Source organism: Nomascus leucogenys, chromosome 13 (genome assembly GCF_006542625.1).
Source record: "Nomascus leucogenys isolate Asia chromosome 13, Asia_NLE_v1, whole genome shotgun sequence".
In the NCBI taxonomy this organism is placed as follows: Eukaryota; Metazoa; Chordata; class Mammalia; order Primates; family Hylobatidae; genus Nomascus; species Nomascus leucogenys.
In genome coordinates, this window is record NC_044393.1 from 30,808,260 (window position 1) to 30,878,270 (window position 70,011).

Genomic DNA, 70,011 nt, shown 5'->3' on the forward strand with positions numbered 1-70,011 from the left:
GTGACAGAGTTGGGATTTGAACCTCAACCTCCCTACTCCAAAACTCCTGCACTTTAATGACCTCCTGATGCCAGAGTTGAGAGTAGTGAGGTACGAAGCTGTCCTGGTGGCAGGGGACCCTCTCCGTAGAATGCTGTGTGGTTGTTTTAATATGAAGAGACAGGTTGCTTCCCCCGCTGTCCCCAGAGGGATCATCCTCCCCGCAGTTGTAGCTACAACTGCCAAGTGCTCAGGCGCAGCCAAAGAGGGAAAAAACCCCAAACCGTCCAGACCCTGAGGGAGGGTCCTTCATGGAAACTCGTCACAAGTGCAGGGAAAGTGGAGTCTTTTATTGAAAGTGGGAATACTCAACCTGCTGTCAGGATGGGATCTGAGAGGCCTCCAGCCCCAAGGTGACTCCCCTCCTCCTGGCAGGCTGACCATGGAAGGGAATGTTTGCCAACGGGGTAGTGGCTGGACCCTTTCTTGGGGTTGGGGCAAGGGAGGAAGAGGGTTGGGGGGCCAGGGAGGGACCTGTCATGGAGGCTGAGGGGACTCTGGGCAGGGGACTGTTTCCAGGCCGAGCCTCTCTGGGACTGGTTCCAGCTTCTTCCAGTTGCAGCAGCATCTCTGTCTCTGTCACTCATGTGCTCAGCACCAAAAGGTCCTTGGATGGCAGAACAGAGTAGCCAGTGAGGGGTGGGGTGGCTCTGGCTAGAGCCTTTCTACTCACCTGCCTACGGATCTTGCCGGTCATGTTTCTAGGAAGCAGTAACTCTGAACAGTGGAGATAAAGGGGTCATGCAGGCCCGAGGAGCACCTGGCCATGTCATTATCTGGCCCTGTGCAGAGGACCTGGGGCAAGACACTTCCCATCCCCTTATTCCCCAAAATAAGAGAAGTAGGCCTGAGTCCCTCTTCACAGTCTTCCAAAATTCAGTTTTCATAATTAAAAAATAAAATTCTTTGGCCAGGCGTGGTGGCTCACTCCTGTAATCCCAACACTTTGGGAGGCTGAGGCAGGTGGATCACCTGAGGTCAGGAGTTTGAGACCAGCCGGTCAACATGGTGAAACCACATCTCTACTAAAAATACAAAAATTAGCCGGGCATGGCGGCACACGCCTGTAATTCCAGCTACTTGGGAGGCTGAGGCACAAGAATCACTTAAACCCAGGAGGTGGAGGTTACAGTGAGCCGAGATCACGCCATTGCACTCCAGCTTGGGTGACAAGAGCAAAACTCCCTCTCAAAAAAAAAAAAAAAAAAAGTCAACAAAATAAATAATAAAAGTAAGAGATGATAACCCATAGACCCAAAAAAAATTCATGAGTCTCTATCGACAGAAATAAATAATTAAATGGATAAATAAACAAATGGAAGAGAAGGGACAGCTCTTCCTCGGTATAATTCCAGCTGACACATGTCAAAGGAACTGGAGAAGCAGAATATCACCATTAGGCACACACCACAATCATAACAGTTGCAGACGAAACCGTGAACACTGAATGGCAAAAATTAGTGGGAGAAAGTCTAACGAGAAACAGGATATTTGCATGGTCTCCCGGTACCTCCTCACAAGAGATGGATTAGCTACCAAGGGAAAAATAGTAATTTTACAACGAAGAAGCACTTAAGCAAGCACTCAAAGTGAACACCTCCAGGAATAAGTCACATGGACATCGGTACCCCCTGAAAGGATGCATTGGGGACTGCGTCACTTCTGTGGTGTTCTTGCCAAAAATACAAAACTTCAATCCAATTGTGAAAAAAGTGTCCATCAAATCCAGGGCATATCGCACAAAACAGGCCAGACTCATCGGATATGTCAAGGTTATGAAACACAAGGAAAAGGTGAGGAACTGTCCCACCTTGGAGGACTCTAAAAAGACGTGACAACTGAATGCAAGAGGAGGTCCTTGACTGGACCCTGAACGAGACCAAAGGCAATGGAAGGAGAACTGGTGAATACGTCTGCAGATTCTTCATGGTTTTGTACCAATGTTAATTTCCGGGTTTTGATTATGGTACTCTGTTTATGTAAGATGCTAACGTTAGGGGGAGCTGGGAGAAGGGTATTCTGGAATTGTCTGACTATGTTTGCAACTTTTCTGTGTGCCTAAAATTATTTCAAAATAAAAAGTTAAAATAAATGGCCAGACTTATACAATAATAATAATAATAATAGTAATAATAATGGCAGCTGCCATTTACAGGGGGCCTACAGGGTCAAGCCTGGGACTGAGGTTTTCTTTAAACCTTTCAAACCCAATACCCATTATACATTTTATTACAGGCATTTGTGTTATCTCCCTTATTATTCTGGAATAAGGTTCACAGATTCTATAACACGTGTATACCTATATTTCAAAAACCAGTATAATTCCCTTACCAGAATATAAAGGAGAAAGAAAAGGTAAGTCATTTATAATAAAATAATATGCATTTTGATATGAAAATATGCACACATTCAGGAAAGAAAAATTCATCTCTACCAATTTCAAAAAGGCCCTGGGGGCCAGGGAGGGTGTAGTACAGCCCCACCGAGAGCCATTGGTTTGAGCTGCTTCACATTGTTTTGGTGGAAACTCTAATTCTCACCAGCTGGGTGACCTTGAGCAAATGGCCTACCCTCTCTGATACTCAAGTCCTTCATCTACTAAGTGAGGGCAAACATCAACCAGGGCTGTGGTAAGGCCAAATCCATGAAAAACTATGCATGGGGCACTGAACATCTCAGTAAATAGTAGAGATTATGATGATGATGATGATGATGATGATAAACCTGTGCCAGTCCTGTTCTTGTTTCCTAACCCCTTTGTTGAAGTGAATAATAACATTTTATACTACAATGCTCTATCTCGTTTAATTTCTCACCACAAACTGTATGAGGTGGCCATTATTGTTCCCCATTTTCAGATGAGAAAACTGAGGCTTAAAGCAGTGCTGAGGTCCTGCAGGATCTCAAGAGACCGGGCCAGGGCAGGGAACTGTCCCAGAGCCAGCATCTGACCCCTGCCCACACTGCCCATCCAAGGTCATTGTCCACCTCCCTTGACTGACCCCCTAATGTGGGAAGGGGGCTGTTCCCTGGGTCCGAGCCTGCCATGAATGTGAGGGGCAAATGTGAGGGGCAATTTCCTTCGGCAAGGAAATTGTCAATCTGGCGCAAAGGCCCCATTCATTCCATTTTTGGGAATTTGTTCCAAGGAACTAAATCTAGAATCAAGAAACAGTTTATGCATTGAGATGTTCACTGCAGCATCCTTTATTATAGTGATGGTATTTATAATGGTGGACACTTCCAGAAGTGCTTATTATGTGCCAGGCCTGTGCAAGGCACGTTACACATAGAATCCCATTTTCTCCTAAAAGCAGCCCTATGGGTAGGTACTATGATTAGCCCCTTTTTATAGAGGAAATAAATGGAGGCTTGGAGAGGTTACCCAGCTGGAAACTGGCAGAGTTAGGATTTGAACCGGGGTCACTGGGCTCCAAGCCCTCGTTCTTTAACCCCAATGCTCTACTGATTCCCTGAGCAAAGCCATGTTTAAAAATAAAACTTCAGAAAGACTGGAATGAAAAGCAGCAAAATGTTCTCAGTGGGAATTGCTGGATTGTATATATGTATATGTATATATATATATATATATATACACACACACACACACACACACATATATGGATGCATACATGTTTGTTTAATCTTTTCCATATTTTCCAAATTTCAGATATTGGGCACAGGTGGTTTCTATAGTGGAAACAAGAGCCCCTGTATGTGAACTTCAAAGCAACTGCCATGATTATAATTAGCCAATTACTTCGGGAATATTTTCCGAAAGGCCATCTCCCCATTGGGCTGAGAGAGCTTTGCAAGGGCCAGGGTTGTCCTTGTTCACTGCTGGATCCCCAGACCCCTGCACAGTGCCTGGCACACAGTAGGTGCTCAATAAAAGTTGCTCCAATGAACTATACCACATTCCATTTTGGGCAAGCCCCTTACTGCTGTGAGCCTCAGTTCTCACATCTGTAAGATGGCAACAATGACACCTGTGGTGAGGGCTAAATGAGACTGTGAATGGGAGAGTGTCTTTAAGGATCCTTAACAGCTCTGTTCCTTGTTCCCTCAGCCCCATACTTGGAAGGAAGAAGACCCTGTTTCCTCCTCTTCCCTCCTCTTCTCTTCCTCTTCCAAGTTCCTGGCCTGAATGCAGTGGTCAAAGGTGACGAGCAAAGGGCAGGGAGGAAAAGCAGAGTGGAGCTCGATCTCCTCTTACCTCCAACACGTCAATGTCTGCATTGCTAAAGTCGATGTTGAGGATTTTGGGGAGAGGGACGCCGGAACCCAGCACAGCTGTAAAATAAAAAACAGTCAGACATGGTCAGTGGTCCAAGAGGTGTTGGTTTCACCCGAAGCCGGCAGTATTTGTAAGAAGATCGGCAATGTCTTTTTTCTTTTTTGGAGACAGAGTCTTGCTCTGTTGCCCAGGCTGGAGTGCAATGGCACAATCTCGGCTCACTGCAACCTCCACCTCCCAGGTTCAAGGGATTCTCCTGCCTCAGCCTCCTAAGTAGCTGGGATTATAGGCACACGCCAACACGCCTAATTTTTGCTTTTTTTCATTTGTTTGTTTTGGTTTTTGTTTTAGTAGAGAGAGGGTTTCACTATGTTGGCCAGGCTGATCTTCAACTCCTGACCTCAGATGATCTGCCTCCACCTCAGCCTCCCAAAGTGCTGAGATTACAGGCATGAGCCATGGTGCCCACGCCTGGCAATTTCTTTTTCTTTTTCTTCTTTTCTTTTCTTTCTTCTTTTTTTTTTTTTTTGACTGAGTGTTGCTCTGTTGCCCTGGCTGGAGTGCAGTGGTGCTATCTCAGCTCACTGCAACATCCACCTCCTGGGTTCAAATGATTTTCTTGCCTCAGCCTCCTGAGTAGCTGGGACTACAGGCGTGCGCCACCACGCCCAGCTAATTTTTCTGTTTTTAGTAGAGATGGGGTTTCACCATATTGGTCAGGCTGGTCTTGAACTCCTGACCTCGTGATCCACCCGCCTCAGCCTCCCAAAGTGTTGAGATTACAGGCTTAAGCTACTGCGCCTGGCCCTGGCAATTTCTTTTATGCCTCTAGGCTTTTGTCCTTGCAGTTCCTCCTACCTGGCGCACATTCTCTCACCCTAGCATCCCTCTCTGAGACTGTTCAGATGTTATCTCCTCTGCGAGGCTTTCTGGAGCCCAAACGACTCTAGGCTCCTGCAGCACCCCCATCCCACCTCCGAACTGCTCTGTTAGAGAAACCGTAAAATATTAATTATCTGTTTCTGTATCTGTCACTCCCACCACATTGTGAGTTCCTTGAAGGCAAGAACTGTGTCCCCTTGGGAGGCCAAGGTGGGTGGATCACTTGAGATCAGGAGTTTGAGACCAGCCTGGCCAACATGGCAAAAACCCATCTCTACTAAAAATACAAAAATTAGCTGGGTGTGGTCATGCACAGTTGTAATCCTAGCTACTCCGGAGGCTGAGGCAGGAGAATCTCTTGAACCCGGGAGGCAGAGGTCGCAGTGAGCTGAGATCGCGCCACTGCACTCTAGCCTGGGCCACAGAGTGAGGCTCCATCTCAAAAAAAAAAAAAGAAGAAGAAAGAAAGAAAGAAAAGAACTGTGTCCCCAGCATCACCCAGCCCTTTGCCCAGTCATAGAGGAGATGGCAAATGTTTGCCAAGTGAAGTAATGGAAAGTGCACGTGGAGCCCCAGCCATTGACTCTGCCATGGAATGTGCTGTTTGTTTTCAGATTGTCAGAGCCTAAGTACACCTGCTAATTACTGTTCTAGAGACAGAGCAGGAAGAGAGAAAAAGAAGTGGGGTAGGAAAGGGTGGATAGGGGAAGTAAATTAAGTGAAATTTAACAGACTTCTCTATTCCAGCAGGACTTTTCAAAAAGCTAAGGACATTGTGAATCTACCCTGCAGGAGTATCTTCAGCACTTCCCAAACTTGCTCAGCCATGGAACGCTTTACGGAGCTCACTTTGGGGACTATGGACCTAGTCTAAGCTCTCATTTTGAAAATGGTGAATTGCACTTCAGTATGATTAAAAGACTCGCCCCCAAGTTCACACCACTCTTAGTGATTAAGTCAGGCAAGAGGCTCCGTCTCTTCCCTCCCAGGTCAGCCCAGCCCAGCACCTGACCCCATCCTCTCACAGGGGAACCACCACTTTCCCTGCCAGGGAGACTCGGCTTCCTCTGGCCACAGGCCCAGAACAAGGGTTTGTTTGACATCAAGATGGCTCCAAAAGAACCCCCTCTGGTGTAGCTGATGACATCAGCTGGGACGTGCCAGCCCTCCTTGTCTTCTCACCCAGGAAGCAGGAATGGGAGAGAGTCTGGGGCCCAGTGGCGCCAGGGCTTAGGCAGTTTCCCAGTCCCAGTGTGTGAGTAGCCGATGACCCCCACAGTTCAACAAGCAGCCTTCCCGGTAACATTCCTGAGACGCCCCAGAGAGCAAAGCAAGCTCAGTCTATTCTGTTTATCAAGTCGGGCAAGGAAACCTCCTAACTCGATATGGCTGCCTAGGGGGGCAGATTCTGGGCTAGGAAGGAGGCTGGGGATGTCGGTAAGAGCAACTTTAGCTTTATATGCACCAATGGAACTTCTCACAGTAAGAATGTATTCCTGTAGTCCCTGTATAATTAAAAGTAAATACATGTTTAAATATGAGTCAGGAAATATCTCAATCATATGGGGAAAAAATGGAGAAAAAAGAGTTTAGAAGGAAATATACTCAGATGTTGAGATTCATTGCCTCTGCGAGGTGAGTTTTTTAAAAAATTGTTTTATATTTTCTAAAATTTACACACATACAATGTTCATACATAATCAGAATTTTCACAGATAGTCAGAAAAATAAAACAATCAGCCAAACAAGAAAGAAGCAAATAGGAAGGTGCTGGAACTTTGGGGGCCACATTTGGATTTGGAGGCTTTCATCAACACGCTTCAAAGGAAGTGCTCAGAAATACTACTGAGGTAGGATAGATGCACATCCAGCATGCTCAACAAGCCAGTATCCCCCAGTACCCAAGCCACAAGCTCCCAGAGAGGTACAGGCACCCACTCTCACCGTTCATTGCGGGCATGAATGCCAGGTCAAAAATCTTCTCCACCAGCACCTCCATGAGGCCAATCTGCAGAGGAAGAAGGAGGACAGAGCCCGGGCAGGGGTTTGCTCAGCTTCAGAGGGCCCCTTGGGTCTGCTCCCCTGGCTCAAGGTGGAGACACAGAGCTGCTCTGGGAGAGTCTAGGTTCTGGCAGTCAGAACCCCTGGGACCCCAGAATTTCTCACCAGCAGCCTTAAGGTGCCCCCCGTCCATTTGCACATTGTGCAGATGGGCAGACTGAGGCCCAGCGTGGGCGGTGATCCAAGGCCCCTGTGAAGCAGGGATTGAGGGAGGCCTAGTTCCTGCCCTGGGAGGCACAGAGCACAGGTTTCAGGGTGGCCCAGCCCAGATGGCACCGTCATGGCATCACAGAAGCCCCAATGGCCCTGGAGCCAACACCCCAGGTTCCCATCCCAGCTCAGCCTCCGTGGGCCTCTGGACAGGCTCCTTCACCTCTCTAACCCTCCGCTTCCTCAGCTGTAAAATGGGTCAGCGAGCTGAGTTTGCAAGGACGCGGTAAGGATGGTGGGGAGATCATGTAAAACTCCTGGCCTTGAGGCTTTTCATATGTTATCTCCCTTAACTTCTCTAAGTCTTGGTTTCCACATCTGAAAACAGGAGTGAGTAACCCTCGCCTCATAGGGTGGTTATAAAAATCAGACATAAGCCCCTATATGTAACATGCCTGACGTTCCAATCTGCATAGGGTGAAGGCATTGACTTCCTTTCCGGCAGTGCCTCTTCCTAGCTCTGTTGCCTTGGGCAAGTCACTTGAGCTTACCTTCCTTATTTGGAAGAATGGGTGTAATAATAATACCCAAATCATAACAAGATGGTAAGGATTAAATGAGAAAATCTCATTAAAAGAGAAAAAAAAGCATAATTCAGTGCCTAGGGCCCATCTCGATAGCTTCATATTCATTAATTTTATACTGTCAACCCCCTTTCTTCACTTGGAGTCCCGAGATTTCAGTTCTAGTCCCAACTCTGCCCCAACCAGCTGGGAAGCCTTGGGCAGTTTCTCCCTATGAAATGAAGCTGGCAAGATCGGCTTCACAGGCTGCAGCTTTTTGGGTTAGAAAAGCTATAAAATAAGCAACACAATGAATGGGTTTGACTTTTTCTGCACATGTGGAAATCTCATCCAAGCTTGCCCCAGAAAGCTAGCAGATGCTTAGTTGTCAATTTATAAAAAGCGGAGGTGGGGGGTGGGGAGGAAGGAGTGTTTCTGAAGCCTTAGGTGGAGGTGGGGCACCCAAGAGTGAACAAAGAGATAAAACAGGACCCAACTCTAGAATGTGAGCATCTCAGATTCCTGGACCCTTGGAAAAGCAGAATTCCATAACCCAGGGGGCAAGAAGGGAGGTTAGAAATGAACTCAAATTGTATTCATTTTACAGATGGGGAAACTGAGGGTCAGAGTGGGTTGATATCGCTCAAGGTCACACAGGAGTCAGTGGGCTCCTAACTCCAGGAGGAAAGGGGTCCTGTAGGACAAGGCTGCCACCGTGCCTCCTCACCCTGAAATGGAGCGATTTGGGCCAAGTGGCCCCCCACGGGGCAGCCAGTTAACATGGGACAGCACCCGAGGCAGAGTAGAAAGAGCTGCGAGTCTGTCCTCTGCCCCTCACTTGACTTGTGGGCCTCAGTTTCTACATCTGTCCATCTGCAAAATGAGGGCTGCTAGTGTTGACGGCAACACTTTGGAATTCACAAACTGCCCATGCCCAGCCAGCCTCACGGGAACACCATTCCCGGAAGACCTGTCCTGGGCTCCTTCCCAGAAGATCTCGCCCTGGGACCTCAGTGTGGTACTTACATCAAAGTTGCCCACGTTTGAGGTTCTGAGGTTGAGGCTGGTCCTGTAGATGAAGAAAACAGCCTGTGAGAAGCAGGGATTGCCTGAAAATCATAAGGCTCTTGCATTGCAACAAATTGTGAGAAGCCCCTCCACTATCCTCACAATCACTCTCCATCTGCAGGGATTTAATAAGAACAATGCTGGCTCTCACATGCTGAGCGCTAACTACACATCAGACACCACGCTAAGGGCTTCATGCACCACACGGAGAAGGCTCAAATCATAGCTTTGCCTTAGTCAAAGTACTTTACCTTCCTATGCCTCAGTTTCTTCATCTGCAAAGTGGGTGGCTGCTAGGACTAAAGGGGGTATTCCCGTAAAGCGCTGCTCCAGAGCCCCCGCCATACGTGCATGAGTGATCGCCATCGCCTCGTGTAATCCTTCCAGCCATCCAGTGGAGCAGGAGGCTGAGGCTCCAGGGTAATTTACTGCAGCCACAGAGCCAGGGAGGGATAGCCCAGGCCTCCCACCCTGAGCCTGTACTCTCGCTGTTGTGCTGTTCTGAGATGGGAGGCTGAGGCTGGGGTTTGAGGTCTCACTCTGCTCTATAAGGGCCTCCGTCTTGCTGCACCTGAATCTCAATGCAGCTGTCAGTCCTACCCGAGAGAGCCCAGACCGGGCTTGCCCGTGGGGCGGAAATCGTTCGGGGCTGTTCAGAAGCATCAGCTCGGTGTCCAGCAGGAGGGAAATAAAGGCATCTTCTAAGGAAACAAGACTGTCCGCTTCGGACATGTTTTCTTCCTTCCTCACTTCCTTACCCAGCCTCTCTCCCTCTCAGGCACCGCACCCCACAGTATCCGTGCCCTTTTCCTCTCTGCGAAGCTTGCCCATGCTGCTCTCCCTGCAGGAAACCCCCAGCTCTTGCCCAGCTGGCCCCTACTCCTTTTCCAGGCGGCAGGCTGAATCTTGCCTCCTTGGGAACTCCTGGATGTCTGTGTTGTGCACTATATTAATCATGAGTAACTACCATTCGTGGGCTTAAGAAATATTGGTTGTAAAAGAAAAGCTTACAATGATCTAGTCACGTGCTAAAAATTTTACATATGACCTCATTTAATCTTGAAATGGAAATAATGATAGTATTTATTTCCATAGGCTGATATAAAGAATTAAAGGAAGGTTGGGTGCAGTGGCTCATGCCCGTAATCCCAGAACTTTGGGAGGCCGAGGCGGGCAGATCACTTGAGCCCAGGAGTTCAAGACCAGGCTGGCCAACATGGCGAAACCCCGTCTCTGCTAGAAATGTAAAAATTAGTCCGGCGTGGTGGTGCGCCTGTAATCTCAGCTACTTGGGAGGCTGAGGTAGGAGGATCGCCTGAGCTGGGGAGGTCAAGGCTGCAGTGAGCCATGACTGCACTCTAGCCTGGGCAACAGAGCGAGCTCCTGGCTCCAAAGAAAAGAAAAAGAAAGAATTAAATGAAGACACACCTAGGACTTAGCCAAATACCTGGCACACAGAAAGCATCCAATGAATAATAATTATTCTTTTTATGAATCTTATGAGGTAGTGACTATTACCCCCATTTTCAGATGAGAAAACTGAGGCTCAGAGTGAAGTTGGTTGGCCAATATCACACAGCCAGTCAGTGGTCACATCAGGATTTGAACCCATATTGCTTGGCTCCAAAGCGCATGATTGTACCCATCCAATGCAGCAGGTTACACGAACCTGGGTTGGCTCACAGCCCCTCTATGTACTTGTTGGGTGGCCCTGGTTAAGTAAATCCACTGTTTCCAGCCCTAGTTTTCTCCCGACAAAGGGAGAATAATAGCCCTGACTTCCGTTGGGACCATCGGAGGGGAGAAACAAGATAATACGTACACTTCAAGTACATAGAGCAGAGCCTGGTGTGTCATCATCACCAGCATCCTCCTCCTCCTCGTCCTCATCATCACTGTTACTTAGAGACAGGGTCTCGCTCTGTTGCCCAGGCTGGAGTGCAGTGGCGCAATCATAGCTCACCACAACCTCGAGCTCCTGGGCTCCTGCCTCAGCCTCCTGAGTAGCTGGGATTACAGGCACATGATACCAAGCCCGGCTAATTTTTTCTAGGACTACAGGTGTGTACCTATGCCCAGCTAATTTTTCTATTTTTGTAGAGATGGTGTCTTGCTATGTTTCTCTGTCTAGTCTCAAACTCCTGGCCTCAATGAGTCCCCCAGCCTTGTCCTCCCAAAGCACTGAGACTACAGGCATGGGCTACTGTGCCCACCCCCCAGCATCATTATTATTAATGACTGTTGATTTTGGCAGTAGTTTCTTTCTAAGTTCATGGCTTCACCCACCTTGCCTGGCTTGTGACAGTGGTCTTGGCAGGCATGAGCCATCATCACCTTTGCAGCCCCTTGGGTTTACCCAGCCCTGATGGCCACACAGGAGACCTCTACCCGCTCCCTGGTGGCTCCTCCATGAGCAGCACCAGCACAATCAGGACCCGAAGGCAGCATAGCCCCTTACTTGTCCAGCTTGGCATCAATCATGAGCTTATCTCCTTCTATGGAAAACGAGGCCAAGAGTTCTGTGTCCTGGAGGGAAAGGAAAGGAGAAAGACGTCACTGCCATCATGTCTTGGCCAGTGCTTGCCAAGGACTCATTGTGTGCCCAGTGCTAGCTAGGGCTTTGTTAACCCTGAGCATGATGGCAGGTTGTTCCCTGAGGCCTGGGTCAGACCTCCTTTTACAAGCATGAGACTCCTGGTTAACACTCACCATATAATGGATTTGCACCCCCTCTGGAGTGAATCGTAACTGTCCCATCCCCCAGGAGAGGATATAAAAGGCCCAGGCTCATCTCTCTCTCTCTCCAAGTAGAGGCCTTTTTGTAGGAAAATCCCTTTTTCCTTCCCTGCCTCCCACCCAAAATAAATTGAATTTAAAAGTTGGCTTTATGAAAAAACAGTAAGCTCCCGACAAATTCAGGTGATGTTAGTAGATAACAATGACCACGACGATTGGCCTGATGAAGAACTAGGGGCTCTGGGTGCACGTGGCAGGGATGTAAGCTGGTGTGGGAAATGGTGTTTGGACTGAGGACTGAAGGGTATGTAGGACTTGGCCAGATGAAAAGAGGGTGGGAGAGTAATCCAGGCAGTGGGGAGGGCATGGGCAAACGCCCGGAGGAAGGGAAGAGGTTGGCATTAGAGAGGTAGAGAGGAGGCCAGAGAGCAAGGAGGTAAAAGGGTTCATGAGGCTGCAGTGAAAAGGGGCCAAGCCAGGCAGAGCTGTGTGCTGGGGAGGAGTCAGGGCCACATCCCTGGGACAGCAGGAGTCATTGCAGGATGCCGGGCTGGCTCACACAAACCTCTGGGCTGCTGGTGGAAAATCTCCACACAGTAGAGGCGGATCGATGGAGGACAGATTGGGACAGCCATTTCCACTTGTGGGCTAGAATCGACCCTTTAACCTACCATCTTATAAGGCCCACACAAGAACCCCCACACTCTCTGGCTTGGCATGCTCCAGCCTAGAGCACCTGAATCCCAACTAGAAGTGGCTCATTTGGTCTCAAGCTCTGGGAGTAGGAGGGACTAGCAGGAAGACAGTAGGAGGGACTAGCAGGAAGACAGCAGGTGGGACCAGAGTCCCAAGTGTCTGAGTCCAAAGCCTGAAGCCTTAATCATGGAGGGGGAAATGGCATTTAACACAGCTTAACACATTCCTCTGACCAATGTTTACTGAGCATCTACTATGTGCTGGGCCCTAAACTAGACTGTAGCCTAGGGTCTCAACACAGAGTGAGACTCCATCTCAAAGAAAAAAAAACCAAAAAACAAAAAAGGAAGTAAGGGAGTAACTATGCAGATACCTGGGGGAGGAGCATCCCAGGCAGAGGGAACGGCATGTGCAAAGGCCCTGAGGTCAGACAGTGACTGACATGTTGGAGGAACACTGAGGAGCTCAAAGGTGATGAGGGGATGGTCATGAGGACTTTGTGGGCCATTGTCAGGAGATGGGATTTTATTTCAGAATTGAAGGAATGCAGAGGAGAGACATGGTTCACTGTTTTTTTTTTTTTTTTTTGAGATGGAGTCTTGCTCTGTCACCCAGGCTGGAGTGCAGTGGTGCGATCTCGGCTCACTGCAGCCTCCGCCTCCCGGGTTCAAGCGATTCTTGTGCCTCAGCCTCCCGAGTAGCTGGGACTACAGGTGTGTGCCACCACATCTGGCTGATTTTTGTATTTTTAGTAGAGACAAAGTTTCACCATGTTGACAAGGCTGGTCTCGAAATCCTGGCCTCAAGTGATCCACCCACCTCAGCCTCTCAAAGAGCTGGGTTCTCAGGTGTGAGCCACCATGCCTGGCCATGGTTCACATTTTAAGAGGATTCCTTTCTATGAAATCATTGTGAAAATTGTTGTATTTGTATCAGTCCCCTGCTAGGTACCAGGGACAAGAGAGCAGGCACCATCTGTCTCGTTTCCCCTTTCCCCAGTGTCAAGTACAAAGCATAGCACATAGTAGGTGCTCAATAAATATTGCTGAATGAATGACCAAGACTGGCTTGGCCACACACTGAGTATATACAACCTGTGAGAATAATATCAGCGAACACTTTGGCAGCCTTTAGGGTATGTCAGGCACTGCTCTGAGCATCTTACTAACGCCCTACTGCCATCCCCCTGTGGTAGAGGAGAAAATCAGTCTTAATTTCATTCAATCATCACGACAACCCCATGTGGTATTTTTTCTCCCTGTTACAGATGAGAAAACTGGGGCTCGGAGGGAAATGCCAAGCAAATTGTGCAAGGCCAGCAAGAGAGTTAAGATTCTAGTCTAGAGCTAGGGAGTGACTTGTCCAAAGTCATGTAGCTGGAAGTGGTAAAGGCTAGATTTGGGTTAGAGCCTCTGGCCCCAAAGTTGGGCCCATAGTCATGATGGTGGGGATTGAGGGGATTTGAAAGGTCTTTGGGCTCCAGGAGACCATGTGGCTCTGTCTTGACGCCCAGCTGGGGGCCACCAGTACCTCTAGACACTCACCACGTCAATGAGGCAGATGGTAGTCTCCAGGTCGTTGGGCTGGGAGACCATGACCTCGGCAGTAGCCAACACCTTCACCAGCGCCTTGTCCTTCTGCAGCGTCACAGATGGTGGGTTCAGCACCTGGATCCTGATGATAAGTGGGCAGGACTCGGGGTACTGCTGGAACACCTGTGGGCAGGCACCAGGCCAGGTGGGCGGGGCCCTTAGCATAGGAGGTACCCAGGGGGTTATCAGCCAACCTCTAAACACAGAGCACCGGGGTCTCGTGTTGCTTGAGTCCAACAAACCACAGGCAAAGCCACTGACCCACTGTGAGAACTGGGCAAGGAGCTGCCCTCTCCGAGCCTTGCACATGGGGTTACTATGAGAAATAACTGTGATCGTGCCGGCAAAATTCAGGCTCAATGCCTGACACCTGGAAATGCTCAAAACTTGGTACTGAGTGAAATGGGGTCTCCCAGGGATGCTGGCCAGGTGCTGAATGGACGTTCTTAATTTCATTCCATCGTTACAACAACCCATGGGGTATTTTTTTTCCTCCACATTACAGATGAGAAAACGGGGCCTCAGAGGGGAATGCCAAGGAAATTGTCCAAGGCCAGGAGGAAAGTTAAGATGCCAGTGCATGTCTGTGGGCTCGGAGCCCAGGGCCTCCCACTGCCTCTGAACACTGTTCCTGAAATGAGAAGTCCACGCCTGGGGAATCCCACAGGGAGGTCCCAGGCAAGGCACAGGCTGCCCCCGGGCCCGGATTGCTGGAGGGACTTGAGCTTGTTTGCTGCAGTTTGATTCCCTGAAAGCTAATTTACTAAAGGGACAATTCATAAAATGGCAGTTTTCCATATTTATCAAATGATTGACTTACCAAAAATACATACTTTAAGGAATATACTTCTTAAATATGTTAACTGACCATAGAGAAATGGGCAAAACCACAATATTATTTTCAAAAGAAATAGAAAGAAGTCCCCTCCCCTGGTGACTCCATGCAGCCTGGGTCTCCAGGACACATTGCTGTGTCCAGCCTGAATCCCCCCTGCTGCAGTCCCAGCGCCACTGAGGACTGAGTCCCTATTCTACCCCAGCTCTGCTACTGCCTCATCATGTGACCTCTCTGAGCCTCTGTTTCCCCATCTGTAAATGGTGTGCTCCTCCTCTCTGGTCCCATGGATAGAGGGAATGATCAGAACCAATTGAAAAAGTATATTCTGACTAGGTGCTGTGGCTCACGCCTGCAGTCCCAGCACTTTGGGAGGCTGAGGTGGGCGGATCACTTGAGGTCAGGAGTTCGAGACCAGCCTGGCCAACATGGTGAAATCCCATATTTACTCAAAATACAAAATTAGCCAGGCGTGGTGGCATATGCCTGTAGTCCCAGCTACTCAGGAGGCTGAGTCAGGGGAATTGCTTGAACCCGGGAGGCGGAGTTTGCAGTAAGCTGAGGTTGCGCCACTGTACTCCAGCCTAGGCAACGCAGCAAGATTCTGTCTCAAAAAAAGAAAGAAAAAGTATACTCTAAAATATAAGTATACTCTAACAATTTCATAAGCTGTAAAGTTCAGTGCACATAGGAAGTGACCCAGTAAATAAAAGGTCCAGTCGATTGAGGGGTCCACTTGCTCGCTGGAGCTGCCACTGTTATCACCTTAGAGAATGATGCTTCCGGTGTTCAATTTGCAGCCACATGAGGGCAATAGTGACCACGTGTTGAGTTTGTTCTCCCCCTAGAGCCTTTGAATTCCACCCAGAACTAAACAGGGCAGGCAGAAAAGAGGTGAAAAACGTCTAAAACGGCTATAGATTGCAGCCATCATTCGCACCTGCATAACACTTACTAGGTACAGAGCCCTTTGCTTCCAGGTGCAAGGTAATAGGCCCAGAACCAGACATGGGACCAGAACTGGGGTGGGAAATGCCTTTGTTCCAACTCTATATGGTCACTAATTGGACAAAAGCACACTTGCTTTTTTTAAAAAAGAAATAATGTGTAATTATTAACAACAGTAATAATAGTTCACGTTGATCAAATGCCTGCTCCTTGCCTGAGTACAGACTGCAGGTCCACAGCCACCCTCTGAAGTGAGCATGGTTACCCTATTTTGCAGATGAGGAAACTGAGGCTCAGAGAGAGGAATTGTGCACCTAAGGTCATACGACTGGGATGTGCTGACTCATGTCTGTTTGTTCCAAAGGCCTGACTTTTCCCTCTTAGCAGCTGTGCACCCGAGTGTGCCTGGCCCATGTCGACACCTTTACATACATCATCTCATTTACCTTCCTAAGATAACCTATGGAATAGGTATCAGCAGCCTTTTTTGACAGATGAGGAAGCTAAGGCTCAGAGATGTTAAGACTCTTCCCCAAAGTCACACAGCAAGGGAAGTGGCTAGGCTAGGATTAGCCCTATGCAGGCTGGACCACCCATAGAATTCAGGGTCTTTCCACCTCAACCCTCTGTGTCTTCCCCCGCCCCCACCCATGGGGGTCTAGCCTGCAAGCCCTTGTCACCGTCACTGCACTCCCAAGCAGGGGTTCAGGGGAGAGCACCCCACCCCAGCGCTGAGCATCTTCCCTTCCAATCCAGCTTCTCAAACAAGATAGAGAATAAGGCTGAAGGCAATGGGACCTGCCCACCTTACATACCTTGGGGATCAGGGCTCCCAGTGTGGCCGTTGTAAGTGGAGGAAGCTCTTCAAACTATAGGGCAAGAAGAAGGGCCATGTGAATCCTGGAGGCTATCGGTACAGACAGGAGTTGCTAATACAGTGATTAAACTCCAACATGCTTTACAACACCCAGCAGGGTGTCTTCTCTCCCTTAAAGACCCCTGGGGAAGTCCTGCCTATCCAGCCATCATCGCCATAGGTAGATCACAGTAGCCGGTTTGTGGTTAAGTGGCCTGGGCTGACTTAAGCTGACCAAGGAGTGTCTCAAAGAACAGCAGGCAAAACCTGAATATTTCTCCTCTAAAAATGTTATTCTTGGGCGAGAACGGTGGATCATGCCTGTAATCTCAGCACTTTGGGAGGCCGAGGCAGGTGGATCACTTCAGGTCAGGAGTTTGAGACCAGCCTGGCCAACATGGTGAAAACCCTGCCTCTACTAAAAATACAAAAATTATCCGGGCATGATGGCACATGCCTGTAATCCCAGCTACTTGGGAGGCTGAGGCAGGAGAATTGCTTGAACCCAGGAGATGGAGGTTGCAGTGAGCCAACATCGCGACACTGCACTACAGCCTGGGTGACAGAGCAAGACTGTCTCAAAAAAAAAAAAAAAAAAAAAAATGAAAGAAACAAATGTCATTCCTTTTAAATTATTAAAACATTATTAAAACAAGGAGAGCAGCATCAAGTCCATTTGCATAACTCAGTGTCCACCCAATTCATGACCTCTGCCACATCCTTGAACCACTTGTACTATTATTTACTTAGCATCTTTAAATTGGCTTACTTCTTACGACCTCAAATACTCAAAATGGAAAGCCAGTACCACTTGACACAAAGAGATGGCAACTGTAAAACCAAATACAATAAAAACAAAATAATGCCATTACCTTCTGCATGGATATCATTGTCTGTGGAGAGCTTTGGGCATGAGCTCTGTTCTCTCTTAGTTAAAAAGGGGACAATGACAAGTGCAAGAGAGGGCTAACTATATATGGACACCAAGTGGAGACTTTTCTCTTAATGGAAGCAAATGTTGGCATCATTTGTATGATGGCTTTGTGGAGAATGTCTTGTTCTTAGGAGACACACAGTGAAGTTTATGGAATGAAATGTCATGATGTCTCTGAAAACTCAAATTGCTCAAAAACAGATAAGATAGATGGGTAGACAGACAGACGGGGAGACAGACAGACAGATTGATAATGGGTGAGTGGGTGGATGGATATATAAATGGATGAATGGATTGGTGGATGGTTGGATGGATGGATGGATGACTTGTGAAGGAATGCATAAATGGGTGGGTAGATGGGTGGATGGGTGGGTGGATGGATAGATAAATGGATAGACGGATAGGTGGATGGATTAGTGGATATCGATGAGTGGGTTGATGGGTAAATGGGTGGGTGGGCGAGTGGATAGGTGGATGGATGGATAGATGGATGGGTTGAAGGATGGATGGTTGGGTTGATGAGTAGATGGATGGATGGGTTGATGGTGGATGGGTGGGTGGGTGGGTGAGTGGATAGGTGGATGGATGGATGGATGGATGAATGGATGGGTTGATGGATGGATGTGTTGGTTGATGAGTGGATGGATGGATGGATGGGTTGATGGTGGATGGGTGGGTGGATTAGTAGATAGGTGGATGGATGGATAGATGGACGGGTTGATGGATGGATGGGTGGGTTGATGAGTAGATGGATGGATGAGTTGATGAATGGGTGGGTGGGTGAGTGGATAGGTGGATGGATGGATAGATGGATGTGTTGATGGATAGATGGGTGGTTGATGAGTAGATGGAAGGATGAGTTGATGAGTAAATGGGTAGGTGTGTGAGTGGATACGTGGATGGATGGATAGATGGATGTGTTGACGGATAGATGGGTGGGTTGATGAGTAGATGGAAGGATGAGTTGATGAGTAAATGGGTGGGTGTGTGAGTGGATACGTGGATGGATGGATAGATGGATGGATTGATGGATGGATGGGTGGGTTGATGAGTGGATGGATGAATGGGTTGATGGTGGATGGGAGGGTGGGTGAGTGGATAGGTGGATGGAAGGATAGACGGACAGGTTGATGGATGGATATGTTGGTTGATGAGTGGATTGATGGATGGGTGGATGGATGGATGGATGGATGTGTTGATGGTGGATGGGTGGGTGGATGAGTAGATAGGTGGATGGATGGATAGATGGATGGGTTGATGGATGGATGGGTGGGTTGATGAGTAGATGGATGGATGAGTTGATGGGTAAATGGGTGGGTGGGTGAGTGGATAGGCAGATGGATGGATAGATGGATGGTTGATGGAAGGATGGGTGGGTTGATGAGTGGATGGATGAATGGGTTGATGGTGGATGGGTGGGTGTGTGGGTGGATAGGTGGATGGATAGATAAACGGATGGATAGATGGATAAATTGGTGGATGAATGAGTGGATGGTTTGATTGGTGGATGGGTGTATGGGTGGGTGGGTGTATGGATGGGTGGATGGATGGATGGATAGATAGATGGAAGGACTGGTGGATAAATAGATGGATATACAAATGAATGGAAGGGTGGGTGGATGGGTGGATGGATAAATAAATAGATGTATGGGTGGATGAATGGGTGGGTGGATAGGTGGGTTGATGGGTGGAGGAGTGGGTGGGTAGGAGGGTGAATGGATGCATAGGTAGGTATGAAGCAACGGTGGCAAAATTTTAACTAGTGGATCTAAGTGAAGGATATATGTCCGTCAGTTGTAGCATTTTGCAACTTTTCGGAAGGCTTGAAAGTTTTCGAAAGAAAAAGTTTGGAAAGAAAATGACTGGAGCATGCCTAAGGGTGATATTTTGTTATGTGCCATTTTGTTACTTATGTATTAGTGTTTACCAAATGAAAACATTCTAAACATTTATATTGAGGTACATATATGTGAATATATGTTATGCTTTTAAAAAACAATTGAAATAAAGTTAAATAAAATTGAATAGGGAGCAACTTTCTCATCGTGAGATTTGGTCTGTGGACCACCTGAAATCCTCCCAAGCACCACACTTTGGCAAGTACTGACGTAATTGACGCACACCCATGAGCTGGAGGTGAGTCAAGAGGTGGACCATCTACAGTTCTCACTTCACAGCAAATTCCCCAAGTCTGTGGGGACTGAGAAGGGTCACTGGCAGCTGTCTGCTGCCCAGCCACCTCCCCCTGGTGGGGCTGTGACTCACCATGCCATTGGTGATATCCAGGTCTAGAGCGTGCTGCTTCTGCAGCAGAGTCAGCACTGAGCCCAGGAAGTTGGCAGACATGGCCAGCTGGGACTTGGTGTTGTCACCCATGGGAGGCAGCTCTGGCATCGGCTTGGGAGACACAGCTGGCCACCCCAGTGGGTAGTCGATGAGTCCTCCTCCAGCCTCCCCAACCAGCGTCTGGGGGAGAAGAGAAGAAAGGGGTCATGGGGAGGAAGAAGATGGAAAGAAGGGGACTGAAGGCTGGAGTGAGGCCCTGAATCTGCCTCCAGGCAGCCATTTTTGGTTAAACCCACTGAGTCTGAGTGGCTGTTTGATGTATGGTCCCCACTCTCCTCCAGTTTATGATGCAATGAAACCTTTTGCAGTTCCTGCTTCATGGTCACTTACAGTTACAGCCATGGTATGACAGATCCTCTCCAAACTCAGCCCTGCAGTGATGAACTAGCATATGTATGCATCTGTACAATGCATATCTACCCTCTAAAGACCAGACTCCTCTCCACAGTCTACAAGGTGCTAGGTGATCTGCTCCAGGAGACCTCTCCAGCCTCCAAGCCACTCTGCCTCTCACCTTCCCTCTGTACAGCCACCAGGGCCTTTGTAGTCTCCCCCCAACACCACCACCCCGACCATGGAGCCTTCCCACAGGATATTCCCTTCCCCACATTCTTCTCTTGTTAAGTTCCACTCATCTGGCAGCTCTCAGCTCAAGTGTCACCTCCTCCAGGAAGCCCTCCTTGACTTCCTTGGGTGGATCATATACCCCCTGCTTTAGGCTCTGATAGCCTCAGATCCTTGATCACTGTGCTAATGACTTAGAATTGCATATTTGTTTGAGTGATTCTTTATGGCCTGTCCCCTGCAAAGCATTCTAATCTCCATCAGGGCAGAGACTTTGTCTTGTTCATCATTGTATCTCCAGCACTCAGCCCAGAGCCTCAGTCAGCCTCAGCTCAGGCACACAGTGGGTGACCAATGAATATCTCTTGAACAGATGTATGTTTATGAATATATTAGGTGTGCATGCACAGGTGCTGGAAATATATATGCATGCACAGGTGCGCCTGTATACAGGGAGCACGGATGCACTCCTGCATCTCTGTATCTGCTGGAGCAAGTGTGGAGGAGTCTGTGTTCATGAAGCCTAGGGAAAGTACATATTTGTGTGCGCCCCATACAAAATTAGGGGCCAGATGCAGGCCAATGCTGGAGGAGCCAGCTCATACCAGCTCACACGGTCAGATTTCACACATCTCTTCCCAACTTTGCGTCCACTGACATTACGTTGGTAACTTGAAGCTGCCCATGGTGGGAGTTTTGATACCATGGAAATTGGCCAATGCTACAATTCAGGACTTTTTTTTTAATCATGGAGAGATGATGGTTAAATGCTTATCAGCATCCCTCTGGCCACATTTATTGCTCCAGTACACCCAGTCCCATAGCAGCAGCTCTTTTAGCACCTAGTAGCTCGATTGCCTGGGTTCAGATCCCAGGTCCACATTTATTAGCTGTGTGACCAAGTGATTTAACCTCTCTGTGGCTCAGTTTCCTCAATAAGAAGTGCCTCCCTCATATGGTTGCTGTGAGGATAGGCTGAGTTAATCGACACAAAGCACACAGAATATGCCTGGCACACAGTAAGCATTTGGAATGCTGGCTATGATTATGTTTTCTAACACAGCTCCTAGAAGGCCTTCTTCTAATCAGAGAGAGTCCTGTCAAGTGTTGCTTCTCAGGCATTCAGCAGAAGCCCTGGGAGGGCCTCACTGATACTCCTGCCTTTGGGAGGAGGGCCACCACCCTTTGCCCTGAACCCCAGGCACTCACGTTGAGGTCCAGCTCCAGGAATTCCCCAGTCACAAGCGGGAGGCTGGAGAAGGTGTATTGGACGCTTCCCAATATCCCCAGAGGAATTAGAGCTGCAGGCAAAGGAGAGGGTCACAGGGAGGTCCCCTCACCATCCAGATGCCTTCCCTCCTTGTACACTGGGGCTGGGGATGGATAAGGTAGGCCCAGGCTCCAGCTCCAGACACCATGAAAACAGCAAAAGTTCTGGGTTTGAATCCCAGCTCTGCCTCTTCCTTGCTGTGTGAACCCAAGCAAGTCATTGCACTTCTTTGAACCTCAGTTGCCTCCTCTGTAAAATGGGTTTACTGTAACCTCTGAGACTACGTTGGTGGGGGCAGGGGGGTGCAATGATATCCTGGATGTTGATGAGCTTTGTAAACTCTGAAGTGCTGTGCACCAGGGAAGGAATTTACGGTTCCACAATGTGGTGCTTAGTTGAATCTGTCATTTCCTTGACTGTGTAATGAACAGCCCCAGCTTTTGGGCTCTTCCTTCCTCATCTCTGGCCACAAAGGGAAGGAGATTTCACTGTCTTGGGAAGCCATTCTCAAACTGCCTAGAGTCCCAGAGAAATGGGAGCACTATCAGAGACGGCTGCCCTGTGTGGCTGTGGAGGCTGTGCACTGTACGACTCGAGGCGCTGCCATTCCACTGTAATCCATGTGAAAGGAGGTCCCTGGAATGGTGCAGTGCACAGATGGCAGAGCCATACAGGGCGGGCTTGCTTTCAGGAATGTTCACTCAGAAATCAGGGTCCGAGATGGTGGTGGAGCCTGGTTCTGAGGCCGTGGTCAGTCTCCACAGTGTGTCTCCTGCTAGTCACTCTCCAACCCCTCTGTGAATTGAGAGATTTGAGAGATGAGGAAATTGGGAAGAGTCTCTCCAAGTCCACACAGCTGCCACGGCAGAGCTGGGGCTCAAACCCAGCTTCCTGACTCCCAGGACGAGCCATTACCTCCCAGACTCCTGACTCCCAGGACAGAGCCATCACTTCCCAGACCCCTGACTCCCAGACCCTGGTGGAAGCTCCTCCCTCTGGTACTCGGGGAGGGGGGGTGTTTGGGAGCAAGAGGGAAAGCCAGGTGGCACCTGCCTTGTGGTATTAGCCACGCCTCACTTCAAGGGCCTAAGGGAAGGTCTGTGGCCCCCACCACGTTGAGCCCTTCTCCCAGAAAGGGCCCGGTCCTCAGTGCCTTCCCCAGGCTGGATAAAGTGTATTGGACTTACAATCCACGAGGCCCAGCTGGTCATTGACAAGACCCAGCACCACGTCCACGATGGGGCAGAGCTGCAGGGGAGAAACGGCACAAAGCCTTGTTGACGCTGCAGGGAGTCGGAGCAAGGGAGTCAGGGACGCAAGAGTAACGATAGCTAAAATTTACTGACTGCTCACTCTGTGCCAGGCAGTGTCCTCACCACAGCTCTGTGGGGAAGGCTGTCTCTAATTCCCACTTACAGATGGGGAAATCGAGGTTCAGAAAGATGATGCAACTTGTCACCCAGCTAGGAAGTGCCCAAGCCGGGATTCAAACCGGGAACTGTGCAATTCTCAAGGTCCCTCTCCTTAGCCCTTCACTAATCTGTCCCTTTGTGTTCCTCAGGGTCCTCCCCAGACCCTCCAAAAACATGCCCCAGGCCCTGGCTCTCTCTGTCCCTCTGGGTTACCTGCAGGCCCCCAGGGATGGAGGCTGGACTATGGCCCCTCAGTCTGGGGGAAGCCTGTGCCCCTTGCTCCCATACTGGGACAGCTTCTTACCAAGTCAGGGAGGACGTTGGCCAGGACTCGGTTCACTAAATTGTCCACGAGACTGGGGAGAAGCCTAAGGAGACAGGAGCAGGATGAAGTCAAGGCTCGCAGCCATGCGGGGCTCACCAAGGCTGTCCACCCTGCAGGTCACTAGTCCAGGCTCTGAACAGTGAGAACCTCTGAGTGCTGGAAAATCGTTCGAAAGCTGGGATGACAGAGTACATTCACCTTGGACTGACTAGACAAGCCACCCAGGCAAATTGTTTGGCTTTTCATGAATTCATGCATGCATTCATTCAATAAACAAAGTTTCTGGAGCTTTACAATGGGTCAGGCCCAGGCTGTAATGTTGCTGATTTTCAACTGCAAAAGTCATTCCCACCTGCTGATCTGACCCTCAAATGGGCCATTTGCTGCAACCTTCTGTTGTGCTTCCAAAGAGAAAACGAACATGTTTATTTATCTAAGCATCTAACTCAGTATCTAGTACATAGTAGGTACTCAATAAATGTTTGTGGAAGGGAGGGAAGGAGAAATACTGGCCAATAAAATGTGCTCATGTGATCCGCAAGAGAGGATGCATAGTTTGATCCATTTTACAGACAAGGAGGCTGAGGTCCACAGAAGTAACCCATGCAGCTCTTTTTTTTTCTTTTTTTTGAGACAGAGTCTCAGTTTGTTGCCCAGGCTGGAGTGTAGTGGTAAAATCTCCGCTCACTGCGGCCTTGAACTCCTGGGCTCAAGAAATCCTCCTGCCTTAGCCTCCTGAGTATCTGGGACTACAGGTGCACACAACTGCACCCAGCTCTTAACTAACCCCCACAAGCTGTTAGTTAAGTAGGAAAATCGATGATAGACAAGATATATAGATGGGCAGACAGATTTTTGGTCTCAGAATTTGTTTCCAGGGGCCTGCAGTGATAAGGAGACGAAGAAAGCATGACCATCCTACACCAAATTGTCTCTGACCGCTGGACCTCTTGAGAACTTCACTCCATCCCTCGCCACCGAACACTGCCTGGGTCCCTGCTTCTGAGGTTGTGGCTGACTGTTCAGTGCTGCACCAATTCAGCAAAGCGAAGAATTTCTTGAAATAAAGCCCTAATTAGAACGTTTTTCCCAAAGCTAACTATGCATTTCGGTCCCTCTTTTAAGTGGATTCACCTTGATGGGCTTATCCTGGTTCCACCTCTCCTTAGATGATAAGGGCCTTGAGAATATATATGTGTGTGTATGCATGCATGCTTTCGTGTGTGTGTGTGTGTGTGTGTGTGTGTGTGTGTGTGTGTGTTAAGGGGATAGTTGGACTTTCCTTTATGTACATTCAGGGCACAAACTCTTTTCCTCTTCTGGGAAATTATCCAACAGGTTCATCAACCCTCCCATGAAATGACATATGTAAAAGGTTATTCATTGTGACCTTACTTGTCAGGGCATAAGATTAGGCAAATTATATCCAACAATAGAGGACCAGCCAAATAAGCAATGGCTCATCCAGGCAATGGAATATTATGCAGCTGTAAAAAGTTAAACAAGGAAGCTCTCAATGTTTGGATGCAGAAAATTCTCCCAATACGGTAAATGAAAAAAAGCAAAGTGCAAAACAGTATTTATAGTATGTGCCCCTTTGCATAAAAGGAGTGTGGGAGATGAGAATCTACGTTCATATTTGTTTCATGTGTACAAAGAAACTGGAAGGAGAATTGAGAGATGAATAACTGGTGAGCTTGGTGGGAGGGAGGCAAGATAGGAGGAGGCCCTGTGCTCTGCGCCTTTTTGTCATTTTATGTTTGTGAACCATGCATTACCAAATATATATTTCCTAGTGAAAATGTAAATTTAAACATCTGTGAGGTTTCCATGGTTTTCCTCACCCTCCTCTCCTTGCCTGGACCCTGGGAGCTGATTTTCTTTGCCTCCATCGTCTCTGAAGCAGAAGCAAAGTCTCCGAGAAGCCCACAGGAATCAGAAAGTTTGGGGTTCAAGTTGCACAATGAGTTTCAAGGGCTGGGGGGACTGGGCCAAAAGATGGATAATAATGGAGCAGAAGAAGTGGGGTCGGAGGCCTCCAAGAGAGAAGCCAAAGAAGAGGGCAGGGAGTGAAGAGAAAGAGACTCCGCTCTGTGTGTGTCCTCATCCAAGACCACCACCTGGGGACAGCGTGCTGGCCAGTATACAAACACTTGACACCACTTCGCCAGAGGATGGAGACTTGGACATTTTGTAAGGAGCATGTCATAGGAAAACTCTCATCCCCTCACCAGGGTTGAATTGGGCAGAACCAAGTGGGGAATGCCCCTGTGATCTGGGGCACCAACGCACACACAACCCCTGTTGGAAGTACGTTCATCAGCTCTCTAGCTATCCCAGCTGATCACTAAGTGTTTTCCAGTCCTTATCTCAATTCCTGAAGGAAAAAGAATTGCCCATTTCACAGATGAGGAAACTGGAGCTCAGAGAGGGCAACAGAGCTACCCAAAATCACACAGCAAGGAACCGTGGAACTGGGATGTGAGTCTTGGGCATGCTCCTGACCATTCAGATCGAAACCTTTTCAAAGCTGGAAAGAATGTGTGTCACAAATGACATATTTTCCAGGCTGGTCAAAGGCCCCATCCTGGGTTTGAAGGCGCAGCCCATGAATTCCCAACAGGCATGTGCCAGGTCAGAGACAGAGGTGAGGGTACATCTGGCTCAGCGTGAGTACTCACCACCCCACAGCATCATCGTCCTGCCCACCCCAGTGCCTGTGGGCAGGTGGGTGACGTCACATTGTTTGCCAAAGACAGACCATTCCAGCAACCCCCAAGGCACTCAACAGCCGGCTGGCACTCACCCTCGCAGCAGCTTGACTTTGATGCCCCCTAGGAGGGTGTCACATCGCTCAATGACCAGCCGAGGATAACCCGTGCGCTCCATGGTCAGCCGGACCTTGGCTGTGATGTTCACTTCCACTGCGATGTCCAGAAGGCCAATAAGACTGGAGGAGGCCAAGGGGCCAGGGAGACCATTAGTCACCCCCCAGCCGCCAGGAGCTCGCCCTTACCCAGGCCTGTCCTTGCTGTTCCTGCCATCTGTTACGCTCCTTGCTTATCTCTAAGGAACCCAAACCAGAAGTCTTCCCTGGTCCCTCAAGACATATGTGAACAAGTCTATCTCACCCTCAGCCCATGAGCTTCAAAGGCTGGGAACAGGGCTCAGCACACATTCTGGTTTCCAAGGTGACTCCCAATCACCTAGCTTGGTGGACATGACCTCATCCCATGGGGATAAGTCCACACAGAAGCCCACCCTCTGAGGTCCTCTAGTCAGCACCTAGTGCATGGAAGGCCCTATTCCAGGAGGCATTTTGCTTGCCTTTCCCCACTTACAGCCACAGTCACCTGGAAAAGGGGGTGACCTCATTATCCCATTGCCAGTGAAGACACTAAGGTTTAGTGACATTGGGGGACTGGCCCAAGGTCACACAGCTTATGAGAGAGTCAGGATTTGAACCCAAGCTGTCACCTGACTCCAGCCGCCCAGATTTATTTATTTATTTTGAGACGGAGTTTTGCTCTTGTTGCCCAGGCTGGAGTGCAGCAGCGGGCTCTCGGCTCTCTCTAACCTCCGCCTCCTGGGTTCAAGAAATTCTCCGCCTCAGCCTCCCAAGTAGCTGGGACTACAGGCACCCATCACCATGCCCAGCCCATTTTTGTATTTTTAGTAGAGACGAGGTTTCACCATGTTGGCCGGCTGGTCTCGAACTCCTGACCTCAGGTGATCTGCCTGCCTCGGCTTCCCAAAGTGCTGGGATGACAGGCGTGAGCCACCACCCCCGGCCCAGCCTCCCAGATCTTCACCACTGTGCTAGGCTGTTTTCACCACTGACAGATGGCCTCTGGTCCAAGTCTGTGGGCATGTACTGGCAGAAGTTTAGGTCTTCCTAGCCTTTGTGTTATGGATACAGAGGTTGGGCCATAGGGTGGTGGGGACCCCTCCAGGGCCAAGGGCACGCACCTCTTCCCGTTGATGGCCACACGGGTGTACAAGCTCAGGTAGACACCCACGCCGGGCAGGAGCCGCACAGACACCCGAGGGAGGGTCAGCTCCACAATACGCAGTCTGCTCGGGACACAGAGTGGTGAGAAGGTCAGCCACCCCAACTACCATCCACTCACCCTCCCCTACACCCCCTTTCTCTGCTCCCCATCTGTTCCTCCTGACTCTAAAGACACTAGACACCCGCAGTTCAAGGACAGAATGTGGAAAACAGAGAAATTAAGGCAAAAATGCCACAACCCGTAATCCCAATGCCCAGAGGCCCGCTGTGTGCATTCCATGTATTTCCTTTGAATCTTTTCTGCATGTCACGATGCCATTCCCTCCCTCTGCTCTTCCCTGCCCCTCTTGCCTGGTTCCCTCCTATACATATAGGTTCCTCTTGCTTAATTCCCTCCTATACATTCTTCAGATTTCAACTTAAGGTCCTCTTCCTCCAGGAAGCCTCCCTTGACCTCCCTAGGTAGGTGAACTGCCCCATTATAGAGATTCTTATTTCTCCATGAACTTCTTGCCACTGTCGAAACTGCATGATTATTTTTAGGCTTCTTATCAATGCCCATGTACCCCATCAGCCTCAAGCTCCGTGGAGACAGGGAATATGTCTTTTCTTGGCTTACCACTGGGTGGTGTCCCCAGTGCCAGCACAGTACCCTGCACATACTAGGAGCTCTAAATATTTGTTAAATTAAATATTACTATGAGGAGCAGGCTGAGCATGGTAGAACTTACGATATATACGTATAGTTTCAAAATCCTCAGGGTCTTTTCCACTACACTGTATTACTATGACCATTCTACAGATGAGGAAACTGAGACTCAGAGAGATGATATCAATGGCCCAAAGTCACACACAAACATGAAAAGTTGAACTGGGTCTCAAACTTAGGACTGTTTCATGCCAAGACCCAAACCATGTAACTTGGGGGTCTTAAAACTTCCAAACCTGAGGCTAAGCCCTGAAGTGTGTGGGGCTCTGAAGACCTTCCCTCCCGCAACTCCAGCTTCAGGGAGTGATCACCCCCATTTGGAGGTACATGGGGGCTTTCTGGGGAGAACCTGTCCCCTCCTTACCCGGTGATGCCTTGCACGGTGCTGAGGATGCCACCCTCGCCGAGCACACCCAGGACACCCCCTCCTCCAAGAAGTCCTCCGTCACCAAGGAGACCGCCTCCGCCGAGCAGGCCACCTTGGCCTGCAAGGATGCCATCGGCTGCCAGCATGCCTCCAGTGCCCAGCAAACCACCTGGGCCCAGCGCCCCAGTGGCGACTCCAGGTGGGATTTCTCCAGGCCGCAGCTCTCGCCGGTGAAGCCTGCCTACAGGTGCCGCCCCCTCAGCTGACCTGTATCGCCCGAGGCCCCTGTGGCCGCCATACGCATTCTCGGCACTGCGATAGCCGCTGTTTCGGAGGTCCCTGATGCTTCCCTCGGACTCAAGGATCTCACCATATCGGTATTTGCCCCCCAGCTGAGCAGTGTTGTCGCTGGTCTCAATGTGACCATACTTGTAATTACCACCAAGTTGTTTGCCATTGGTATATACTGGGGGGGGTCCTTGGACATGGAAGTCATTATAGGGAATTCCACCAACACCTCGGGGAAATTCAATGCGTCTGTAGTCATTGTAATGGTGTCGGCCACCACCCAAAACACCATCACCACTGCCACCCAGCAGACCCCCTCCACTGCCACCCAGCAACCCCCCACCACTGCCACCCAGCAGCCCCCCACCACTGCCACCCAGCAACCCCCCACCACTGCCACCCCCTCCACCAAGCAACCCCCACCACTGCCACCCAGCAACCCCCCACCACTGCCACCCCCTCCACCCCCACCACCAAGCAGGCCCCCCAGAAGACCACCTCCCCCACCACCTCCACTTCCACTTCCACCAAGCAGACCACCCAGGAGAGGCCCACCACCATCACCACGGGCTTTACCCAAGGGCACCTCTCTCAGGGCGGAGTGGAGAGCATCACTTTGTTGCAGGGTGCCCGAAATGGCTGCAGAGAGGCAAGGTCATCAGTCCAGCGTTCCTCCCTTCTTTCCACCTCCAGCCCCCAGGCAGCACCTCACAGTGTTGCTCAGCTTCCTGGGCCTCACTTTTCCCACCAGCGAAGAGCAGAGGCTGAACGGGACGACTTCTGCGGGCTGATCTAGCCCTGGCATCCTGGCCAGCTCATTTTCTGCTGGGTTTTGTCTGGTCTCACTTTAACTAGATTTGGACATCAGCCAGCCAGCCCTTCATGGATTTTCTTCATCGCCCTCCCTTCTAAGTGCTCTGCACTTTACAGCTTTAAAAAATCGACTTCCGGCCAGGCGTGGTGGCTCATGTCTGTAATCCCAGCACTTTGAGAGGCTGAGGCGGGTGGATCATGAGGTCAGGAGCTAGAGACCAGCCTGGCCAAGATGGTGAAACGCTGTCTCTACTAAAAATACAAAAATTAGCCAGGCGCGGTGGTGAGCACCTGTAATCCGAGCTATTCGGGAGGCTGAGGCAGGAGAATCGCTTGAACTGGGGAGGAGGAGGTTGCAGTGAACCGAGATCGCACCATTGCACTCCAGCCTGGGTAACAAGAGCTAAACTCTGTCTCAAAATAAAATAAAATAAACTTTCTTATGTATTATCGCAACTGATTCCTGGGAAATAGTCAAGGCCAGAAGTGTACCCCTCTGATGGATAAAAAGATTGAGGTCTGTGAGGTACTCAGAGATCACTTAGATAGGAAAAATCTCATTTTTTTATGCTCGTGATAGCCTGGGATGGGTGCTGGGGGAGAAAGTATGTCCTCACGTGCTAGATGACAGAAGCAACGTCCTAAGAATTGGAGGCAGGAATAATGATAGCTCCCACTTTTGAGGGCCTTCTAAGTCCCAGGAGCTGTGCTAAGTTTTCAAAAGGGCATTTCATTTCATTTCATTCTCATATCAGTTCTGTGAGATAGAGACCATAATTACACGCATTTTACAGATAAAGAAACTGAAGCTCAGGGAACTCAAGTCACGAACTTAAGGTCACACAGTCAGGATTTGAACCCCACGAAGGCTGATCCAGGGCTCTTAATCACTGTTCTCTATTGCCTCTAAAGAATGAGCATAAAGTCACCAGTATGGTGCTTGGCACATAGTAGGTGCTCAGGAAGTGGTAGCCAAAAGAAAAAGGGGAAACTAAGGCCCAGAGAGTAGAATTCACCCAGCCACCCGATGTGGACTCTGCCAGCAGGAGGAGGTCCCGGGGTACTTCAGAGTTGGCAGAGCTGCCCTGCTCACCCTGTGCCAACCCTCACCCCTTCGGGGCTGGACTCACCATTGCCCAACACATCTTTGGTCACCCTGAGGACCGTGTTTGTCTCGTGGCGGGTGCCACACACAGCCACCACAGACAGTGCAGCTACACACCACGCCATCCACATGCTGGCACTGCTTCCCTGTGGAGGAGAAAGTGCAGATGGAGATGTGGCTGGGCGCCACCACTCTGGCCGGCAGGTGGCACTAGGCAGCCCCAGTCAAGAGTCATCTCAGGACCCTGGGACCCAGAGACAGGGGAAACCAGCCAAAGTCACATACTAAGGCAGGGTCCAGAATTCCAGATACTACCTTTTGAAACACATTGTTTCAGAGAATGGATGTCTAATTATCTCCCAAGATGGAATTGACAAAATGAGCATCAGGGAGATGGGTAATAGGGATTCCAACAAAAACACCAAACTGGGAGCTGGCAGGTTCCGAGGAACTCTCTCCAGCATCTACCCATCTACTCATCTACTCATTCCTCTACATCACTCACCCATCTACTCATCTACTCATTCTCCCCTTCTTATTTATTCTCCTATTCACCCATACATTCAACCTACTATCTTTCCATCTATCTATTACCCGTCTGTTATGGAAACACCCAGCAAGTCATGTATCCATCCATCCAACCAACCATCCATCCACTCATCAACGCATTCTCCTCCATTTATTCATCCGTCCACCCATCCAACCATCCATCCATCTTCCCATATATCTATCATCCATCTGTCATCCAAACAGCTGGCAAGTCGTATATCCTCCTATCTATCCATCCATCCACCCATCCATCCATCCATCCATCCATTCATCTTTCCATCAGTTTATCTACTCATCAACGCATTCATCTAGCCACCCTTCCACACATCCAGCCCACCACCAAACACTCTTCCCATCTCTTTGGAGGAGTTAGTTCTACACCACGTGGTTAATATTAATGGCTCTAGGTCAGAGCTATCTGGGTCCTAATGCTTAGGAGAGAGACTTTACCTTTTTGAACCTCTGCTCCCAAATCACAAACAAGTTGTATCTCATACATAGTAGACACTCAATAAAGACCAGCTATTGTTACTACTTTGGGACTATTATTTCAGACCCCTAAGAAGTGGGTGAGGAATGTTATGAGATTGAGGAGGTGAAACATGCATTTTGGAATGAGCTGCATGGCCTCTGGGAAACTTTCTTTTGCTCCTTTTGTGCCCTCACCCACTTCTCTCACTCCATCAGCCCCGGCTACACATCCACCAACCTCAGAGACTCAGCACAGGGCATGGCCTCTCATCTGAGCCAAAAAATTATTGGTTTCAGCCACCTTTGTTTAGGCGCACTCTCCTCTTTTTTCTGTCCCCATTTCTCTTGGACTTCACAGAGCCCCCAAATTCTTTCCCTGCTCCTATCTGCTCCCAGAAGAATATTACAGGCATTCATTTGCACTAGAATATAAAGGACTACTATATGCAATAATTTCTTTTCTGGCTTCCTCACCTCATCCGAACCTCACTTTCCAGAGAGCTGTGTTCAAAAAGGAATCACCCCTTTCAGTTAAAAAGATGGGCACCAATGGAAGGATTTCTGGCATCAGCAAACAGCTGAAGAGTCTCCAGGAGGTAGCAAAGGCCCTTGGTACCCAACATCCTTGGGAAAGATGAGTGCAGCTCTGCACATGCATGTAATTGGCATGACCCAGGCCTTTTTGTTGATTCCCAAGAGGCTCTCCTGACTAGGCCCATGCTACAGAAAAGACACCTGAACTTGGAGAGGGGCCATCCTGATGGATCTCCAGGCTGGGACTCTCTCCTTATTGCCTTCCCAGGCCTCTGCCTCCCCTGCCAGACACTGAGTAGAGAAGGGGTGCCTCCTTACCCCTAGGAGGTCCCTGCCGCTGAGTCTTGAGAAGTCCTGTTCCCCAGCCCCTCTGCTTTTGGCTGAGTCTGGTCACAGATCAGTCTTATATAGCAGCTTGAGGCTGAGCCCAGACCCCAGAGAGGGAAGTACTGTGTAATTACGAGAGACCGGAATTCAGATTTGCTCTGCAAATTGGGCATTGAGCCCCAAAACCATAAGGGTTTGCGGTTTGTGGCTAATTCCAAGACCTGCACCCAGCCCCAGATGGTGTCACATGAGCTGGGTTTTATCACCCTTGGGCTGGGCACATTCCCGGAGACCCCAGCTAGGCCCCAAGCTTGGGGAACTGGAATCACCCCCAGATGCATCTAGTTTCTAACTGTATGGCAGGCACTAGCTATTCCAGATGATCTGGATAGACAGGAGGTGCCCAGGCTGGACTCAGCATCAGGATGACCCAGGTTCAAACCCTGCTCAACACCCAACTCACCGTATGACCTTGGACCAGCCACTTCCCTCCTCTGAGCCTCACATTCTTTCCATATGACAAATGAGTATAATACCTGCCTCACAGGGCTGATTTTAGGACTAAAGGAGACGAATATGAATCCAGCTCCTCAAACTTGGGACTGGTGCACGAATGTGCATTTTTTTAATCTGAAAAACATTCCTCACTCATTTCTTAGGGGTCTGACATAATAGTCCCAAAGTAACAACAACAGCTGCTGTTTATTGAGTGTTTACTATGTACGAGATACAACAAGGTTTTTCCTAACTATTTCCTCATGAAATTTTCATACCTACAGCAAAGTTGAAGGAATTGTATAGCGGACACACATGGTTGTCACGTTGTTCCCACCAACTATACCCACCATTTACATTCTTGTCATATTTGCATCCATCTGTTAGTCCATCTTTTATTTTTTATGCATTTGAAAGTTGCAGACATCAGTATACTACCACTAAACACTTCACCCTGCATGCCATTCAGATTTTTTTCTTTATATCTTTAAATACAGTGACATGCACAAACCTTAAATATTCACTTGCTGAGCTTTGACCATTTTTTATGGTCATGCAGCCCACACTCCTATCACAATATAGAACATTTCCACCACCCCAGAATGTTCCTTCTGCCTTTTCCCGGTTGCACCGTCCAAAACCTGCTGGGACACAGCCCAGACCACTTCACTTGGCATCCAAGGCCTTCCGTACACACATCCCAGTCCTCTCTTCACACAGAGCTGCTCATTCCTTCCATCCCCTCCTCATCACCCCCTGTCCTCCCTGCCTCTGGGCCTTTGCATGTGCAATCCCTGCTGTCTACAAAGCCCTCTCCAGATTCTAAGGGTTGAAAGGTCAGCAGCTGCAGGAAGTTTCCCCCAGCCCCTACATTTCCTCTGGCCCATCCAGAGATCCCTGGGGCCCATAGTGAGGTGTTCTTTCTCCAGGAGAACCAACTATGTGCCCCACTCCTAGGCCAGCACAGGCATAGATGCCAGTGTAACAAATGAACAAGTGAATGAATGAATTAACTCATCTTTTGCTCTCCACTGGACTGAATGCTCCCTTGCTTCCCACCCCACAGCCCCAACCCAGATCCTACCTCCATGTGTAATCAATGCCACCTCCTCCCTGCTCCAGCCCTGCCCGTCTGCGAATTCTGAGAGGCAGGGGAACATTTCTGTCTCCACCAAGGCCTGCTTTCAAGTCAAACTGGGAATAAACATGTTTTGCCCCCGACTCCCCAAGAAGATGCCTCCTCCTTCCACCCTGGAGGCAGTGGGGACTCTAAGGCAGGCGTCATTGATATAAGTCCTGCCAAGCTGGGCCGATGTCACCCCTCACTTCTGTGCCACTGGGCCAGTCCCACCTTGGAACTCAGTTTCCCCATCTGCAGTGGGTGCATTAATGGAACCGTTAAGAGCACAGGCTCTGGAGCTGGCTGCTGGGCTTGACTTCTGCTGCCGGTTCTCGCTGTTTCCTTGGTTGTAAGATGGTGATTGGAACCGTCCTGACCTGCAAAGCTCTGGGAACAGGGCCTTGCACACAGCTGGGCTCAGCGAGTGGCATTTGCATCCTTATCATCCTGGGTCCCACATGGCAGCAAGTCTGGAGGGCGATGAGGGGCATGAGGAAGTAGCTTCAGCCCAGACCACCTCATTGCCTCCTGTGCAGGCTGGAGGGGTTCCTGGAATGGGAAATAGGGACTCCAAGAGTCACACACTCCTGCGTTCCCACATCCATCTGCCCTTTCAGCCTCAAAAATTACTTCTCCCCGGCCTCCATCTGGCCACCTGCAAAATGGGCATAATCACACTTTCCTAGGAGGGTTTTGAGAGTTACATAGGAAATGTTGGGAATGTCCCTGGAGCCTCGGATCTCCGTAAACAGCAGCCCCCTTTAGTTTCCCTTGATGAAAGCGGACACTGAGTAGGGGTAAGTTCTGCCCGGCTTGCTAGGAGCATAAACTTGTGACAATGACTTTCTTTCTCAGTGCCTCAGTCTGCACACTTGTAAAACGGGGAAACTAGAAAGGACATTTCAAAATGATGCTACTCATCTGAGTAACTCAGCTCCTGGGTCTTCCCTGTTTAAAGTCTTTGTGGTTCCCCCATTGCCTGGCACTTAGTAAGTGTGACAAAAATGCTTGTGATACAAATATATTACAGTTTTAAATGGAATACAATGCAAAGAGGGCAACTGTGCCTTTCCCCACTCCTAAGAGGGTAGGAACCAATCAATGCACACTATAAACTGTAGAAGGCGGTGCGCATATGAAGGTGGTGCCAGTCACCCAAGGCTCTGTGCCCATTCTCAGTCCTCAGGCCAGCCTGTCCCCTGGGTCCTTCCTGGCCACCCTGAGAGGATTAGGGCAGCCCTGGCGCCGGGGAGATCACCTGGGCTTAGCTTCCAAAAGGCACCTTTGTCTGGAGCTGGAAGGACCTAGTGGGGGACGGCTGGAAGGACATCCAGATTCCCTGGGAGGTGACTCACCTCCAAGGTGACTCAGCCACACAGGGGCGAGGGGGTCACACTGGGGCTGCTGAGATTAGAAAACAGATCCAGACCCACCACCAAAACTCCACTCAGCCCTTGCCCCCCTGCCATGAACTGTCAGCCCTCCAGGGCTGCAAGGGGCTCCCTTCAGTCTTGCTTGATTCCTCACCCTAAGGGCAGAGTTCAGAGACTGGGGTCCAGAGGCAGGGGTGGGTACTAGGTTCAAATCTCAACCTTGTCACTACCTAGCTGTGTGGCCTTGAGCATACCACTTAACTTCTCTATGCCTCAACTGTTTCCTCAACTGTATAAGGAAGGTGAAGACAGTTCCTAGAAAGCAGGGCTGATTCAAGAAGCTGATGACATGATGTACCTAAAGCACTTAGAATAGTGTCTGGCACTTAGTAAGCATGCAATAAATGCAGCAAGAACTTTCTGGCGTAGCAGTGAAAGCCCAGTCTTTGGAATTCGAGTCAGAGGGGTCTCGTTCAAATCCTCCTTCTGCCACTTAGAAGCTGGCTGATTCCATTTCTCTGAGCTTCAGTGTCCTTATATGTAGAACAGGATGATAATATCCATCCATCCTGGGGGCTGTGAAGTTAAGTGCACTAAGGGATGCTAAGCATCTGACGTAGTGTCCAGGTGCCAGGCACTCTTCTCAGAACTTTATGAGGATTGTCTGGTTTCATCCCCAGATGACGCGTGAGTAAATACTATAATATTCCCACTTCGCAGATGAGGAACCTGGGGCACAGAGACAACTCTGCTCCCTCTGCATGCTCCAGGAGGAATCAGCTGAGGCCAGGTCACAGGCAGCCTTAAATGCCAAACCTCGGAGCTTAGAGGCTTTCCTGTTGGCACCAGGAATCCAGCCACTGCAGGGCTGTCTGTGACAGTGAGAGACAGTCAGAGGAGGTCAAGGATGGGCAGGAGGGGGATGGGATGGAAGAGAGAAAGGTGGGAGTCAGGGAAGGGTGTTCCTTGTGAGAGATGAGGAGGGACAGCTGGGGCTGTGCGTGGAGAGGAGATAGAATATAGAATAATGCAGCCATAACAAGAGCTAACTGGAACTGGGGGCTTCTTATGGATGGGTCACCATCCTGAGTGTTGGTTTAATCCTCAAAGCCATAATAGAACATCCTCAAGTTACTGATGAGGAAACTGAGGCTCAGGGAGAGGAAATGACTTGCCTGAGGCCACATGGCTAACAAGAAGCCAGGGTGGGATTTGAACACGGGCAGCTAACTCAAGCCACACTCATTTAACCATGATGGGAATCAGTAGCACTGGAAGTGTCTGGAAATCATCAGACACAGGAAGATAAACCCAAGCATGTCACCCGGCACTGGCATGTAGCAGGCACCAATAAATGTAGGGTGGATGAATGCAAAGAAAGGAAGAGAAAAGGGAAGGGAGGGTGGGACAGAGGAAGGGAAAGAGGAAGGGAAGGAAGGAAGAAGGGGGGAAACGGATGGATGCATGGATGGATGGATGGATGCATGAATGGATGGATGGATGCATGAGTGGATGGACGGATGGATAGATGGATGGATGGATGGATGGATGGATGGATGGATGGATGGGTGGATGGATGGATGGGAGAATGGATGGTTGGGTGGGTGGATAGAATAATGGATGTGTAGAAAGTTGGATGGGAGGGTGGATGAATGGATGAATAGGAAGCTAAATGGGAGGGTGAGTGGATGGATAGATGGATAGAGGAGCAGTTGGATTGGAAGGTAGTAGATGAATAAATGGATGGATGGGAGGCTGGATGGGAGGGGGGATGGATGGATGGATGGACGGATGGATGGATGGATGGATGGGAGGCTGGCTGGCTGGCTGGTTGGCTGAATGAATGAGTGGTGGACAAATCTTCAGGTGAGCTCCAAGTCTCCCCTGCCTATCACCTAGCCTCAAATCCTCTGAGCCAGTTATCAAAACTTGATTGGCACTTCTTCACTCAGGCCATCCGTAAGTGCCAACTTTGGGACATTTTTCACCAAAAGTGCCCATCTTAAGCAGTGGGGAGAAGCCCAGGACCTAGAGACAGGACCCCTGGTCTCTCATCCCAACTCTGCCGCTGTGTGGACCGGGGCCAGCCAAGCCCTGCTCTGGCTTCAGTCTCCCCATCTGCACCAAGAGCGTTTGGCACAGCTCTGTTCTGAGCTGCGTCCATGTCCGATGTGCAGCCAATAGGGACTCCCCCACACCACAGGACAAAAACAAGTCTCACTCATCCTTGCTCCCTGGAAAGCTCCTATTCTCCCTTCAAAATTCAGCTCAGATGTCACTTCTGATAAGCATCCCAAAGTCAGAAACAGAGAAAAAGGCAGACTCAGAGAGAGAAAGAGAGTGAAGAGTAGAAGTAGTGAGAGAGAGAGAGAGAGAGAGCTGGAGGCAAGGGGGGCAGGGACAGAGAGGAAGGCAGAACAGGACACAGAGGCTGCCCAGGCCAACAAGGTCCATTTGGGACTCAAAGCTACAATGACAAGGCCCTGAGTCCCCTCACCTCCCAGAAGCTCCTACCTGGAGCTAAGAAGGGCACTGGAGGCAAAGACCAAGGCAAGTCCTATGTGACTGGGGAATAAACCAGCCAGGAGATACCGAGATAAAGGAGTCATTTATTGAAAGCTCAGGGCTTGCTAATGAGGCCCCAGAGCTCTCTCTAAGGCAGTTCTATGATTAGCCAGGCAGTTCCCACCCCAAACTTGGAGTAGTGCTTCAGGGCCAGAGGGCATTTTTACTGTCACCAACATCGGCTAGAGACTGGAAGGAAAATTGAGGCAGAGTAGACAGGTGGTCTCTAGTAGTCAACAGGGAAGGCTGGTGGCCATGTCTCAGCCTCAGGATGCCACGGTCAGCACAACAGCATTCTGTAAGGAACAATCACTCTTGGTTACACCCCTGAGTCTCTGCAATGCCCCATCCCTGCAGCCATCTTTTCTCCCCTGCCCTGGGATTGGCCCTGTACCTGGAACACAGCAGGCACTCATTAAATGAATAAATGAATGATTAAAAAGTGACATCCAGTGTGGGACAGGCTCTGACTTGAGGACTTAATAGACTCAAGTTCAAGTGCCATTTCTGCTATTAATTTACTGTGTGACCTTGGGCCAGAAATCTGACCTACTTCAGCCTTGGTCCTCATCTGAGAAATGGGTACAGAACTCTCTGCTCTGCCCACCTCCTAGAGCTATTCCACCACCCAAAGTTGGGCTGATTTGAAAAGGATTGTGAGGCCATATCAATATTCCACAAGAAAAAGTGTCATGATCCATTGGTCATATCTGCTGCAGACACAAGATAAGGGAGAGACAGCATATGTATTTGTTGCTGTTGGACCAGGTGAGTGAGTGAATTCTGTGAGTGAATCTTAGGTTCCATTCCAGAGGCCAGACATGTGTCTGAATCCAATGGGAAAGAACTCTGTGATTAATTGATGATGTCTGCCATGGGCAAGAAATGGAGGAGTGGTAGCATACATGTCATATATTTGCCGTTCCTAAGTTAGGTAATTTGTAACTCACTGAGAAATTTAGAAAATGGGTCAGGGAAAGACAAGAGGATGAAGCAAAGCATTCCCCTCATTAGTTTCAAGCAGGGCTTTCCAGAGACAAGCTTAAGGCCCATCTGGGCCATATCTGCAGAGAAGGCTCACCTCTATGATCTCCAGAACTGAATTGGAAAAATTGATATTAAGAACCTTAGGCAGGGGAATTCCAACATCCAGGGCCACTGTGAAGAGAGAATCGTTGAAAACAAAGGTACGTTGGTGGAGAGGTCTTGGGCCCTAGGGACCCTCAGACCCTGCTGACCCTATTCCTTCACTTTCACTAGCCAGCCAGTTCTCTTCTCAGGGAATCAGCTTCTTATTGGCAAACTCCTACTCATCGTCCTACACCCAAACAAAAATGTCCCTATTCTGCATTGTGTCAGTGGTGCCCCTGTGTCAAGCCATCTAAAGGCTTCATCAATCCCTTACACACTCTGGGTCATCTATATTCTAATAATTTCTTTATATGATTATTTCCTACTAGACCGCGGGAGCTTAAGGCAGGACTGAGGTCAGATCAGCTCTTGAAGTCCATAGGCTGGCAGTATGTAGGTGCTAATCAATGTTATTTAAATGGAAAAATTGGTGCCTCAGTTTCTGCATCTTGCAAATGAGGATCGACCTCTCTCTCTGGCCTCAGTGTCCCCATCAGAACCATAAAGAGAGGCAACAGACTAGACAATCCCAAATTCAGACACTCAATGTGTCCAAGAGAGCAAAACCTGCCATACCATTAAGCTTTGGTGCATACACTGCCCGGACCACATGGCTGAGCCATTCTTCTAAACGCGATCCCTGCAACAGAATACACAGGGTGGTGGGGGTGGTGCTCTGGGGTGTGGCTTTGCAGGCAGCAGCATCCCCTTCCCAGGGAGAGAAACCCAGGGGCCCAGCTGCCTCAGCCTCCCCCAAGCCTGAGGACACAGCTTCTGGCAGGCACAGGGCGCTTGGGGGTGGCCTGGGCTGTCCACCAGTGACCCCAAAAGAGATTCTGTGATTTAGGCTGGCTTTACCCCAGGCCCCATGAGCTTGGAAGAAGTGCATTCCTGTAAGACTCTGTTGGGGCTGGAGGTGGGCAGTGCCTAAGAAAGAGGGAAGGAAATGTGCCCTGCTCCAGTCTGTGGGGTCTGACCTTAGATTCCTGTCAGTTTAGGGACTGTGAGAATGTTCTAGAACCTGAGCCCATGGTGAGATTCCAGAACGTCAGAACTCTGTAAGAAGCAGGAACCTCGGGGCTCTGTGAGCTCTGAAATGGAACTTTCTGAGTTTGGGAAACTTATTACTTGGGAGAAGCTCCAGAATGATGGACGCTTGTGAGGTTCTAGATGTCCACAACTTTGTGAGGTTCCAAGACCGTGAAAGATCATGAGATTCACTTTCCTAAGATGATCACTGTTTCTCTCTCTCTCTCCCCACTGCCCCCCACCCCCGCTCTCTCACACACACACCCTGATATTTGTCCACTCTGGCTTATTGGGGCAGAGCCCAATCCCGAGGTCAGTTCAGCCATGTGGCCCATGACTCACGGCCATCCCCTTTCCATGCCACACCTGAAGATTCCCATCACCGCCAAGCCCCTCACCCTCCCAGGAACTTACGTCAAATGCATGGGTAAAGGAGGAAGCCACCTTGACACTGAGCCTGGTGGAGAGAAGAGAGATGCTGGGGCCCCTGCTACCCCCAACCAGCCCTGTCCCACCCCCAGCCTGCCCCACCATAGCTCTCAGGATCAGGAAACATGGTTACCAGCTCAACACTCTGCCACAATCCAGCCTTGACTCAGAGACTCAGTTTTACTACCTGTAAAATGGACCCAAAAGAACCTAACCTCCCTTCTGAGGCATCATGACCACCACCTCTGGCCTTGGCGCATTTGTCTGACTCCCAGCTACTTGACCCTGAGCAGGTGGCTGAACCATTCAGAGGAGTGACCCTCCCCCAGACTGAGCACTGGACACAGAGTGCCTTGCATACAGCAGGTGCTCACTCAAGGCAGCAACTCACTGATGGATTATATCTGGCCCAAGTGCAGATTCAGGGCCAGAGCCTGGGCACGCATCTCTACCTCCTAAAAGACTGAGGCGTGAACTGCCATCAGGAAGCGGAGGTACACCCAGGCAGCAGGCGAGGCCCTCCATCAAAGTCGGCGATGGGGCAACAATGGAAGGCAGGGGGCAGCAGTAGCCTGAGGAGCCTGCGGGGATGCTAAGATGGAGTCAGAGGAGCACTGGGTGCCTGTGGCACAGGACATCAGGCCTCGGCAATCTCCAGGAAAGTCCCTACTGCCAGGGGAGGGACAAACAGTCCAGGGCCCCTCCATGGTGACAGCACTGAGGCCCAGACTGCAGACCTGCTCTAGGGACAGCCTGCCGTGTGAGCCTGGGCCGGCACAGTGCTTTGCAAACTGTAAAGTACTGTGCATGTAGATGGTGCTTTGCAAACTGCAAAGTACTCTGCATGTAGATGAAGGACTGTCATCAACACCATCATTCTGGTCATTATGATTATCATGATGGATGCCTAGTTACCACGGGGGTGAGGAGAGTAGAGAAGTAACAAGTCCGCATAAATAACAATGCACTTCCTGACACTCAAGGCCGGTTGTCTCTTGGTTAGCCTCTGGGGCTGATAACTCAGGAGTTTGGACTCCACATCCTGGTGGCAGGTTTATCTCTCAGAGGCAGGTTTTCAGCAGCAAAAGGGTGCCTTGGAAGAAGCCCACTCTTGAGCCTGCTGCTCTGAGCCCCTGATTCCTTGTCTATAACATGGACTAACACTGTCTCCTCCCTGGCGGGTCCTGAAGGCAAGGAGGATGCTGGAAAAACACCTGGAATTGTGTTAATGCTCAAGAAACAGGAGGCGGATCCTGTCAGCCCCTAATTCTTGTTCCTAAAGACAAGAACAAGATCCTGTCCCCAGGATCCCATGTTACCGTTCCAGGGACAGGGAGATGTGCAGCTTGGTAGCCGAGGGAGCCAGCTGGGCACGCAGAGTCATGACCTGCATGGGCAAAGCAGGCAGAGGTCACCCCCAACTGGCAGAAGGAGCTTGAGGATGGGTCTGCCTCCATCCATCTGTTCTGTCCACTAACCCTTACTGAGGCCCTACTGTGTGTCAGAGTCCGTGCTGAGCTCTGAGGAGGTAATTTGAAGGTTTTGCTCTTCTCTTGAACAGTAGAGAACCACAGTATTAAAATTGAGGGCAATTGGTATTGCAGGAGAGGAAGCTCTGGGGCTGCAGGAGCTTGGAGAGCCCCTCAAGCATGCCTGCGGTGCAGTGAGGGAAGGCCTCTCCAGTGAGGTTAACAGCTGAATCTTGAAAGATGAGGAGTTAGTGGAAGGAAGGGGAAGATGGCACTCCAGGTGGTGGATCCAGCACAGACAAGCCAGGGAGGGAGGACCTGGTAGACCTGAATAGCTGAGGCTTAGGGGACAAGGATGGGCAAGGCAAGGATGGGGCAGGAGGACAATGAATGTCAGGCTCAGGTGTTTGGCCATGGGGAGCCCAGGCGGAGGGTCGGGGGAGGGAACTGCCCTGGTCCAGATGTGTGCAGAGGTGGGGTGGAGGAAGCTGACTGGAGCAGGAGGGTCAGAGGAAGCTGGAGGGTCGTCAGGGAGAGCTGGGCAGATAGAGGCTGGGGAGATGGGGAGCAATGCCTGAGGTCCCTAAGAAGCAGCATGGGCAGCCCGAATAGGCCCAGGCAGACATGACAGGAGGGAGCAGGCAGGAACTGAGGCAGGGGCTTGGGGCTCAGCCCAGATGATGACAATGGTTGTGGCGGGTGAGGGGGCTTCCTCTGCTGGACTATATGGGGCTCCCACCCTGAAATCAGGGGGACGGTACCTCCACAGTCCTTGAGATGGTCACCCCCATTTGGAACCCCAATGCCTGGCCCCCACCCACCCCTTGACCACTCACCGAGTTCAGCTCAAAGAGGGATTCAGGGGTCCCCTGAGGGACATAGAACAGCACATGGATGTTGGCTGGGAGGGAGACCAAGGCCTTCTTGTTGTGGAGCGTGACCATGGGAGCTTCCTTCACCCGCAGGGACAGCAGGAGGTGCTGGTGCAGGGGCAGCTTCCCCAGGGCCTGGAGAAATGCAAGGGCAGAACTTAGATGCCCGAGGACTACAATCAGTCAGTCAGTCAGCAAATAATCACTAAGCACCCACCAGGCACCAGGCAACGTGCTGGGCAATGAGGTTACAGCCTGAACCACACAAGCCTGGTCTCAGCCCCCACGAGGCTGACACTCAGGTGTGGAGACACCGACCTGCAGGACTGCCAAATCAGATTTCCTGTCTCACGCAGAATCAGAATCTTCCCCGAGGCCACAGGCTCTGTGTCCTCCATCCCCCGCCCACCTCTCCACTTCACCTGCTCCCCCCGCCCCCCCGCTGCTGCCCTGCATTGTCCCTCCAGACTCACAGGCCACGTGGCTGCCAGGGATGCTCCCAGCAGGCACCAGGGCCTTTGCACTTGCCGCTCCCTCTACCTGGAAATATCTTCCCAGAAACTGCAAAGTTCCCTCACTCACCTCCTTCACTCAAATGTTACCTCCTCAGTGAGGCCTTGCAGAGCACCCTGTCTAAAAGCACCAGCCAGCACTCCTAAGCCACCTTCACCACTCCATGCTCTTCCACCTTCTGACAGTGTTTCTGTTTTTGTTTATTTGTGATGTCTGTCACCTCCAGCAGAATGGCAACCCCTTGAGTGCAGAAGTTTTTTCTCCTTTCACCTTTTGCCCTTTGTGCAGCCCCAGCTGCAGGTATGCCCTTGTTCCATTGCAGGGCCTGTTACACAGTAGGTGCTCAGTGGATATACGCTGACTGCCTAAATGAGTCACACAATCAGGAAATTCTGAGTCTCATAATTGCAACATCATGAAACTAAGGAAATTACAGAACCACAGAAGCTTGGAACACATAATTATGTCCCTTGGGACACTTGCCTGCTGGAATTTGAGTCTAAGCTTCCTCAAGCCCAGAATCTCCAAGTGGCAGGATCGTCAGGACCAGGAATCGCCTGATTCCACCCTCACATGCCACAGAATCTGAAGCCACATGGGGCTCTAAAGCTGCGAGGCCAGCAAATGGAGACCAAAGGATTCAGCCTCCAGAGACAAGCCCAGCTTCCCCGTGCTAGCGGGGCAGGCCCAGCTTGCTGCTTCTGGATACCCCTTCCCCAGCCATCTCCGCTTGCCCCATGTCCCTCTCCACTCCTACTCTCTGGAGGTTCTTCTGAGTGTCTGACTCCAATCGCATCCCTTCCACGAGGCTCCTATGCCCTTTAGTCAAGGGACTCTGGAAAGCTGAGGCCTCGACCTCATTCATCCAGACTGCTTTGAATCACCACCTTCAAGAACTCACAGAGTTTATCCTCTGTGCCCCCAAACCCAGCTTCCATTTCCATCCTCTCTGGTGAGAGCCCAGGCCGCCTAGGCCTCTTTCCAACCTCTTTCAGAACCTGCTGTTACATAAGGACCTTGTAGTAGACATTTTAACTTCAGTACGAATTCCAGTTCTCACAGCTGGAAAGCAGCTGGTCCAGCCCCAGTTGAAGGATGGGAAAGCTGAGGCCAGGCTTTGAAGTCATGTACTCATGTCCACTAGTGAGACCTACCTGACCCTCTCCCTTTTCTTTCCTCTCCAAGACAAGAGCCCTGAGTCTTTTCTGTGGGGACATTGAAGATTAAGGTCAGGATGAAGTAAGGCAGTTGGAAGAAGGGAGCTCAGTAACCTGAAAAGACTTTTGTCCTCATGTGCTACAGAAGCAATTTCCATAGGATAAATGCCCAATTGATTTCTGGGGCAGTCAAGCCCTACTCCTTTACTCTCTAAGCAAAATCTGCTATCAGGAAAGGATGTCATGTTAGTCATTCACACTTTAGTGTGAATTTGAACTCAACTGTTCAATTGCAGTTCCCTGGAGAGCTGTATTGAGAAAGATTCTGGAGTCCATTCATGGTCATCAGGAAAGAGCTACAATGATCAAAACCCATGAGAGCGTCACTCACCTCAGGGAGCAAAGCTGCCAGGTCTGTAGTTGTCAGTGGGACATCACTGGGAACCTGGACCCCCAATGGGAGAGAGGGTTGGTGAACACAGAGACAGAACAGGAATTCCTCAGCACACAGAGCAGTTTTGTTCACCACTCTTCCTCCCACCCTGCCAATTTCATACATATATCACTACAAACACTCAAGTTTGTTCTATCAACTAGTGATTACTGAGCACTTGCTGCATGCCAGGCAGATGCTAGGGGCTCTGCATGCCTTTGCTCATTTCACCTTTACAACAGCTCAAAGAGGTGGGTGCTACCATTGCCCTCATTTAACAGATGGAGACACTGAGGCTGTTGCCAAGGGTCACACAATTGGTAAGTGGTGACACGAGGATTTGAACCTGGGCAGGCTAACTTCAAAACCTTTTAGTCTGCCAAGGCTCACGATCTAAAGGCCCAGAGATCAGACCCCAGATCTTTTTGCCTTTTACCCAAATAGTATTTTCAAAAACTATGAATTTATTTCTAGTATTTATAAATCAGGAAGTCATACGTAAATTTTTCAGTTTCCGGCTAAAGAGTTGGAAAATCTGGTCACACTGAGCCTGCACCCCCTCCCCTTGTGGCAGCTGAGTGGCAACTGCCTGAGAAATGGGGCACAGGGTCCCCAGTTCACTATAGTCCCATCAGGCTGCTAACTGATGATGGCCCAGCCTTCGAGGGCCCTGATGTTTGAGAACCCCCCACCACCGAACTCCACATGCCCACTTCTCAGAACAACCCTGTTCACACAGGATAAGCAGCACCAGGACGAGGCCTCTGACATTCCTCTCTCTTGCCACGATGCTCATATGCAAATACCCAATGCTCCTATACACACACCCACATCTGCAGGCCGCTCAGACATGCACGTTCTTACATGCAGAGTCTCTGCCTGGCTATGACTGCCCCCATCCTCCAGCAGGAAGACACCCTCTCCCCAGCTCAGGGTCCTGTTCCAGCCTCCCAGAGGCCTTCAGAGTGCTGTCTGGATCCCACTTGCAAGAAATGAGTGACCAACCTGTTTCCTTGGGCCTGAGCTACAGGTGGGGAGCCCAGGCTGAGACCAAAAGAAATGCCTCTGGGTGGGACTTCTGGGGTCTGGGCTTTCCAGGATGTCAGAGGGGCCAGAATGGACAGAATGGAAGTTGGGAGGTACTAGAAGCTGCAGAACAAATATTTGGGTAACTCTTGGTACAATCCAACCCTAGTTTTCTTCCTTCCTTCCTTTCTTTCGTTCCTTCTTTCCTTCCTTCCTTTCTTTCTTTCATTCCTTCTTTCCTTCCTTCCTTCCTTCCTTCCTTTCCTTCCTTCCTCTTTTCTTTCTTTCTTTCTTCTTTCTTTCTTTCTTTCTTCTCTCTCTCTCTCTTTCTTTCTTCTTTCTTTCTCTCTCTCTCTTTCTTTCTTTCTTTCTTCTTTTTTTTTGAGACAGAGTCTCGCTCTGTCGCCCAGGCTGGAGTGCAGTGGTGCAATCTCGGCTCACTGCAAGCTCCGCCTCCCGGGTTCACGCCATTCTCCTGCCTCAGCCTCTCCGAGTAGCTGGGACTACCGGCGCCCGCCACCACGCCCGGCTAATTTTTTTGTAATTTAGTAGAGACGGGGTTTCACCGTGGTCTTGATCTCCTGACCTCGTGATCCGCCTGCCTCGGCCTCCCAAAGTGCTGGGATTACAAGCGTGAGCCACTGCGCCCGGCCTTCTTTCTTTCTTTCTTTCTTTCTTTCTTTCTTTCTTTCTTTCTTTCTTTCTTTCTTTCTTTCTTTCTTTCTTTCTTTTTTTTTTCTTTTTCTTTCTTCTTCTTCCTTCTTTCTTCCTTCCTTCCTTCCTTCCTTCCTTCCTTCCTTCCTTCCTTCTTTCTCTTTTTCTGAGACAAGGTCTCATTCTGTGGCCCACACTGGAGTGCAGTGGCGTAATCACAGCTCACTTCAGCCTTGACCTCCCAGGCTCACGTGATCCTTTCACCTCAGCCTCCCAAGTAACTGGGACCACAGGCATGCACCACCATGCCTGGCTAATATTTGTATTTTTTGTAGAGATGGGGTGTCTCCTGGGCTCAAGAGATCCTCCCAGATCAGCCTCCCAAAGTGCTGGGATTACAGGCATGAGCCACCCTGCCTAGTTTTCTTTTCTCCCACTCAAATCTGCTCTTGAGAAAGCAGTGGAGATGTTAGTGGTTCACACTTTAGTGCTTAGACTCTAGAAAGGCTCATCTGATACAGGGATGGAAAGTGGGCTTCATTCCATATGTCAGTCCTGACCAATTGAAAGTGACCTCCTGGAGTGCCAAGTTGAGAAGGATTCAGAAGTCCCAGTCAGGTTTAACCAGGTAGAGGACCACGATCGATTAGCAATGTCTCCCCTAAGTACAGGAGTGGACGACAGCAGTGTACACACTCTAAACTTGTTCAACTCCCTTTTATTATAGAGAAGAGGGCTCAGCAAGTGTTGACCTCAGGGCCTAGGTCAACACTAGCAATGCCAAGGCACAGCAGGGCAAGGAGCCCCCATCCCCATCCCCCGGGCACCACACTCACCAGCTCAGGGGTGATGTCCATGTCGAGGGCGCCGTTGGTCTGCAGGAGTCCAAACACGGTGTTGAAGAGGTACGGAGGCACTGTCACCTGGGATGTGTGGTCTTTCTTGGGGGGCACCTTGGCTGGGGCACGGGACTTGGGGAAGTCAATGATGTCACCAGCTACACTCTTCACGATAGGCTGCAGGGGCAGGAAACAGGGCCAAGGAGGGTGTTGAGGTGCTCACCCACCTGCCTTGATCTGGCATTCCCTATGTAGCCACCCCCAGCAGGAGGAGAGGCCCCTCTGGTTACTCACGTTGATGTCCAGTTCTATGTACTGGTTGGAGATGAGAGGCAATGTGGCCAGAGAGAATTCCAGGGACCCAAGAGCCCCAAGGGGCACCAGGCCTGCATGGGAAAGGGGGGGCAAGAATGACCCCATAAGCCCAGTTCCCAATCATAATAGCCCCTATTTCCATTTCTTGAGTGTCTGCTGAATGCCTAGCACTCTACTAAGCATTCACTTGGCTGCTACTGTCATCCCCATTTTACAGATGTGGAAATTGAGGCTCAGACAGGGGAAGTCACCAGGCCAAGGCCACATAGTCACGGCGTTCAAAACCAGGATTCACGTTTTCCAGAGTTGGTGCCACTAACACACTGCTACCCTGCCTGTCTTACATAACACCACCTGTAGAGACATACCAGCCCCAAGTTTTCTATTCTTTTCCTGGTTGTGCTTTTTATATTTTCCCAAACCCATTTTATGAACACAGAAGGCACTTGTGTCTCCATAAGGCACAGAGAGACTGGGGTCTGCTGTGGCTGCGGGGCCTTGGGTTCCTTACTTGAGCTCTCTGGGCCTCAGTCATCTAGTCTGACCAGGTAATCATCATATCTTCCCGCTGTTTCTGACAGTGCTAAGCGCACACCAGGTGCTCAGTAAATGTTGGTCTGCAGCACCCAACATAGAGAGAATCGATGGTTCTGGGTCTGTATGCCGTGCTAGGTGGCCTCAGCTCAGGCCTCCTCCATGAGGCTCCTCAAAGGGGCAGCCTGTCAGTGTGAGAAGAAACTGAAGGACCCCCCGATCCTGCCGCTTCCAGCTCCCCTTAGTACCCTACCCCACTGGGGCCATACAGAGAGGGGTAGAAGGGGCAAAGAGGAGGGCATTGAGCCCTAACTTACCCAGCACAGCCCCCAGGAGCTCATTCACCACACCCAGCACACTGTCCACCATGGGGCACAGCTGTGTCAGGGAGACAGATGTTACAGGGCAAAGAAGAGCTCGCTGTGAGGACAGCTGCACGTTCTTTAAATGCTTTGCTATCTGCTGCTATGTGGTGCTGGGGACCAAGGCAAGGCAGAAAGCAGAGACAGACAGAAGACACAGGTGGGAGGCAGGGAAGGGGCTGGAGTTTGAGGTGTCAGAGGGTTGAGTGGCCCCCAGGCTGTCTTCCCTTGGTTACAAGAGCCCCATTAGAAAACCCCTAAATGTGGCTGGGGAACCATGGGAGACACATTTCAGGGGCTGGTTTGGGCATGCGGACAAGGCCTTCACCTGAGGAGGCAAAAGCGGCTTTGGTTCCCCAGAAACTCACAGGCCATCCCCTGCCATCCTATGTGGGCACTGGGAAGCCTAGGATCAAGACCCCACAGAGGGGCACCTCCTCTCCTCCACCCAGAGAGTCAGGCCTGGATCTGGAATGTCCATTCTGCATATCACCACGTGTTCGTTCCTAACCCCTGTGCTAGGAGAACAGAGAGCAAGTGGTTCAACAGAATCCAAGTCAGGGAATCACAGAACCTGAATCCCATAGCCCACTGGAGTGGGAGCCTCAGAGAGGATGCAGTCCAGCCCCTTAACCTTCCAGCTGAGGCCAGAGAAGAAGGTGACCTGTCCAAGGTCACAGCTGTATTCAGAGAGACAAAAGAGGGCTGTTGCATGTCAAGTGGGGGCCCCAAACTCCAGGACTTCTGGGGTCAGGCAAGCCACAGAAATGAGAGGAGACCAGAGGCGCTCTGCTGGGGGTGGAGAAAGCAAACCCTCTGAGCACCAGCTGGGAGGTACCAGAGGCACTTCCCACTTACAGGAGGGAGGTATCAGGTAGCCAGGGTGGCTGATTGCACAACAGAATCCAGAAATCTGGACTGTTACGAGAAATCCTTAATGCTGAATGTTGGCAATGAATGCTCATTTTCAAAACGTCTTTGTATCACACAAAACCTAGCTGCTGGCCAATTGCCCCCGAGACTAAATTAGGGGCTGCAACTGAAATGCACCCTCATGCCCTGGTGGAAACCTGCCTGACATGGTCCTGCCTAGAGGCCCCTCCTCCTGCTAAGCTGCTTTTCCCAACTGGCTTCCTCAAGCCCAGGGCAGTTTTGCCAACCCTAGGCTCCCATTCCTCTGCTGCCCCTAGCAGCGTTCACAAGAACGCACAGGGAGAGCCAGCCAGGCCGTAGGGCCAGGAGGCCTGACTGCCCTTTGCTGTCTATGTGGCAACTGCCCTCTTCCTCGGTGATATGGGGTTTGGGCCAGACCAGCTCTCTCGAGTGTGGAAGCCAGGATGTTCTGGGGCAGGCCATGGACAGGCATCCTTTAATCTTAATATGTTTAATTATGATGTATGAATAAAGGTACATGTGTTTTTCTAGACATGATTGTCAAGCACAGGGCTCAGTTTAAAACCATCAAGTGATCCAATTTTCATTTCAAGCTAATTTAAAGAAAAACATAAAGTCAGTACTAATACAAATGGCAGAAACAGAGCAGGGGGTAAGAGGAGCCTCCGATTTGGGAGCAGGGGACACAGGCCAAAAGGATCATGTCATCCACCCCCAGACTAGCAGGCGCTCCAGGAAGGCCGGTCAGCAGGCCCGGATGGGATTACCGGGTGGGTGTGGAAGGGAAGTACAGCCTAATCCTGCCTGGCGCCGAACTTTACCCAAAACCAGCGGGGGAAAAGGCCCAGTCCTGGGAGAGGGCATGCTGGCCCACGGCCCGCACACTCACCAGTCCTGGAAGCACCTTGAACAGCATCTGTTCCACGACCCCAAAGAGTGGCGTGGGCAGCAGCCTGAGCAGAGGGAGACACGTGTGGGTGAGGCTGCCAGGTGGACGGTTCAACCCAGATGACAGGGTCGGGTGGACACTAGGGGCTCTGGATTTCTCCTGTCTCTTCTTTTGGGGGTGGGGTTGGCTGGGGCTTTGGAGACCTGAGTTAAATCCTGGCTCCTCCTCCCGAGGGGACCCAGGGGATGGCTTCATTTTCCCCAACTGTACAATGCCCACCTTAGAGAGCTGCTGCTGCCCGGGTTACATGGGAGTGTGTATATGGCTGGTGTAAAATCTGTGCTTGACAAATGTCTGTCTCCTTTGTCCCTCTAACGTTTGTAGACAAGAGACATTTAGGCCTAGGACAATGGTTGTTATTGAGCCCCCAGAGTGGGGGTTCAACAAGTATTTGTTAGATGAATGAATGAATGAATGAATGATGGCCTGAGGATAAGTGCATGTAGAGGGGCTCAGGTCTGTTTGGAGACCATGGGGGTGCAGGATGGCAACCACAGAGCCCCAAACACAGGACACCAACACCATCCTGGGCTCCACTCCTCCTCAGAGCCCCTCCATCCCAGAGGAGCAGGACGGAACCACTGGAATTTAGGGAGCCCAAAGCCCTTGCCTGGAATCCCTTTCTTAGGGCCCTCGTGGAGACAGGAGCAGCCCGGTTACCCTGTTCCTGGGAGCTAACGCAGAACTGCCTGATGACCCCCCACTACTCAGAGTTACCCAACAAAGATGGAGCAGGGGCTGGGATTGGGCCTGGAAGGTGGACACAGAATGGGGAGACAGAAGTGGGAGGCAGCTGTGGGCTGACTCAGAGTGCTGGTAGAGGCCTTGGACCCAGCCAGAGCACAGCCCCTCTCCATCCCTGCCGGATCCGTGCGTGTGACCCTAGGCAAGGAGACTTCTGGGCCTCCATGGTCCCATGAAAGTGGTGATTCAGAGGCCAGACACGGTGGCTCACACCTGTAATCCCAGCACTTTGTGAGGCCAAGGAGGGCGGATCACTTGAGGTCAGGAGTTCGAGACCAGCCTGGCCAACATGGTGAAACCCCGTCTCTATTAAAAATACATAAATTAGCATGGTGGTGGGCACCTGTAATCCCAGCTACTCAGGAGGCTGAGGCAGAAGAATTGCATGAACCCGGGAGGCAGAGGTTGCAGTGAGCAGAGATGGCGCCACTGCACTCCAGCCCGGGTGACAGAGACTCCGTCTCAAAAAAAAAAAAAAAAGAAAGAAAAAGAAAAAAAATGATGATTCAACAAGGTGTAGGGAGGGCCACCTGGCCAGCCCCTGGGAAGAGACTGATGTCATAGCCCCTTCCAAATCATCAAATCCAGCTCCACATATACAGATGGGGACACGGGGGCCCAGAATGGGGAGATGGGGAGTGGGTCTCCCTGAGGTTACACAGCAAGTCAGAGGCAGAGTTGGGTCTCATGGGCTGAGAGCAGGGGCTGAAATCCTGCAGATGGAGGGATCCCAGTAGACCCTGGGTCCGCTCTAGGGGAGAGGGGATGGCAGGATCCCATGAACCAGACTAGGGGAATGCCCAGGAGTGGGTGGCACAAGCTATGGATTAAGCCGGAGTCCCTGTCAGTGGTGGGACTCAATCTGTCAGTCTGTGCAGCAGGTTGAAACCGGTGGGGCAGGCGGGGGTAGGATGAGTTCAGGACCACGCAGCTGGCAGCTCCAGGGAGACCCGGGAGACACCCAGATGGGTGCGAGATGATCCTGAGCAGGTCAGGGTTGCAGGCTGGAGCCTGCAGACTCACCCTGAGAACAGGCTGATGTGGCCCAGGAGTGTGCTGCAGCGCTTGAGGATAAGGATGGGCGTGCCCCTTGAGCTCACGCCCAGAGCCACCCATGATGTCACGTTCACCTCCGCAGCCAGCTGCAGAAGGGCTCCAAGGGGCCTGCAAGAAAGGACGCTGGGGGCATGGCCAGGCAGCCAGCCCCCACCCTTGGCCCTGCCCACCAGGGTGGCCCTGCGAGTGGCCTGGGCCCTGTGTCCCCTTCTCAGCCTCTGCCTCCCTGCCCCATGTTGCACTTCCCTGCACCCTCTTCCCCGACCATCTCAGGTGAGCCTGAGCAGTGGGGTCTGGGTCTGGAGGAAGAGCGAAATGGAAGTCCCTGGGGAAGGGCAATGGCATAGGATCCACGGGGGAATTGGTAGGATTGGGAGTCCCTTGGGGAGGAAATAGGGTGAAAGGAAATGGGGGGTACAGAGGGGTGGGAGTCGGGGGACAGCAGAGTAGGAGTCTCCAACAGGGCAGGGGGTGGGATAGGAAGCAGGAGGGTAGAGGTCCCCAGGGCACACTCACCCAGAGCAATGCATGTACACTTTGGTGTGCAGGTTCAGCTGCACCCCAAATCCTGGCAGCAGCTTCAGCGACACCTTCGGCAGCGTGAGCTCCTCAATCTTCAGACTAGGATGGGAGTCAGGGAGAGGGTTGCTCACTCCCAGACACCCCCAATGCCTCCACCATCCCAGACCAGGCGGCGCCCAGAGTGGCTCTTGGTGGTGTTCCCTATCTCACCTCAAACCCACAGAGCCAGCTGCGAGCCCTTGGCCCACCACTTCATGTCTCTGGGCCTCAGTTTTCTTATCTGTAAAGTGGGGGGATACTAGTTCCTGCCTCGCGGGGGTGTTGCAAAGACAAGTGAGATAATTCGAGTGCAGAACCTGGTACAGTGTGTGCTCAACAAATGTCCTATCATCATCACTGCTAGAGGCTCGAGGAATTAAAGTTTTTCCCACTCCATCCCCACAGTCTCAGCTCTGGTTTGGTTTCTGGCCTTGTCATTGCACCCCGCTATACCCCCACACACTCACACAAATGCAACCCAAGTGGGTTCTCAAACACGACTCCTCACAAGTCATTACTCTCTGTCCTCTTGGTCTTTTCCGAGGCCATTTCCTCTGTCTGAAACACCCTTCCCTTGACCCTTCTTCCACTCTGCATCCCTCTTCAGCTTGCTGACTCCTCCCAGTTCACGTGCACTCCTCTAGGAAGCCTTCCATCCTGGTTTTCTGCCTCGGGCAGATGCCCTCTGAGCGCCTGTCCCACCCTGCCCGGGCTGCCTCCATCACTGCCCTGAGCCGCCTCCATCACTGCCCTGAGCCCATGGGATCTTCGCTATCAGACTCCACCACCTATGAGGAGCTCTTCAAGGCACGAACAATGCCAAACTCATGTCTGAGACTCCAGCCTCACCGAGAAAGCGGATTTCAGAGGGGAGGGAGTGTGAATATTGTAATAATAATAATAATGATATTTATCCAACACTTACTCTCTCCGGCTGTATTTCAGCTGCTTGGCACAGATTAACTCACTGTCCTGGCAACCACCCCATGAATAGCTGCTAATACTGCAGCCAGTAAAAGATAGATGGTTCAAACTCCAGCTCTGCCACTAACTGACTGGATGGGCTTGGGCAAGTCACAGTGCTGCTGTGCCTCAGTTTCCCCATCTGTAAAATAGGGACATTGACAACACCTACCACAGAATGACACACAGCGAACCTCGAGCAACATCACCATTTACCAGCCCGCTTTCCGGGCATTATGTTCCGTTTAGGGAAGTGAACACCCATCAGCCCTTCTTCTGCTCCCAGTACCCCATCGCCTCCTGTCCAGTGACTCTTCTCCATACACTGGGCTTCAGCCTTGCCTGGGCCCTGTTGTTTGACCTTCCCCTAATTTGTCCACCAGCCATAGACTGGTTTCCACTGGACTTGACCAGGCAGTATGGGCTGTGATGAAACACACAGACACATTCCCCTCTCCTACCCTAGCTGGGTGACCTTGGGCAGGTCACTTCACTGCCGGGAGCCTCTATCTCCTCACCTGTTAAATGCAGTTCATAATAGTCCTACCTCTGGGCTCAGTGAGATAATTCATTTACAATGCACAGTGCTAGACACATAGAAAACCCTGAATAGGTGGTCATTGAGTTAGTACATATTAGCTATAATGTGATGCTCTTCATTCATTCATTCAAAAATACTTTTTGAGGCCGGGTACAGTAGCTCACGCCTGTAATCCCAGCACTTTGGGAGGCCGAGGCAGGCAGATCTCCTGAGATCAGGAGTTCAAGACCACCCTGGCCAACATGGTGTAACTCCTTCTCTACTAAAACTACAAAAATTAGCCCGTCGTGGTGGTGGGCGCCTGTAATCCCAGCTACTCGAGAGGCTGAGGCAGGAGAATCGCTTGAACCCAGGAAGTGAAGGTTGCAGTGAGCCGAGATCATGCCACCGCACTCCAGCCTGGGCAACAAAGCAAGACTCTGTCTCAAAAAAAAGGAAAAAAAAAAAGGCTTTTTGAGCATACACTGTGTCCCTATTTATGATCCTGGGGACACAATAGTGAACAAGTCAGACAAAAATCCTACCCCTCCTGGGGTTTATAGTCTAGCAAAGGAGACATAAAATAAAGCTGTAAAATGTATGGTGGGTATAAGAAAGGGTTAATCAGCGCACACCTCTTTTGAGCGGACACCTGGAGGAGGTGAGAAAGGGGGCCGTGCAGATAGCTAGATTAGCCCAGAGAGACTAAGCAACTTGCCCAAGGTCACACAGTGAGTAACTAGTGTTGACCCCAGAGCTGGAACCCTCACCCACAGTGGCATTCTGCTGTTCTTGTCCTGCCAGGCATGCAGTAGAGTCATCATTTTTAGACCTGGATCACGACCCTCCCACACCACCTTCACTGCCTATTGGACAAATTAAAAAGAGTCAATCTCTCCTCAATTCCCGGAAGCAAAGCCAAGTCTTCCTGTAGGGCATGCAGCAGGTGGGACTCACCCAGAGAGCTCCTCGACAACGCCAAAAATCCCTCCATGGCCCAGCAAGCCGCCTCCTCCAAGCGGCCTTCCTGAGCCCAGGAGGCCCTGGTTCACGGCTGTGACCGATCCCAGCACATTCTGCAGAATGGGCCCCCCAACCAGTGAGTTCTGGATGGCTGCAGAGAGAGTGGAAGTAGGAAGGTACTTGAAACTCCAACCGCACCCCCAGGACTATGGCAGCTGCCTCCTTCCTCTGAGATTGAGTAGGCTTCTTTTTAAAAATGGAATTAACCCAGAGGTTACACTCAAATGGTGGAACCCACTAAGCCATAACAGCCTCTTACTCCTGCCGCAGGGCCTGTGGCCACCCTCCCTGCCTGGCACATGGGAGGTACCCAGTAAGTGTTTGGAGAATGAATGAGCAAATCTCATGACAACCCCTTCATTTTACCAGTGGGAAAACTAAGGCTCAGAGAGGGGCAGAGACTTGTCCAAAGTCACACAGCAAATTCAGTTGGGGTCAATAGTGTAACTTGGGCTCCTGATCCTGGACTGCCCTACAGCACTGAAAGGGAGGGCAAAGAAGGGCGAGCTTGCAGCCACCAGGGCTCAATCAAGTTGGAGGAGATGGTCCCTGCTTCTCTCCTGGGCACTCCGGGCCTGACTCTGTGCAGACTGTGGGAAGGGCAGGATGGAGGAACGGCCCTGTAGAAGTAGGGGCAGGCCAGGGGGCCTCCCTGAAGCATTTCCTGCTCATGACCAATCTACTCTATCCCTGAGACTGTTACCACAGGCCACTGGGCTCTGTAGTGCCAAATGCCAAGTACAGTTCCCCTACCTTAGTAATGTGAGGCAGACACACTGGCCCAGCTAGCACCCTCCTCTCGACCTCTTCAACCTCACCCTGTCCCTGTCCCTGAGCCACATGCAGTCCCCAAACAGCCTCAGCCCATATCACCCAGTCCACCTCCCGTAAGAGGGAATTCATCACCCATTCAAGCCTGCAAGGGAAACTTTCACTCCTGCACAGCTACTCCCAGGAGAATGCCCTCTCTAAGCAGCTGGGAATCACAACCTGCTCTTATCTGCTCTTAAAGCAGATGCTCTAAGCATATAGATTGAGTCATTGACATTGCAGCAGCCCCCTCACAGACTGCCCACCTGGGGCTCACCTTTGCCGAGTTCATCCTTGTCAATCCGAGCGAGCGTGCCCACTGTCTCTAGCAGCCCCTGGCATGGAGTCGCCAGGCCCCAGAGCAGAGGCAGGGACCACAGGCCCAGCATGGCTGGCTGCATACCTATAAGAAGCAGAAGGAGGAACTCTGAGACCCTTCTCCTGCTCAAGCCTTTCCCCTCTCTGTTCCCATTATCAGCCTTCCCCCTCCCTGCCCACCTGGCACAGCCCAAATTCAGCTTCACTCCCAGGAAAGCCTTCTCCTCCCAAATGGAAGCACAGCTAACATGCAGGTGGCACAGTGCAGCTGCCAATGCACTCAAGTCTCCAAGGCACTTTCCAAGCATCTCCCTCATTGGGTTCCATTTCTCAGATGGGAAAACTGAGACCAAAAGGGGTAGGGGACTAGACCAAGGCCACAGAACTAATCATAGACAGTCAGAATTCAAGCCTGAGTCCATCTGACATAAAAGTCTTCGTCCTCAGAGGCCCAGTGAGCCTGGCCGGGTGTCTGGAGTGACAGCTGTAGACAGAGCGGCTTCCCCCTCCAGGACAGCAGGATGAGAGCTTTGTTTCCAGGAGCTGCTTCCCACCGGCTCATGAGGCTCTTTCAGAAGGTCTAGCTGACTGGGGACACCCAACACTTAGACTTAACATGTCCTATCTTTCTCCTTCCCCTGCCTCCACCCCAAATCTTGTTGAAGAAGGGAATGGGGTGGCAGGTGGGGTCATGGCTAATCTGCTAAGTTCAGAGAGTGGGATTTTTCTTTAAGCAGTTCCCTATTTGCCCACCCAATCACATATCCATCTATGCCCACCCGTCATTCCTGCTTAAACCTTTCAGTGGCTCCCGGCTACCCTGGGTTGAAACCCGGGCTTCTTGCCATTACCCACAAAATCCTTGCCTGCCTCTTTGCCCTCCTTGAGCTTAAACATGCCAGGCCCCTTCCCACCCCAGGGCCTTTGCACATGCAGTTCCTTGTTAGGAAGGCTCCACCCCAGTTCTTTGCATGGCTGACTCCTTATCATTGAGGTTCTGGATAAACATTGCCTCCCTGGAGAGGCCTCCGTCCTTCACTTTGTCTAAAGAAATCCATCTGTCACTAAACATCACCCAGAATATTTATTTTAAGGTGCTGATCTCCATTTGCAATTATGCATCTATTTGTGTCCTCATTTCTCTTCCCTGTAAACTCCACGAAGGCAGGGACCATGTCTAAGGCCTCTGTGCATGGTTGTGTGTCAGAAGGGGTCCCTGCTGAGAGGGCAGGGGATAGAAATTCAGCAGCATGTCACTGGCCAGGAGAAAAATGGGCACTCCTGTAACTCTCCTCCATAGGATCATCCTATGGACAGGGATCCCCTGCCCACCCCTCTGGCTGTGAATGTGCACAAGTCTTTGCCTCTCTCTGGGCCCCAGATCTGTAACATGGTTTTTCTCTTCATCCACCCTCTTCGTACCCCCAGTCTCCTCCTAGGGTGAGTTCTTTCCGTGCCCATCATTCATATGGGAGGGCAGAAGGTGGTGGGGTCAATGGCTGGGCTTCAGGACAAGAGCAGGGCTGCCTCAGGCTGTCTTACCCTCGCTCCTGCAGCTCCACAAGGGGTAGGTGGGGGCTCCCGGCCTCCTGTCGGTTCCTCCACCCACCTGAGCTGAGGGGTGGCCCTTATATGCCCACGCAGCTCTGAGGACACAAAGGGGCCACAGCCGCCAGAAACCCGTCAATATGTCATGTCAGAAGCAAACTGCGGTTTTCCCCGAGGGCCTGGGCTAAGCCTTCCTCCTTGGAGGCGAGTAAGGGGACTGGGGTCGGTGCCCAGGAATGGGAGTGAAGGCGTGGGGGCTGCACAGGCAGCCACCTCCCTCAGAGCCAGGGGTGAGGTGTGGGGCCCTGCCACCTACCCATTCAGCCACCTATTGGGCTCCCTCCAAGCCTCCCCAAGAGCCATTCCAATGGCACAGAATCCACCTTGCCTACCACGCCCCTTCCCCTGCGAAGGCCTAGGGAGGGAAAGAAGGGACTTAAAGCTGCTGGGTCTTCTACCCTCCGCCACCCCCACCCCAGGCCTCACATGGAGAGGGCTATGGTCCTGGAGACAGGGACTCTGGGCACACTTGGGGGAGGGGTATCAACTCCATCCCGACCTCCCAAGGCTCAGTATCCCCAGAATTCCAGAGCTTTGTCCCCTTTCCAAGGCTGGTCCAGATGACAGCGATGAGAAATGCATCCATTCATTCACTCCACTGCAGGCATTTGTGAGGCACCCACTGTCTGCTAGATGCTGTGGAAATCGCTGTAAATAAAAGAGACAAACTCCCCTGCCCTGAAGGAGCCGACTAGTGGAAATGCAATGCAATTTAAAACTTTCTAGTAGCCACATTTTTTGAAAGGTAAAAAGAAACAGGTGAAATTAATTATAATAGTCTAGTTTATTTACCCCCACCAAATCCAAAATATTCTCATTTAACATATAACCAACAGAAAACTATGAATGGGGTACTTTACTTTTTTTTTTCTCATACTAAGTTTTCAAAATCTGCTTACAGCACACCAAGATTTGGATTTGTCACATTTCAGGCAATCGCCATGTGTGGCTATTGGCTGTCATATTGGACAGCACAGCTCTGAAAGGGACAAATAAGCACATAATACAGTAAGTCGGGGCTGGGCGTGGTGGCTCAAGCCTGTAATCCCAACTTTGGGAGGCCGAGGCAGGCAGATCACGAGGTCAGGAGTTCAAGACCAGCCTGACCAACATTGTGAAACTCTGTCTCTACTAAAAATACAAAAATTAGCTGGGCGTGGTGGCAGGTGCCTGTAGTCCCAGCTATTTGGGAGGCTGAGAGAGGAGAATGGCGTGAACCCGGGAGGCGGAGCTTGCAGTGAGCCGAGATCACACTCCAGCCTGGGTGACAGTGAGGGACTCTGTCTCAAAATAAATCAATAAATAAATAATATACATATATATATATACACACACACACACACACACATTAGCCAGGCTTGGTGGCGCACACTTGTAATCCCAGCTACTTGGGAAGCTGAGGCAGGAAAATCACTTGAACCTGGGAGGCGAAGGTTGCAATGAGCCGAGATTGCCTCACTGCACTCCAGCCTGGGCGACAGAGTGAGACTCCATCTCAAAACAAATACAGTAAGCTGGAAGCTAACGACAAAAATAAAGCAGGGAAGGGGCTCGGGAGTGTGGGGAGTGGGTGCCATTTTCAATAGAGTGGTCAGGGAAGGCCTCATATTGGAGCAGGGGTGACTTTTGACCGGAAGGAGAAGAGGGAAGGAGTCAGATGGCTGTCTGGGAAGAGCCTGCTGACCAGAGGGACCCCCACACAAAGGCCTAGGGTGGTGTTCTAGGAACAGCAGGGGGGCCATGTGATTGGAGGGGAGTGAGAGATAGGCGGCCAACAATGTGTGATGAAGCCCTGGAAGCCACTGTGTGGATTTACAGACTTTGGCTTTCATTGGCAGTTCTTCTGAAGGCACCAGCTCAGGCATCTCTTCCTCCAGAAAGCCTTCATGAGCTCCAAGCTGCATAAGGTATCACCTCTGAGCTCCCACAGTCCCCAGGGATTTCCTCTCTCAGAATCTGTGACATGCCAAGCTGTCACTGTGTCTGTGGCTCTGTGAGTCTGTGGGTCTGTCTCCTGAGTGGGGCCCTGAACCTCTGCCTGCTAAGATGGGGAAGAAGGATGGCATTTGCCTTGTTTACCTCAATCATCTGTAAAGCCCTCACCCTACAATGTTCATTCTGATGACTTTGGGCCCTGGACCAGGTTACTCAACCACACCATACTTTTTTAAAAGATAAACTTTTTACTAAAATCTAAACCATGTACACAAAAAGGGGCACAGATCACAAGTATACAGTGTGATGAATTTTTACAAATGGAGCCCTCTCAAAGCCCTCTTTGTGTCCCCTCCAAGTCACTGCCCGCCTGGGGGTGACCACTGTCCTGACTGCTAACTCAGTGCTGAGTCCAGCGTGTTCCTGGGGGTCACTAAGTGCAACTGCAGTGTGCTTTATTTGCGTGGCTTCCTCGCTCCCATTGTGTGAGGCAGTGACTCGGTCTTCTTTGCTGTGTACTACTTGATTGTGTGAATCCCCACAGTTTGTTTGTCCATTTTCCTGTCCAGAGGTGCCTGGGCTTTCCAGGTGTTGGCTATTATGAATGAAGCTGCTAGGAACAGTCTTGTTTGTGGACATTTTTTTTTTCTTTGAGACAGAGTCTTGCTCTGTCACCCAGGCTGGAGTGCAGTGGTGTGATCTCAGCTCACTGCAACCTCCACCTCCTGGGCTCAAGCATTTGTCCTGACTGAGCCTTCTGAGTAGCTGGGATTACAGGCATGCACCGCCACAGCTGGCTAATTTTTGTATTTTTCATAGAGATGGAATTTCACTATGTTGGCCAGGCTGGTCTTGAACTCGTGAGCTCAAGTGATCCTCCCACCTCAGCCTCCCAAAGTGCTGGGAATACAGGCGTGAGCCACCACCCAGCTTGGGCCTATGTTTTTATTCTTCATTTATGTTGGGTAAATAACAAGGAGCAGAATTGCTGGAGCACAGCATGCATGTGCATGTTTAGCCATACTCTCTATGGCTATGGTTCCCCCAAGCATTATGCCATTGCACGTGGTCACTGCTGCTACTCCACAGCCTCATCTGTGCTGGGTATCCCCAGTGTTTTTAAGGCATTTGTTTGAAGGAAGAGGAAAGAAAACTAACACCAGCATTCACTGAGCACATACCGTGTACAAGGCACCTGCTGTATGTGAGCACATCTAGTCACCACAAAGACCCAGTGAGATCAGTGCTGTTATTATTTCCTCCTCTTACACTCAAGGAGCCAAGTCTCAGCAAGGGTAAGCAGCTTGCCGGATGTCACACAGGAGTCCAGCCAGACCGTCTAACACTCGCTGTCTTAACCACTGCCCAGCCTAGCCTCTTGGAAGAGAGGAAAATGCTACCTAGTTGTTTCTGGCCTGCCTCGTCTCTCCTCCTCCTTCCTGATCCCCACCCCACAGGGGACTCTGACACATCCGTAAGCTCCCCAGGCATCCCCATATCCCCTCATGCACCAAAGCCAGGTCAGGGATTGGGCCTGCCCACGGGAAGGGATTCATTAAAATAGATATCTCTTGGCCTCACCTTTGGCAACCCTGATTCCACTGACAAACACCTAGGGGGATGTTTAACAAGCCCCCAAGGCAATATGATATGCAGCCCTTTTGAGATCCCTGGTGAGGGTGATGGGGAGCCAAGGAAAGGATTAGAGCAAGGGAGGGACTTGATGAGGAGAAATACCCCTAGGCATTAGTTGCTAGAGTAAAGGCTCTGGAGCCAAAATTTCTAGGTCCAAATTCTGGCTCTGTCACTCACAATTGAGTGACTTAACTCACAAAGCCACAGTTCTCTCATCTGCAAAATGGGCTCATATTAAAGGTGGCCCCCCTCACCTAATTGGTATGGCCATGAGGACAGCTATCCTAGAAATGAACTTTAAGGCATCAAGGGAGGGGGGCCAAGGGTGCAGATGGTGGTGAGATCCCTGGGAGGCCTCCCCATGCTACTCGAGCTGAGAGTGGGCTGAGAAGGGAGAAAGCAAGGTAGGTGGGTACTGGCATGAATACAGGTGTGGGGAACATTGTGTGGTCTCCATTTTCCCAGGGTGAGGTTGTCTGGCAGGTGCTGGCGGGTCAATAGCCATGGGCCCAGAATTGAAGACCTCACTCTGCTCTTTTCTGACTCTGTGGCCTTGAGCCGCACTTTCTTGAAAGAAGTACACTGCATTCCACTGCTGAGTGTGGTGTGAAGGAGCGAGGAAGAGACTTGGACTCAGGAAGATAGGGTTCAAGTCCAGCTCCACGTGTGCCATGTGCCCTTGGGCAGGTCACTTCATCTTTCTGGGCCTCTACTTTCTTATCTGGGATTGGAGGAGTCTGGGAGGTGAGCAGTGCCCAGCAGACCTCCTATCACTGCCTCCCCAGGGAGTGGGGTCATGGAGTAGGGCTCCCTTGCCAGTCCAGCCCCCATTTTCTGCTCAGGGTGAATCTGGAGGAACTGACCACTCAAAGACTGTTGACATCACATTAGAGGTCAGAGCATACAACCCCTTCCTTACTGTAAAGATGAGTAAACTGAGGTTAAGAGAGGAGCTGTGGCTTATTCAAGGCCACACAGTACCCAAGGCCTGGCAAGAAGCCAGGCCTTCAAACCCTAACAGCTTGTGCCTTGGTTTCCCCATCAGCACACTAAGCCTGGAGAGGGTGGCAGCAAGGCTTTAGGTAGCCATAAGTGTGCTGTGGGAACATCTAAGGGGGGGTTGGGGGCAGAGGGGCATCTTTGGCATGCTCAGGGCCAGGCATCAGCAGCCCATGGATTACCCCAGCATCTGAACCTGCCAGGCCTCCCTCAAGGCTGCCATTGTCCCAGAGCTGGGGAGATGATGAGTGACGGGATTAGAGCTCATAGTGAAGGACAAGGGAACGGCCCTGGCATCTGGGACGGGGCAAGAGGGGCCCTCCCTCCTCTGTGGCATGGGCCTGGGCCAGGCTGGGACAGGGTTTACCTGCCAGGGCCCCATGGCTAGGGGAGCACTGGCCTGATCAGGCCTCTGGCTACACCACACCACCCACAGACACATGCATGTGCCCAGACACAGACCCACTCACAAAGATGCCCCCAATCTCCCACATCCAGAGCCTCACCCCGGGGAGACAGACATTCTGACACACACACACACACACACACACACGCCAACAGACATATGGACACACATAGCCACCACCCCCATAATTTCCAGGGCTGGGGCACCAGCTGATCATAGGAGGCCCCGATTACATTTTTCTCCCCATAGTTAAAGTTTTTTTTTTTTTTTTGATGGAGTCTCGCTCTGTCACTCAGGCTGGAGTGGTGGTGTGATCTCAGTTCACTGCAGCCTCCACCTCCCAGGTTCAAGTGATTCTCCTGCCTCAGCCTCCAGAGTAGCTGAGACTACAGGTGTGCACCACCACACCCAACCAATTTTTGTATTTTTAGTAGAGACGGAGTTTCACCATGTTGGCCAGGATGGTCTCCATCTCCTCATGATCCACCCACCCTTGGCCTCCCAAAGTGCTGGGATTACAGGTGTGAGCCATTGCACCCAGTCTAGATTTTTAAAAAAGACATTAAGCAAGTGACACTGATTTGTGGGCTCCACTTAGAAGTCCTTTGCAGGAACCCACAGTGGGTGTGCAGGGCTGGCGGGTGCATGCGCACCTCCTGGTTGCCCCAATGCAGCCCAAGGCAGAGGCATCATGGCTGTACCCCTGCGGCCCACCACCCACCTCCTCTTTGACGTGGATGGCCTGCTTCTGGACACTGAAAGGCTCTGTTCAGTGGTGTATCAAGACATATGTAATCGCTATGAAAAGGAATACACCAGGGATGTGAAGTCCCTGGCCATGGGTAAGAAGGCATTGGAGGTGGCGCAGGTGGTCATGGAGGTCCTGCAGCCCCTGGTGGTGTCCAAGGAAGAGCTGTTGGAAGAAAGCCAAGTCAGGCTGAGGGATGTGTTCCCCACCCGCGGCGCTCATGCCAGGGGGCTGAGAAACTCATCCTCCACCTTTGGAAACACAACATCCCCTTTGCCGTGGCCACCAGCTCACAGTCCGCATCCTTCGAGGTGAAGATAAGCAGGCACAAGAACTCTTCAGCCTGTTGCATCCCATCGTGCTGGGAGATGACCCGAAGTGAAGAGTGGCAAGCCCGACCCTGCCATATTCCTGACTTGTGCCAGGAGGTTCTCTCCGCCTCCTCCTGTGGAGGAGTGCCTTGTCTTTGAAGATGCACCCAACGGGATGGAGGCAGCCCTGGCTGCCAGGATGCAGGTGGTCATGGTTCCAGATGGAAACTTGAGCCAAGACCTGACCAGAAAGGCCACCCTGGTGCTGAGTTCCCTGCAGGACTTCCAGCCCCAGCTGTTTGGTTTGCCCCACTATGAGTGAGAGGGAGTCTACATGGTGGTCCTCCCAGGCCACTCTCATGGTCAACACTACTGGGGGAAAGAGAGAGGAAGTTGATAACTCCCACATTGCCCCCTACATCACTAGTGATTTTAGCCTCCTGAAGTCTGCCTTTTCATCTGTGTTGCCTTGACCCACTCTCTAAAGTATTGATAAGACGTAACTTGACAGTTGAGAGAAAACAAAGTAGCCCAGAACAAAGATCAAACTTGAATTACCATCTAAAAAATCAAACGGATGTAGCATATGATAAAGTGAATGTACATGCATACATATATATTAATATGCATGTAGGCATTATATATAGTATGCATATATATGTAAAATATATGATTTTCCTAAGACAAAATAATTATATTTGTCCTAAGACAAAATAAAATTATATTTGTGTTTGTTTCCTTTTTATTTTAGTTTTTCTGAATACTGCCTGGGAAATGTAAACTATCCATATATGTATACACTTTATGTGTGTATGTGTGTATATATATATACACACATACACATATATTTCTGTCATATACCGCTTCCTCTTCTTGGTGTTAATGTTAACATTGGATAGAACTGATAAAGTGAGATGGTAGTTCTATCTGATTTACAAATAAACCTGAGTGGGAAAGCCATGTTTTTGATGAGCACTAAGAAATAATTTTCCTTATCAACTAGCATTAAAGTTATTTTGTTACCTCAAAATATCTCTGGATCTTTACTCATTGCCTGACTCTGAGCCGTATCATCAATAGTGTATTTTTCAGCTACTCTTCAACTCTGGAAGCTATAGATGAACCATAGGAATGCATGTGAAGGGCAGAACAAGCCTCTGGCAAATTCGTTTCCACATCCCTGATGGCTTGTGTACGTGTCTGCACTTTGAATTCTCTTTCAAGCCAGATGCAACATCTTACTGTTTCCTTCACAAATTGATTTAGTTTAATCTTTTGACAGAATTTTTTTTTAAAAAGAATACATTTAAGATGTATTTTAACTTGATTACATGTAAACATAATTTATGTAAAAAATGAGTCAGTTTAAAGAATAGCATCAGTGTGAATCCCAGGAGAGGCACTGGGGACAGATATGGCAAATGTCAGGGAGCTGATCCTCACACGAATGAAAGACATAGAAACACCCTTGGCACAGACTATGTGCAAGTGAACATGGGAACACAGACACACACAGACACGGATGGACACCAGGGGCCTTTCACACACAAACCTCCACTCTTGGCCCTGCCTCTGCACAGACCCTCCCACCAGGTCGCTCATCCACAGGCTGTTTATACAGTGAACTGGTTCAGGGCCACGTAGTTACCTGCCCACACACCAACACAAAAACACTTGTACACATCTCTCTGACTCAAAAACCCACCTGTGGCTAACATTTGTTGAGCACTTACTCTGTGCCAGACACTGTACTAAGCACCTTTTAAGATTTCACTCATGCGATCCTCACAACGACTCTGCTGAAGTTGGTCCTGAGGTTTATCGGGGGAACCAGCCCCCAATATTTCAATGTAGGTTCTTTTCTATTTTCCCTAAGTAAAAGAGAAAGAGTACAAAAGAAAGCAATTTTACAGCTGGGTCTCCAGGGGTGACATCACATGTTGGCAGCTTCCATGATGTCCCCGAGCTGCAAAACCAGCAAGTTTTTATTAGCAATTTTCAAAGGGGAGGGAGTGTATGAATAGGTTGTTGGGTCACAGAGATCACATGCTTCAATGGCAATAAAATATCACAAGACAAATGAGGGCAGAGCAAGATCACAAGGCCAGGGCAAAATTAGAATTACTAATGAGGTTCCATGTTCCACTGGACACACATTGTCATTGATAAACATCTTAACAGGAAACAGGGTTCAAGAGCAGACAATCGGTCTGACTAGAATTTCTCCATGCTGGAATTTCCCAATCCTAACAAGCCTGGGGGCGCTGCAGGAGACCAGGGCGTATTTCATCCCTTATCTACAACTGCATAAGATAGACACTCCCAGAGTGGCCATTTTAGAGACCTCCCCCTGGGAATGCATTCGTTTTTCCAGGGTTATTCCTTGCCGAGAAAAGAACTCAGTGATATTTCTCCTATTCGCTTTCTGAAAGAAGAGAAATATGACTCTGTTCTTCCTGGCCCAGCAGGCAGTCAGACTTTATGGTTATCTCCCTTGTTCCCTGAAAATCACTGTTATCCTGTTCTTTTCCGGGTTCCCAGATTTCATATTGTTCAAATACACATGCTTTACAAACAACTTGTGCAGATAACACAATCATCACAGGGTCCTGAGGCAACATACATCCTCAGCTTACGAAGATGACAGGATTAAGAGATTAAAGTAAAGACAGGCATAGGAAATTATGACTATTGATTGGGGAAGTGATAAATGTCCATGAAATCTTCACAACTTATGTTCAGAGATTGCAGTAAAGACAGGCATGAGAAATTATAAAAGTATTAATTTGGGGTACTAACAAATGTCCATGAAATCTTCAGAATTTATGTTCTTCTGCCATGGCTTCAGCCGGTCCCCTCCTTTTGGGTTCCCTGACTTCCCGCAACAGAGGTTGGTACTGCCATCATTCTCATTTTACAGGTGAGGAAACTAAGGCTCAGATTGGTGATGTGACTTGCCCAGGACACACAGCAAAGAGGAGGCAGAGGAAGGATTTGAACCCAGGCAAGCTGGCTTCACAGCCCAAATTCCAATCCCAGCTCTGCCTCCTGACTTGCCAGGTGGCTTAAGCCAGTCATTCCACCTCTCTGAGCCTCAATCTCATCAGTGAAATGGGGACCTTTCTCACCCCTGTCAACTGCTGTGAGGATTAAAGAAGGTGACACAGGGAAGGCTCCTGGGGTAACAGGTTCCAAGTGAATACAGCCATCCTCAAGTTGCCAGGATTTTGCACATGGCTAAGGTGGGAAGAGCTTTGCCACTTGCTAAACTGTATGACTTTGGACAAGGGAGTTGGCCACCCTGTGCCTCAATTTCCTCATCTGTAAGGTGGGGATAACACTTGCCCTCCACCCATAGAGTTATTGTGTAGATTAAATGAGATGGTACAAGTAAAGCCCTGGGCATGGCATTGAGCAGGTACTCAATATGTGCCCAAGAACTCCCCCAAGCTGTGACCAGCTGCCCTCCAGATTCCAAGCTGGTCTTAGACCCCAAAACCTACCAAAAGGAAAGAATCACCACACACAGATTTGTCACTTAAAAAAATAAAGAGACCGAAGCATCAGATATTTGTAAGAGCCTTTCTCCTGTTTATTGGCAAGGCTCCAGCCTGGGCCTGACCCATTCACTCCTTGTCAAAGTGACCAGTGGTAGGGGGCCAGGCCCACTTGGCTCCAATCAGGGGGTGTCCTCCATGGGGTGCAGGTGGTTGGTGGTAAGCAGGCAGCTGGCAGGGGAGTTCTGCCATGGTCAGCCCAGCTTCAAGTCCAGCATCAGGACATTCTGGCAAAAGGCAAAGGGGTAGAAGAGCAATGACCAGGGAGCACTTAGGCCCAGGGATGGAATGGAACTGGACCCCTTGTCAGGAAATGGAAACCAGTGTGGTGTTTAAGCAAAGGTTGAAGTAGACTTGCCTTGTGACCCTGGAGAGGTCCCTTTACCTCTCTTACCTTCAATTTTCTCAACTGTTAAGTGAGGACAAGCACCCCCACTTCCCAGAGTAGAGAGATCAGATAAGAAAAATGTACATTTACCACTCCAAGCTCAAAGGCTGGCATGCAATACAAAGCTAATATTTATTGAGCACTTACTATGTGCCTTTAGGTAAATGATCTTAGTGAAGCATAATAACAGCTCTATGAGGACAATATCTGTATTATCATCTCCATTTTATGCACCGTAGAAAGGAGACACAGACAGAGGTGAAGTAATTGGCCCAAGGGGGCGGAACAAGAGAGTAGCAGAGTCCAAGTATCCTTCTATGGAATCCCTGGTCAAGGAGGGTTCTAGGTTCTGAGGGGCAGGATTATACTGATGGCCACCTGCCCTCCCAGGCTCTACCCCTTCCAGTTTGAGAGAGGTAGGCTCTTGCTCATCACTCATTGGCTGACAGTGTTGATTGACATGACCTCCCCCAGCCCCTCCTCTCACCTCCACTATGTCCAGCTCAGCCAGGTTGTAATTCATGGCCAGAAAGTCTGGGAGTGGGAGCCCCACTTGGAGCATATCTGAGAAATAGAGTAAGAGTCATATCAGCCTGACTGCTGTGCAATTGATTAAGGAGTGGCAGACTGGGGTAGGGATAGTGGGAAATAGTGCAGTGATTGATTCATGATGCCTGCCAGCTGTGCCAGCAAAGAGCTAATATGCCTGATTTGTGATGTATTTACATCCCAGGTCAAGATGTGGGGTTATGATATGGGGTCAAGTGTCAGAGCCCAAATTGTGGGAGAGGCATTTGTCTTCAGACAGGTGACATTAAGACTATATTCACTTCAAAGATACAGCAATTATCTTCCACTCCCTTTTATCTTCCCCCATCTGGGCCCAGTGATAGGGCTTTGAGACCACCCAGGTGGCATCCCTTATTGCTTAAAGTGCTTCTTGGCACCATAGTCCAAAGCCTTTTGGAGCCCTCACCATTGACGATTGGGATGTAGGCTTCTTCGAGATAGCTGGTGATGAAGCCAGTTAATTCCTTCTCCTGGAGAGAAGAAAGAGAAAACATCCACATTCCATTCAGTCCAATACCATTCAACAGATCTTTTCAGCCCTCTCTGGCTAGGCCTGGGGACCACAGAAGTGAATATTAGACATCAAATGGTTTGTCCAGCTGGCATCAAAACTGGGCCTGGCCTTGGCTCTATTTGGACTGTAGACCCGTGTCCTTCACCTCTGCTTAGTACCTATTACATGTGGGGCTTTGGGCCATGGTGCAGGAACAGGAAAACTCATGAGACAAGAGGTGGCTCTGTGGACCCCACTTCTGATCCTACAGAAACTCAGTAGTTTGCTGAGTCACTCACTTACCACCGCTCTATTGCTGAGTTTCCCCATCTTTGAAAGTGAACTATAATCACACCTGCTCCCAGGGTTTCCATGAGGATTAAAAGAGTTTGGATAAAGCACATGATCGCAGAGTAAGTGGTGGTGGTGTTGGCACCTTCTGGGGTCAGGTTCTGTGTTGGGCCCTGAAGCTACAGAAACTAATAAAAATAACAGTTTGGCCAACCAAGGTCAACCCA

At 50.3% G+C, this 70,011-nt stretch overlaps 3 protein-coding genes and 1 pseudogene across 3 annotated transcripts in view; 1 reads left to right on the plus strand and 3 right to left on the minus strand.

Annotated features, from left to right (window-relative positions):
* Nucleotides 1-308: 308 nt before the first annotated feature.
* Nucleotides 309-32,740, minus strand: BPIFB4 (BPI fold containing family B member 4). The gene is made up of 18 exons (XM_030826103.1): nt 32,681-32,740; nt 31,808-31,915; nt 30,834-30,954; nt 29,467-29,529; nt 28,600-29,119; nt 27,484-27,588; nt 26,321-26,464; nt 23,494-23,557; nt 22,965-23,025; nt 21,717-21,808; nt 19,863-20,063; nt 16,623-16,676; nt 13,977-14,147; nt 11,459-11,526; nt 8,959-9,001; nt 7,103-7,166; nt 4,256-4,332; nt 309-646 (listed from the first exon to the last, which is right to left on the minus strand). The coding sequence occupies exons 2-18, from the start codon at nt 31,850-31,852 to the stop codon at nt 623-625; spliced, it is 1,917 nt and encodes a 638-aa protein (XP_030681963.1). The 5' UTR covers nt 31,853-31,915; nt 32,681-32,740; the 3' UTR covers nt 309-622.
* Nucleotides 32,741-38,476: 5,736 nt separating this feature from the next.
* BPIFB3 (BPI fold containing family B member 3) lies at nt 38,477-57,013 on the minus strand. Its single transcript, XM_003273523.4, has 15 exons — nt 56,803-57,013; nt 55,650-55,806; nt 53,165-53,269; nt 52,616-52,756; nt 50,789-50,852; nt 48,961-49,021; nt 48,089-48,180; nt 47,792-47,971; nt 45,234-45,287; nt 43,137-43,307; nt 42,151-42,218; nt 40,817-40,859; nt 39,950-40,013; nt 39,324-39,400; nt 38,477-38,538 (listed from the first exon to the last, which is right to left on the minus strand). The coding sequence occupies exons 1-15, from the start codon at nt 56,924-56,926 to the stop codon at nt 38,509-38,511; spliced, it is 1,431 nt and encodes a 476-aa protein (XP_003273571.3). The 5' UTR covers nt 56,927-57,013; the 3' UTR covers nt 38,477-38,508.
* A 7,104-nt stretch (nt 57,014-64,117) lies between these two features.
* Nucleotides 64,118-64,807, plus strand: LOC100593489 (annotated as a pseudogene).
* Nucleotides 64,808-68,236: 3,429 nt separating this feature from the next.
* The window catches only part of BPIFB6 (BPI fold containing family B member 6), a 14,447-nt gene continuing 12,672 nt past the window's right edge, over nt 68,237-70,011 (minus strand). Inside the window, exons 13-15 of the mRNA XM_030826560.1 lie at nt 69,407-69,470; nt 68,918-68,994; nt 68,237-68,269 (exon numbers count right to left, since the gene is read on the minus strand). Of these exons, the coding sequence (XP_030682420.1) occupies nt 68,237-68,269; nt 68,918-68,994; nt 69,407-69,470 (174 nt within the window). The remainder of the gene's footprint in view (nt 68,270-68,917; nt 68,995-69,406; nt 69,471-70,011) is intronic.

Bases quoted from the DNA above. Each gene is read 5' to 3' on its own strand.
- BPIFB4 (XM_030826103.1), bottom strand. From the start codon at position 31,852: ATGAGATACAACTTGTTTGTGATTTGGGAGCAGAGGTTCAAAAAG. The intron at 26,465-27,483 runs GTGCGTGCCCTT...GGCCTCCTCCAG, and splicing joins GTGGCCATCAACGGGAAGAG to TCTTATTGGCCTTCTGGACA. The intron at 16,677-19,862 runs GTGAGTCACAGC...CTTGCCCTATAG, and splicing joins TGGATATCACCAATGGCATG to TTTGAAGAGCTTCCTCCACT.
- BPIFB3 (XM_003273523.4), bottom strand. From the start codon at position 56,926: ATGCAGCCAGCCATGCTGGGCCTGTGGTCCCTGCCTCTGCTCTGGGGC. The intron at 42,219-43,136 runs GTGAGTGGTCAA...TTGCCCATGCAG, and splicing joins CCCTCTTTGAGCTGAACTCG to GTCATGACTCTGCGTGCCCA. The intron at 38,539-39,323 runs GTGAGCCTTCTC...TGTTCCTTACAG, and splicing joins CAGTTCTGGAGATCATAGAG to AATGCTGTTGTGCTGACCGT.